Genomic DNA, 72,089 nt, shown 5'->3' with positions numbered 1-72,089 from the left:
TGGGGCTCGTTAGCTGGGGACAGCCACTCTTCTAGGAGAGACAACTCCAAAATTAAACAACTGCTGCCTTGTAGTTTGTTCTTGGTTGGACAAAGGCTATGGAAGCAAATCCAAAAAGAAAAGCAGGCTGAAATCGGAGTCAATGGCCTCAAAGGCGCATAACCAGTTGACACGTAATGCTTAATTGTGTTGGAGGCGTGGTCGAGTCGGCAAAAAGCTCATGGTTGATAAATTCGAACAGTCTCAAGTTCAACCCCACTGGCAGATAAATCTCGATCCCCTTCAACACTAATAATTAAGAACGAAGAAGAAGAAAGAAGAAGAAGGTTGCGATTGATGGTAGAAATTGATGGTAGAGGTTGATGGTAGAGGTTGATGGTAGAGGTTGATGATAGAAATTTATGGTAGAGATTGAAGGTTGCGATTGATGGTAGAAATTGATGGTAGAGTTAGATGTTAGAGATTGATGGTAGTGAATGATGGTAGACATTCGTGGCGCATACCATGCTAGCAAGCAATGGACCGCTAAAAATAAAATAGGAAAAACAAATTAAATTACTCTTGTTTATTCATTTAGTTTTATAAATTTAAAAAAATCTGCGTACAAAATTGACACTTTTTACAGCTTATACCTATCCAAAGACTGTAACTATCTACTTTATCTGCCCGTATCCCGCCATGCCCCTGTAGGCTACCTTATCTGCCCGTATCCCAACATGCCCTAGTCAGCTACTTTATCTTTCGCATATAAAGAGAAGTCACACCTCAGCTTAAATGTTTTTGTCTTTTAAAACAATCGATTTATTTCCATAATAATTTCTTAGCTCGAACCTCATTTGAATAATAAATGAATAAATTATATATATGTATATATATATATATATATATATATATATATATATATATATATATATATATATATATATATATATATAGGCCTATATATATATATATATATATTTATATATATATATATATATATATATATATATATATATATATATATATATATATATATATATATATATATTTTTTTTTTTTTTTTTTTTTTTTTTCCTCACCTTATTTGTACTTGCAAAGACATTACACACGTGAGAGATATGAAGTTGATGTACCACATCACGAGATGTTTCATCAACCACTGGATAAAAAGACTAAATATGAGCGAGTACAAGATGCCTACGCTATATGTCCAAGAAATGCCACCACGGCCCAAGTCAGAAATAGGTCAACTCGACATTGAGTATACAATTCTATACCCTTTGATGTTCATCGGCATTCTGAGTTTTACAGCCTCAGCCATCGTTCAAGAGCGTGAGTCGAAGGCTAAGGTAAGTCAGGGGTGTGGTAGCTAGGGTAGTTACTGTACAGGGATGGGGGAGCTAGGGTAGTTACCGTGCAGGGGTGGGGGAGCTAGGGTAGTTACTGTACAGGGATGGGGGAGCTAGGGTAGCTACTGTACAGGGGTGGGGGAGCTAGGGCAGTTACCGTACAGGGGTGGGGACCTAGGTCACCGTACAGGGGTGGGGGCCAAGGTCACCGTGTAGGGATGGGGGCCAAGGTCACCGTGCAGGGGTGGGGGTCTAGGTCACCGTGCAGGGGTGGGGACCTAGGTCACCGTGCAGGGGTGGGGGTCTAGGTCACCGTGCAGGGGTGGGGACCTAGGTCACCGTGCAGGAGCCTAAGAGACGTCAGACGTTAATCCCCTAATATAAATGTGAGCTTTATAACACATGGACATGACATCTTTATAACACATGGACATGACATCATTATAACACATGGACATGATAGCTTTATAACACATGGACATGACATCATTATAACACATGGACATGACATCATTATAACACATGGACATGACATCTTTATAACACATGGACGTGATATCTTTATAACAAGCGTATGAAGTCATGGTATCCGCCTGTCCACAGGAGTCCATGAAACTGATGGGTCTCAACGAGTCGGTGTACTGGCTCTCCTGGTGCATCTCGTCCTTCTTGTCCGGTCTCATCGTCTGCATATGCGCAATGCTTGTCATGACGCGTCGGTACCCGAAGGGATACGTTTGGTCGTCTCCGGCGTCCATCGTCCTGACGCTAGAGCTGCTCTTTCTACTGGACACCATCACCGCCGCCTTCCTCTTGTCGTGTCTCATCAACAAAGGTTGGCCTTCGTTGTCTTTCGTCGTCTTTTATCATCATCGGTTGAACTTTCATCGTCTATTATCATAATCGGTTGAACTTTATTTCCTGTTGACCTGTTTCATACTGCCTATATTTTGTTGAAACGTTCATCCACATACAACAAAATAAAAAACAACACAATATAACAACACAATCAAACACAAGAAAGTAAAACACAACAAAGTAAAACAGCACAATCAAACAAAACAAAGTAAAAGACAAGACAATTAAAGGCATGATAACATAACACAACTTAACCAACAACTATGCATGACCACGAATTTATATTTACTGTTACGTTTGGCTTGGCCTTGCAGGTAGAAACGCCTCAATCATAGCCATCATCCTGTACCTTATCCTAGAAAATAGCGCCTCCCCTCTGATAGCGTGGGTCGTGGACCAAAGGCTGCTGCTCTATCTTGTGGGGACGGTCACCTACGGTCTCGGCTTCTTCCTGGCTATCGACGTGGTCTTTCAGAAGGAGGTCAAAGGTCAGCTCACAGCAAGCTTGCAATAAGCTAGTGTCATCGCTATATTGCTGAAGTGTACAGATGTAGTTGATGCTGTATTAGTTAGGGTCATAAGCTGTTACATTATCATCATCACCATCATTCCCGTGGAGCATAGGGAAGCTACCAAATTTCTCCATTGTTCTGGGGTCCGGTCGATTCCTATAATTTGGGCCCGCTTCTGATTTTTTCCAATTTTGTTTTGGCCTACCTACTTTCTTCTTTCCTTGGAGATTCCAATATATTTAACGTTGCTGTATTTTGTAAAGCGTAGCTCCACCTCCACCAAATGTCCTCCGCAGGTTACACGTTAGACTGGGACAACATACACCGCAACTACCAGCAGCCGAGCCAAACCTTCCAGGACGGCCTGGTGCTGATAGCGCTAAACATCCTCTTCAACCTCTTCTGCTGCTGGTACGTCACGAACATCTGCCCCGGGGAGTACGGCATACGGAGACCGTTTTATTTTTTCTTAATGGTAACTTCATTCTCTTTTCTACCGTTTCAAGCCGTTAGTTTATATGAATGTTGTTACATTTATGTTTTTTTTTTATTTTATACAATGCATTTTGACTTTATCTTAATTGAATTCTCGTTAGTTGGAGTGCCAAAAGCAATGGATTTTATGTGTAAACAAAAAATGTTCTCTAATCGAGAAAAAAGCCGCATGCAGCAGCTGAAAGCTTTTGTCGCCATTTGTACTTCTAAAATATAAAAACTTTTCACTGGGCTTGAAACAGCGAATGTATTAAACTTTACACATTTTCTAACAGTTTTCTTATTGGTTCCCTTCTTCGAAAAACGACGATGACCCTCCGGAAATTTCTCCGGATAATCCGGAATTTTTCGAGACCCCGCCTGCAGAACTGAACCCAGGTATTAAAGTCCGAAACCTTGTCAAGGTAAGGCTCACTCTGGGACCTTTTCAGTACTAGAACAGGGGAAGTAGAGTGCTGGGGAAACTACGCGAACAGGGGAGTACACTGCTGGGGAAACTACGCGAACAGGGGAGTACACTGCTGGGGAAACTACACAAACAGGGGAGTACACTGCTGGGGAAACTACGCGAACAGGGGAGTACACTGCTGGGGAAACTACGCGAACAGGGGAGTACACTGCTGGGGAAACTACGCGAACAGGGGAGTACACTGCTGGGGAAACTACGCGAACAGGGGAGTACCCTGCTGGGGAAACTACACAAACAGGGGAGTACCCTGCTGGGGAAACTACACGAACAGGGGAGTACACTGCTGGGGAAACTACGCGAACAGGGGAGTACACTGCTGGGGAAACTACACAAACAGGGGAGTACACTGCTGGGGAAACTACGCGAACAGGGGAGTACCCTGCTGGGGAAACTACACGAACAGGGGAGTACACTGCTGGGGAAACTACGCGAACAGGGGAGTACACTGCTGGGGAAACTACACAAACAGGGGAGTACACTGCTGGGGAAACAAACTGAAAGATATTGGCCACAGAGATTTGGGTTACGGATAATTTGTAGAAGATTCGCCGATAAAATATCAGCAGTTACATTCCGGCACAACCCCCTCTCACCCATTTATATATCTTTATTCACGTTGGCGAAAAAATCGACAGTCAGAATCCCTCAACCTATTAAGGTCGGCGCTGGGGGGGGGGGGGGGGGCTCCCCACCCGCCCTCCCCTGGTTACGCCTTTGGCCAAGTCCACGCCAGACCTGGAGAACAATCCATCTCCCCCACCCCCAGAAATGGTACAGGCTTAATACATCTCCCCCACCCCCAGAGATGGTACAGGCTTAATACATCTCCCCCACCCCCAGAGATGGTACAGGCTTTGTACACCCCCCCCCCCCCCTCCCATGTGCTGGGACCGTGTAAATACATCTGGTGCATATTTTTTTACCGAGGGGTAATGGACAATGACTGAGGGTAAAGTAATTGGTAGGCGGTAATATCCTAGACCAACCATTGCGGCTATGGTATGTCAAGAGTGACGTGGTAGGCGGTAATATCCTAGACCAACCATAGCTGGTGACGTATGTCAAGAGTGAAAAAGTTCCCAATAACCCCGAGCAATCCTACAGATGTTTGGCAAACATGTCGCAGTGGCTGGCACAAATCTGGACCTTTACGAGGGGCAGATCACCGCTTTGTTGGGGCACAACGGGGCAGGGAAGACAACTACCATCAACATGATCACAGGTCGGTTGATCCTAATTAAGTTGCTTCCATTTTAAATAATTAATAACCACATCTGTTACGTCTGGGTTTTATTCAATGCAGAAAACGATCACAGAAAATGTGATCGCACTCGACTTTGGGATAACAAAACCTAAACACCCCGGGGTTAACTCGCACACACCCCTCCCCTCGGTTCTGGACAATCCTAGCCTATACTTATCTAACCTACAACTGACCGGTAACAACACCATCACTTGATTTAATGGTTTTTTTTAAATGACCTTGACCTCACTAGGCTTTATACCTGCGACAAGCGGCACTGTGATCATTCAGGGACTTGACCTGGTCAAGAATACCGAGGCAGCACGCAAATGTATCGGTCTCTGCCCGCAACACGATGTACTCTTCCAGAAACTCACATGTAGGGAACATCTGCTATTCGTTCTCAAGGTAAATCTTCATGTTATAGGCGCTAATCTACACCAACAGCTTCTCTATTTTATAATGCAGATAATTTATACCCAGGTTATGTTGAAATACAATTAGCAATAATAGGAATGTGGTTGATATCCTAACGTCACAAATATAATGTGTATGATGCTGTCGTCATTACCCGGCTATCAAGAAAATTATTACCTGGCATTCTACTTCCTCGTCGTTTTTAATTGTAATGTAGGCAGGGATTTCTCCCAACACAAATTAAGTCTTACGTGTCAACTTGTTATAGTGCCGTGTACCAGCTGAGACAGTTACACAAGGACAATGGAGTTGAAGACTTTGTGCCCGGAAACGGCTACCTTGTGCGCGGACAGATTATCGGAGAAGATAAATGTTGGTCATCAAATGGCACACTGGTTACCATGGTTACCGTTACCTTTCTAATAAAGTGTTCCCCCTTTGGTCCCTGTAGCTTAAAGGACAGATGACTCGCCACAATGAGAACGAAATCGATGAACTGCTGGACACCATCAAACTATGGGACAAAAGGAAGTCCTATCCCACGCAGATATCTGGTGGACAGAAGAGGAAGCTGTCGTTAGCTTGTGCTTTTATTGGGGGTACTAAGGTAAGGCCACAGGTAACAGAGGAAGCTGTCATTAGCTTGTGCTTTTATTGGGGGTACTAAGGTAAGTTCACAGGTAACTATAGACCATCTCCACTGTATTCTACACAAACATTAGGGTACTAAGGTAAGGCTATATGTAACTATAGACCATCTCCACTGTATTCTACACAAACATTAGGGTACTAAGGTAAGGCCACACGTAACTATAGACCATCTCCACTGTATTCTACACAAACATTAGGGTACTAAGTTACCACAGGTAACTATAGACCATCTCCACTGTATTCTACACAACCATTAGGGTACTAAGGTAAGGCCACACGTAACTATAGACCATCTCCACTGTATTCTACACAAACATTAGGGTACTAAGGTAAGGCCACACGTAACTATAGACCATCTCCACTGTATTCTACACAAACATTAGACAAACATTAGGGTACTAAGTTACCACATGTAACTATAGACCATCTCCACTGTATTCTACACAAACATTAGGGTACTAAGGTAAGGCCACACGTAACTATATAGCATTTCCACTGTATTCTACACAAACATTAGGGTACTAAGTTACCACATGTAACTATAGACCATCTCCACTGTATTCTACACAACCATTAGGGTACTAAGGTAAGGCCACATGTAATTATAGACCATCTCCACTGTATTCTACACAAACATTAGGGTACTAAGTTACCACATGTAACTATAGACCATCTCCACTGTATTCTACACAAACATTAGGGTACTAAGCTACCACATGTAACTATAGACCATCTCCACTGTATTCTACACAAACATTAGGGTACTAAGTTACCATATGTAACTATAGACCATCTCCACTGTATTCTACACAAACATTAGGGTACTAAGGTAAGGCCACATGTAATTATAGACCATCTCCACTGTATTCTACACAAACATTAGGGTACTAAGTTACCACATGTAACTATAGACCATCTCCACTGTATTCTACACAAACATTAGGGTACTAAGTTACCACATGTAGCTATAGACCATTTTCACTATATTCTACACAACCATTAGGGTACTAAGTTACCACATGTAACTATAGACCATCTCCACTGTATTCTACACAAACATTAGGGTACTAAGTTACCACATGTAACTATAGACCATCTCCACTGTATTCTACACAAACATTAGGGTACTAAGGTAAGGCCATATGTAGCTATAGACCATTTTCACTATATTCTACACAACCATTAAGAGATGCCTGAAAGAAAGTCGGAATGTATGTACTTTTGTTCGTTGTATTCAATTTTGTCACATGCTTGCTAGGCTATTCAAAATTTCCAGAAGCTCAATGCCAATTATAAAATTAATAATATGTTATAAAAATTGCTATAAAAATATTATTAAGTTGTTTTAATGCATATAATATAAAGTATGCGTCGAAAGATAGAAAAAAAATATCCACAGGTCATATTTTTGGACGAGCCATCGACCGGCCTTGACACCGCCGCCAGACAGGAAATGTGGGCTTTCCTAAAGACAATGAGAGAAGGTCGAACCATACTTTTAACGACCCATTACATGGACGAGGCAGATGTACTGGGCGACAGAATCGCCATCATGGCGGAGGGGAGAGTTAAATGCTGCGGCACACCCATGTTTTTAAAGAGGGTTTATGGTGAGTAAATTAGATGGTTCAGTGTTGTAGCACACACATGTTTCTGAAGAGAGTTTATGGTGAGTAAATTAGATGGTTCAGTGTTGTAGCACACCCATGTTTTTAAATAGAGTTTATGATGAGTAAATTAGATGATTCAGTGTTGTAGCACACCCATGTTTTTAAAGAGGGTTTATGATGAGTAAATTAGTTGTAGCACACCCAAAACTTTTAAAGAGATATTAAAACGTTGGTAAGTCTCGATGAAGACATTAACGTACTTTATTTCCAAAGTTTAAAGGATAAAGTGAAAATTGTTTCTTAACTTTACTTGCTCGTATACAGTGTCTAAATGGAAGTTTTGTAATCGTGCAGAATAATTCTTTGAGATTCTGACAGTTTTCGCCACTCTCCACCTTTCTTTATTTTAAACATGATATAATGGATGTATTGTAATTGTACAGAAAGCTAATTCAAGGTTTTGACATATTTTAACCACTAAAAAGAATTCCGAAGCCACAAAATCTTCCTTCTGCTATTGTATCTGTCTGTAGGTGTGTATGCTATCACGATACGTTGAATATCGTTTAATTAGGTAGACTAAATTTCATTTACAAGTAAAAGGTCGGATAATTTAATTACTTTCATTTTTTGTGATCTCCCATAAGCGGAAAGGGGTTTGTTTATTTTATGTTTCTGAAATAACGATAGCTTGAGTACCGTTTCAGTTAGGGATACAGAGTTTCATACATAACCTATTCTTTCGTTTCTCTCAAATTTTAAGATTTCCGGTGACCGGAATTAGTACTTTACGCTATTTCTTATTTCTCAACAAAAACCAAAAAAACAAACACATAATTTTGATTATTTAAATCGCTTTTAGTTCGAAATTATTTTTCCTACTGTAAAACAAGTTTTGGTTTCCACAGGCACCGGCTACGGGCTGCGAGTTGTCAAGGACAAGAATTGTCAAACAGAGTTAGTCACAGCTGAGGTTTTAAAAAACATCCCTGAAGCTAGATACGTTGTGAGTTTTATGATTTACATTTAGTCAAAGCTGAGGTTTTATGATTTACATTTAGTCACAGCTGAGGTTTTAAAAAACATCCCTGAAGCTAGATACGTTGTGAGTTTTATGATTTACATTTAGTCACAGCTGAGGTTTTAAAACACATCCCTGAAGCTAGATACGTTGTGAGTTTTATGATTTACATTTAGTCACAGCTGAGGTTTTAAAACACATCCCTGAAGCTAGATACGTTGTGAGTTTTATGATTTACATTTAGTCAAAGCTGAGGTTTTATGATTTATATTTAGTCACAGCTGAGGTTTTAAAACACATCCCTGAAGCTAGATACGTTGTAAGTTTTATGATTTACATTTAGTCACAGTTGAGATTTTAAAACACATCACTGAAGCCAATTTTGTTGTAAGTTTTAAAGATAAGCAAAATAAAGTTAAAAAATAGAGAGTGGTCTGAAGTTTGGTGTTACAGTAAAGTGTAGCTGGCAGTTGCTATCTTATTTAGCTTTAAAGGCAGAATTTATCATCTTTTGAAATCAAGTATATGCAAATTGGGCTAATTTATTTTAATTATTGAACATTTTTAAAGCTAACATCCATTGAATAATAGAGTTGGTCTAGTTTTATTATAAATAAATATGAATTCATGTAGGATATATATATATATATATATATATATATATATATATATATATATATATATATATATATATATATATATATATATATATATATATATATATATGGATTATTGACATAAGTTTTGTTCTAACCAGGCAGAAACAAACTTAGAGGTAGACTACGCTTTGCCAGACAAACTAGAAGAGAAGTATCCCGCGCTACTGAAAGCTCTGGAGGATGACGCACAACAACTTCAAATCTCGGGCTTTGGTCTGAGTGCTACAACATTGGAAGATGTCTTTATAAAGTAAGGAGGGAACGATATTTGACTTGATGACACAATATATTTGACTTGATGACACAATATATTTGACTTGATGACACAAGACATTTGACTTGATGACACAAGACATTTAACTTGAAGATACAAAATATTTGACTTGATAACACAAGATATTTGACTTGATGACACAAGAAATTTAACTTTATAATATTAGGCATTGGACTAAATTTCTTAAAAGAAATTTTATTTAAAGACAGGCCTAAACGGTATTCTACTTGATGAAACTTCAGCGTTTTATGCCTGATTTGTGACGATAAATACACTTATTTTTTAGATAGCCCTATAGATTTTGTCTCTAAGATATTTAATACGTCAGCTTCATTTCTCGTCAGCTATTTTATCCTGAGATATTTTTCCTTAGATTATTCGTCTTGAAACACACGCACACAGTCATATAGGACTATATATATTTATATACACATATATATATATATATATATATATATATATATATATATATATATATATATATATATATATATATATATATATAATCGCGATAAATATTTCTTGCCCATACAGAGTAGGATCAGAATTACCCGACATTACGACTGATGCTAATCCACAATCGTAAGTTACATGAAAATATTCTGTAAAGTTAAACATCAATATTCTGTAATGTGTGAACCTAACCCTAAAGAGTAAGGTAAACATCAACATTCTGTAATGTTTGATAACACAGCCAAAGTAAAATATGAACATTCTGTAAAGAATTCTGTAATGCTTGATGCTAAGCTACAAGGCTAAGTTGAGCATAAAAATTCTGCTTAACTTAAACATCGAAACTTAACACCAAAAGCGTTTCTTATTCTTAAAATAATCATTTACTCCTGTTTATTCCTGACTCCACTATTTGATGTTTGTATTATGAATTAATTTGTATACGTTGCTACTAGAATATTCTTCTCTTTTAAAGAATTGTTATTATCCACCTATTTTTGTTTATACCACGCATGTTTACAAACACCAACATTAAGCATTTATTGTTTACTTGTTTTACCAACAGGAATCCACAGGAAATCCTTGTTCCTACAGAAACAAATGGTAAGTACATCCTACGGTTGCTTCATAGTAAATAATTGAACGGGTAGTTTTTGTTTTCACTAGTAGAACTTTCAAGCATCGTATGAATTCTTTGTTGGCCTATAGTAGAACTTTCAAGCATCGTATGAATTCTTTGTTGGCAGATAGTAGAACTTTCAAGCATCGTATGAATTCTTTGTTGGCCGATAGTAGATATTTCAAGCATCGTATGAATTCTTTGTTGGCCGATAGTAGAACTTTCAAGCATCGTATAAATTCTTTGTTGGCAGATAGTAGAACTTTCAAGCATCGTATAAATTCTTTGTAGGCAGATAGTAGATCTTCCAAGCACCATGTTGGCCTATTTTAGGTTGGTCAGAATAAAGCATTGAGCCTTCACACAGGACTATTTATCAGTAGAACTTATTGGCTAACAGAAACAAATGTGCTATTCGTATCCACGATGAGCCAGCATTTTACAATGTTAACATGCTACATAGACGTAAGAAATACTTTGACTCCCCAGAGATCTTACATTGTTGACATGTTATGCAGATAGAAATACTTTGACTCCCCAGAGATCTTACATTGTTGACATGTTATACAGATATCAATACTTTGACTCCCCAGAGATCTTAACTTGTTGTCATGTTATGCAGATAGAAATACTTTGACTCCCCATGTTATGCAGATAGAAATACTTTGACTCCTCATGTTATGCAGATAGAAATACTTTGACTCCCCATGTTATGCAGATAGAAATACTTTGACTCCCCATGTTATGCAGATAGAAATACTTTGACTCCCCAGAGATCTTACATTGTTGACATGTTATGCAGATAGAAATACTTTGACTCCCCAGATGTTTCTGAGAGCGACCTCATCTATCAAAAGTTTATGGAGGGCAGAAGCAGGAACCGTCTGGAGCTATTCTCCCAGCAGCTGAGGGGAACGTTCGTCAAGAAGTGGCTCCTGTTCCAGCGGAACATCTTCCTCTCCCTCAACATGCTCGTCCTGCCCTCGCTGCTCGTCCTCATCGGACTTCAAGCCGACTTCAGGAGAACAGGTTCCGGCCACACCAACATGCCGCCCCTGTCCTTCAACTTTGACCTTTTTTGTGACATAGTCATCCCGCTGAGGACGACTGAAGGTAAAAACAATCCGTTTGTGGACGCAATAAAACGTCAGTCGCCGTCTACAGAGTTTCTGGAAATACAAACGGTAAATCATTTCAGTTTCTAAAAGTGTGCCAATTTTCATCGCAATCTACTGGGTATGCTTCATGTTGTCAATGGCTATTTTACCCTACTAAATAGATCTGTATTGCAAAGTCTCGAACCATCAGGGATCCCTCCCAACACTAACATTAAGAACGAAGAAGAAGAAGATAGAATTTACTTTAATCGTGTTTGTATATTCTTATATAACAGAAAGGGTTAAGATGGCACTTCATAGTATGTTATCGTAATGTAGAAGTTGGTGACAAAGCTGCTAATTAAAAAAAAACATTGTTATTTAGAAGAAACATAGACATGAAAAATTTCATAGAAAATGCTCAATGCATAATTAGAATATGAAATATAATATACAAATACTAAATGGTTTTTAGGAATCAGAATTAAATCGAAATACTACTTTATAAAGTAAGCATTTTCCGCTCTTTTATACATATTTTATTTAAAGTCGCTTAGAAAAATAATTGCTCACCAAAATGATATAAAAAATCATCATATTTTTATGGTTTTCGAGAAATCAGAAATAGAGCAAAGAGCTACTTTCAGTAAACCGACAGTCATTCAAAATCTAAGGGGTTAACTGAATAAGATCCTATGTACGAAGTTTCGTTCACCTATCTGAAACGGTATACAATGTACAGTTGTACTATTTTATCGGCATGTATTTTCCTTGAGACGTGATGCTACAGTGCTACAGGACCACGATTCTTGCTAGTCTGGTGCTACAGGACCACAAATCTTGCAAGTCTGGTGCTACAGGACCACAATTCTTGCTAGTCTGGTGCTACAGGACCACAATTCTTGCTAGTCTGGTGCTACAGGACCACAATTCTTGCTAGTCTGGTGCTACAGGACCACAATTCTTGCTAGTCTGGTGCTACAGGACCACAATTCTTGCTAGTCTGGTGCTACAGGACCACAATTCTTGCTAGTCTGGTGCTACATGACCACAATTCTAGCTAGTCTGGTGCTACAGGACCACAATTCTTGCTAGTCTGGTGCTACAGGACCACAATTCTTGCTAGTCTGGTGCTACAGGACCACAATTCATGCTAGTCTGGTGCTACAGGACCACAATTCTTGCTAGTCTGGTGCTACAGGACCACAATTCTTGCTAGTCTGGTGCTACAGGACCACAATTCTTGCTACTCTGGTGCTACAGGACCACAATTCTTGCTAGTCTGGTGCTACAGGACCACAATTCTTGCTAGTCTGGTTATACATTTTTACCCTTCAATTGTTGTTAAAACACAAAGGTGTATACATAAGTTACCAATTGTTTAATCTCTGTTGTATTATCGCTTTAACTTTTAGGGTAATTTGAGTGAGTTCTGCTTGGCATGGTATAGAGCGCACACGGCGGAGGAGTACGATAACAGAATGTTGCTGGGACTGGACTTCACGAGGAAGGAGCCCACATTGTTCTATCAGGAATTGCTTTACGCTCAGTTCATGGGGGTTTGTGTTTATCAGGTGGTGCTAGACTGACTGCAACATGAGAGGTTGTGTTTGTCAGGTGGTGCTAGACTGACTGCAGCTTGTGTTTGTCAGGTGGTGCTAGACTGACTGCAGCTTGTGTTTGTCAGGTGGTGCTAGACTGACTGCAGCTTGTGTTTGTCAGGTGGTGCTAGACTGACTGCTACATGAGAGGTTGTGTTTGTCAGGTGGTGCTAGACTGACTGCAGCTTGTGTTTGTCAGGTGGTGCTAGACTGACTGCAGCTTGTGTTTGTCAGGTGGTGCTAGACTGACTGCAACATGAGATGTTGTGTTTATCAGGTGGTGCTAGACTGACTGCAGCTTGTGTTTATCAGGTGGTGCTAGACTGACTGCAACATGAGAGGTTGTGTTTGTCAGGTGGTGCTAGACTGACTGCAGCATTTGTATTTGTTGATTCATGTGTTTAGATGCAGATGTTGATTCATGTTATTAGATCCAGATGTTGATTCACCTGTACAGATCCAGATGTTGATGAACGCCCATGTCAAGACAGCCCTCGGCCCCGACTTCTCGGTGGAGGCTGGACTGGAGTACGACGAGAACACTAATGACGTCATGAGGGGAAAAGTCCACGAGTTTCTCACATTGATGTGCATCAGTCTAGCCATGGCGCTGATTCCAGTGGGCTTTATCTACGTGCTGCTGTCTGAGAGGGCGGTAGGTCGTGCTAGCACTCATCACTCTCGTCCTCTGCAGTGTGCATATATATATATATATATATATATATATATATATATATATATATATATATATATATATATATATATATATATATATATACATATATATATGTGTGTATCATTCCAGTGTTCTAATGGTTGTATCATTCCAGTGTTCTGATGCTTGTATCATTCCAGTGTTCTGATGGTTGTATCATTCCAGTGTTCTGATGGTTGTATCATTCCAGTGTTCTGATGCTTGTATCATTCCAGTGTTCTGATGGTTGTATCATTCCAGTGTTCTGATGGTTGTAACATTCCAGTGTTCTGATGCTTGTATCATTCCAGTGTTCTGATGGTTGTATCATTCCAGTGTTCTGATGGTTGTATCTTTGCAGTGTTCTGATGCTTGTATCATTCCAGTGTTCTGATGATTGTATCATTCCAGTGTTCTGATGGCTGTATCATTCCAGTGTTCTGATGGTTGTATCATTCCAGTGTTCTGATGCTTGTATCATTCCAGTGTTCTGATGGTTGTATCATTCCAGTGTTCTGATGGTTGTAACATTCCAGTGTTCTGATGCTTGTATCATTCCAGTGTTCTGATGGTTGTATCATTCCAGTGTTCTGATGGTTGTATCTTTGCAGTGTTCTAATGCTTGTATCATTCCAGTGTTCTGATGATTGTATCATTCCAGTGTTCTGATGGCTGTATCATTCCAGTGTTCTGATGGTTGTATCATTCCAGTGTTCTGATGGTTGTATCATTCCAGTGTTCTGATGGTTGTATCATTCCAGTGTTCTGATGATTGTATCATTCCAGTGTTCTGATGGTTGTATCATTCCAGTGTTCTGATGGTTGTATCATTCCAGTGTTCTGATGCTTGTATCATTCCAGTGTTCTGATGGTTGTATCATTCCAGTGTTCTGATGCTTGTATCATTCCAGTGTTCTGATGCTTGTATCATTCCAGTGTTCTGATGCTTGTATCATTCCAGTGTTCTGATGTTTGTATCATTCCAGTTTTGTGATGGTTGTATCATTCCAGTGTTCTGATGGTTGTATCATTCCAGTGTTCTGATGCTTGTATCATTCCAGTGTTCTGATGCTTGTATCATTCCAGTGTTCTGATGGTTGTATCATTCCAGTGTTCTGATGGTTGTATCATTCCAGTGTTCTGATGGTTGCATCATTCCAGTGTTCTGATGCTTGTATCATTCCAGTGTTCTGATGCTTGTATCATTCCAGTGTTCTGATGGTTGTATCATTCCAGTGTTCTGATGGTTGTATCATTCCAGTGTTCTGATGGTTGTATCATTCCAGTGTTCTGATGGTTGTATCATTCCAGTGTTCTGATGCTTGTATCATTCCAGTGTTCTGATGCTTGTATCATTCCAGTGTTCTGATGCTTGTATCATTCCAGTGTTCTGATGTTTGTATCATTCCAGTGTTCTGATGGTTGTATCATTCCAGTGTTCTGATGTTTGTATCATTCCAGTGCGGCGCTAAACACCTCCAAGCCCTGAGCGGCGTCCACCCGTTCGCCTACTGGTTCGCGACCTTCGCCTTCGACTACATCTTCTACCTGCTTGTGAGCGGTGCCATGCTGGGAGTACTCAGCTACAAGTCAGAAGACTTCATCAAGGGAGACCGCTGGCGGCTCACGCTGATGATGTTTGCTGTCTTTGGACTGGCCATCTTCCCGTATCTGTACGCTCTACAGAATTTCTTCCAAAACCCGGCCTATGGGATCACCGTCCTTCTCATCATGAATATAATCATCGGTACATTCAATTAATCTTCTCATCTTAACGATTGGTACATCTCTCTCTCTCTCTCTCTCTCTCTCTCTCTCTCTCTCTCTCTTTATAAAATTATTTATTAATTCACTATACATGTATCAGTGTAGCAAATAACAACTAAAATTGATGAATCAGTTGTGATTTTGAACTATAAGTGCCTTCAGCTAAGACTGCTTAATATTAAATTTTTTATAATGTTGTTGTTTTTTTTAAATCTAAACTTTTCCATTCGTCCCAAAACATTTAAAATTTTAAACTTATCCATTCGTCCCCAAACATCTAAAAATCTAAACTCATCAATTCATCTCCCACCAATGTCATCCTTCCACCGATATTGCTTGTGTACCTGAAGGAATGATCCTGGGCTCTGTGAACGGCGCCACTAAGCTGAGTAATCAAAACTTGACGGCCCTGTGGCAAATGGTGGACGACGTGGGTGTCGTCATCTCGCCCAACTACATTTTGTCCGGGGCTCTCATTAGCATGATCAAGGGGGATCAAAATATAAGGATAAATTTTCAGACAAGAGGTTGGTCTCAAGTGTGTTGGCGGGCTTGGCTCAGTCGAGTTAAGTTCAAAGTTCAGGTTGTATATATATATATATATATATATATATATATATATATATATATATATATATATAATATTTATTTATTTATTTATAATTTATGTGGACACCACCACGTCGCAAGCCGACCATATCACTATCACCCCCAATTCGCACTAGTCTGGTGAGCTATGGTTCGCGCCAAGTGTTTACAATCATAGAGCCGGGTCAAATTAGTGACGGTTATTACGGGCAGATAATTTAGTTTTTAAACGATTTGAAACTAAGGGGAGGTTACAAGTTATGCTTGATTTTTTCATTTTCATCTGTAAACTGTCGTCACGGACGGGTGTTTTCATGGTGGCGGGTGGGGGGGGGGGGGAGGTAAGGGAGGAATAGGATAGTCGTCCTTCACTAAACGGCGGCGATGCTACGCCGCGGGTAGGCTCGTACATAATAAATATATAACAAGTAAACGTTTGTAACTTTAGTATAATTAAAAGCTAGTAAATTTTGATGTTTATAATTACGATGTATATTTATTTCCCATGATGTTTGTTATGTTTCTATTCGACTGTATCCGTGCACTGACTTTATACAAATCTGACTCCCGACAGCTGAATTGGCCAAACACAACCAATTCGACTACTTATTTCATCGTGATGATGATTATCTGCGGGACGGCATGCAGCAACTCCTGATTCTCACAGCAATCTCCTGGCTCGTCGTGGCTTTCATAGACTACAAGCTCTACCGATTGATTCTGTACATGTTTCCTCTTGATACATTGTACACCTTTATCAGTATATATATATATATATATATATATATATATATATATATATATATTTATACATATATATATATATATATATTTATACATATATATATATATATATATATATATATATATATATATATATATATATATATATATATATATATATATATATATATATATATATATATATATATATATATATATATCTTGGAGGGCCATACAAATATCAGTCTCTATGTAGCCTATGTTGTAGAGCCATACAAATATTCTAACTGTATGTAAGGGGGATAGTCGGCGTTGCAGAGGTGGGTTGTTGGCGAAATGAAATCTTTGGTTATCGAAGGAGGAGGGACAAGACAAGGTTGGGAGGGTGAAACATGGTTGTTTGGAGGGGAAGACAGGGGGACAGTGAGAGGGTCATTCAAAGTAATTCAAACAGTTTTGGTAAAGTTGTATCGATCTGTGCATACGCAGAACGTTTTATTTTTTGGGGGGCGGAAGCTGAACTTGAGCCGAAAACAAGCAAATGTCGTTGCATCATTACACAGGTACAAGTTAGAGTGCCTGAATGTCAAGGTAGAATCGGATAGCTACAGATATAAGGAGGATGAAGACGTGGCTAAGGAAAGGAAGCGTATTACAGAAACTAATGAGCACAAGCTGTTTAAAACAGGTGTTGTAGAGTAGATGGACATAGAGGAGGGTAGATAGATAGACTGATGTCTAATTGCCAGGATAAGTCGAGGGAGCTAATGAGAGGATGGAGGATGGTATGAATAGTCTGATCGTAAAAATGGACAGACAAAACTGATGGTTGGTTGATTTGATTGTCGATCGAACGGAGAGACGGATAGGTGGATCGTTAGTTGGGTGGGTGGCTCGTTAGATGGGTGGGTGGATCGTTAGATAGATGGATGGATCGTTAGATGGATGGATGGATCGTTAGTTGGATGGGTTGATCGTTTGACGGATGGATGGACCTCTAGACGGATATGTAGGTCTACTTTGATAGAAAATTGGATTGATGATTAGATGGTATATACGGACACGTCTGATGATCTTGACGGTTGAATGATTAAATAGCATCTTCCTGATGTCCTCATCAGATGCGATGGTGATGGTGGGTGTGAGCAAGAGATACTGCAGCAGCAAAACTGTGGCCGTGTACTCGACCAACCTTGGCGTGCAGGAGAAGGAATGCCTGGGTTTACTGGGGCAGAACGGAGCAGGAAAGACAACCATGTTCAAAATGTTGACTGGGGACATCGCGCTGTCCTATGGAGACGCTTACTTTAAGGGAGACAGCATCAAAACCAAGCTGAAAACAGTTAAGACCACTAGCAAAATGTGTTGTATTGTTGGCTCAGAGTGTAAAGCCGTAATTTTATTTGTGTTATGCTTCAACATTTAAATTCCCATCTAATTTTTTAATTTTTTTAATTAGGTAAATGTTATAAATTAATTATTACATTTAATAACTTTTTGTATCTATTAGATGCAGGAAATTATGTGTAACTGCTTATATTATTTCCTGTACATTATGTCAAAATATAATGCTCGTAATGTTTCCGATGCATTCTATAATGAGTTACTGCCCTCAATGTTACAGTTCCAGTCTATGATGAGTTACTGCCCTTAATGTTTCAGGTCCAGTCTATGACGAGTTACTGCCCTTAATGTTTCAGCTCCAGTCTATGATAAGTTAATGCCCTTAATGTTACAGGTCCAGTCTATGATGAGTTACTGCCCTTAATGTTTCAGCTCCAGTCTATGATAAGTTAATGCCCTTAATGTTACAGGTCCAGTCTATGACGAGTTACTGCCCTTAATGATACAGGTCCAGTCTATGATGAGTTACTGCCCTTAATGTTTCAGGTCCAGTCTATGATGATTTACTGCCCTTAATGTTACAGGTCCAGTCTATGATGAGTTACTGCCCTTAATGTTACAGGTCCAGTCTATGACGAGTTACTGCCCTTAATGTTTCAGCTCCAGTCTATGATAAGTTAATGCCCTTAATGTTACAGGTCCAGTCTATGATGAGCTACTGCCCCCAGTTTGACGCCCTCCATGACGTGTTGACAGGACGAGAGACCCTGTACCTGTACGGCAGGTTGAGGGGGGTGCAGGAGGGCAGCCTGCGTGAGGTGACGAACATGATCATCGACTTCATCACGCTACATCCACACGAAGACAACTACACACGGACATACAGGTATTCAAACAGTGAGACATTCATATTTCTAACCTTTGTTTACAAGTTTAAAAAAAATGGATGCCTGCAAGCTGAACATATCTGACAGTGGCGGCAACAAGAGGAAGCTGTCTGTTGGTATAGCAATCATCGGCAACCCCCACTTCATCATGTTGGACGAGCCGACAGCTGGTCTGGATCCGGTGTCCAGGAGAAGTCTCTGGCGGTGTCTGCATATGGTTAGATCCATGGGGAGAACGTTGGTGCTGTCGTCACACAGGTAGGCACCTGATTAGGTCTGGGGTGTAGGTGGGGGGGGGGAGAACGTTGGTGCTGTCGTCACACAGGTAGGTACCTGATTAGGTCTGGGGTAGGGGGGGGGGAGATCGCTGTTGTTGTCGTATACAAAGGAATCCTGAATGTAATGTAGGAATGGGTCGACAGTTGTAGTATTGAGCCATAATGTGTTGTATGGTGTGACGTATTCACGTGAAGCACATGGGGAGCAAAGGGCTACAACCACACCCCACCTGGGGAGCAAAGGGCTACAACCACACCTCACCTGGGGAGCAAAGGGCTACAACCAGACCTCACCTGGGGAGCAAAGGGCTACAACCACACCTCACCTGGGGAGCAAAGGGCTACAACCACACCCCACCTGGGGAGCAAAGGGCTACAACCACACCTCACCTGGGGAGCAAAGGGCTACAACCACACCCCACCTGGGGAGCAAAGGGCTACAACCACACCTCACCTGGGGAGCAAAGGGCTACAACCACACCTCACCTGGGGAGCAAAGGGCTACAACCACACCTCACCTCTGAACACCCGTCTACAGTTGAGCCCACTTAAGCACAGCAGCCCTTGCTTCTTTTTCCACTTACCTTCTCCGGGATTGCTCTTGTTGGCCCACTAAGTTGACCCCCTCCCTTCCCAGGGTGTGCCCGGTCATTACCACTATGTCTAGTGAGGGAGGTCATGCTACATATATACGATGGTGTATGATTGGCCTTACAATTGTTATGTTACGGAATATGTGATGAGTTGTAGGGACTCAATGGTACATAGTAGTTATTGTTCTATGGACACAATTCATTAGGTTATATCCACTTGTGTTAAATACTTACCTTATAAATAACGTATATATATATATATATATATATATATATATATATATATATATATATATATATATATATATATATATATATATATATCGATTTCAAGAATATATAAGTTGTGATATATTATATATTTTTAAAATTGTAAGCATAAAGCGACTAGGCTAATAGCTAGATTAACGAACGACCATCGTGACATTATACATGGCACACCCCTCCCCCTCCCCCCCCCCCATCTGTTATGTCTCTCTCAGCATGGAGGAGTGCGAAGCTCTGTGTACAAAGATAGCCATCATCAAGCAGGGGCGGCTACTGTGTCTGGGAAGCCAGCAGTATCTGAAGAACAAATACGACCAAGGCTACTCCGTCATCCTTCACGCGTCCACAGGGGTTGACGGAAAACCTACAGACCTGGAAACTGCTATCACATCTCTCGACCAACATTTCGCAAACATCAAGGTATACGGGGGTTGGGGTTGATCAAGGTATACGGGGGTTGGGGTTGATCAAGGTATACGGGGATTGGTGTTGAAAACATCAAGGTATACGGGGATTGGTGATGAAAATCTAAATATTTACGTGATTGTCTGGTAGAAAACCGTGTCAGTTTTGGAAACAACACACAATCTGCTTTATGAAAATATGGTATACAAGTATAAAGTTCTCACGGTTTTTGACTGGAATAATGTACCATTTCCGGCACAGGAAATCGAGCAAAAACTGAAAGAAATGGGATGAAATATATGTGATTTTGTTTTAGTAAAATAGTACTCAAATTACTGGGTCTACTCACATACACAGACACACACCACAGATGATGTGTTCATTAACACATATAGACACACAGACACTCAGACACACATATCACAGATAATGTTGGTGTTCACCAACTTAGATCTCTGTATAAAATGTCGAGATTTGTGAGTTTCTCGATTTCGATTATTCCAAAATTATAATACCACTTCCAGTGCTCCGTAGAATGGAAAGTCAAGAGTGACATTGTGACCCAAACCTTATCTTTGTCCATATCACCTATGTTTTCTGTCACCTGACATTTGTCCATATGACCAGTGACCGTACCCTGTTCAACCCCCACCCCCTACTCGCAGATGTTTGACAAGCAGGCCTACCCCCAACCCCCACCCCACCCCCCTACCCGCAGGTGTTTGACAAGCAGGACTACCCCCACCCCCTACCCGCAGGTGTTTGACAAGCAGGCCTACCCCCACCCCCCCTACCCGCAGGTGTTTGACAAGCAGGCCTACCCCCACCCCCCCACCCCCTATTCGCAGGTGTTTGACAAGCAGGCCTACCCCCAACCCCCACCCCCCCTACCCGCAGGTGTTTGACAAGCAGGCCTACCCCCACCCCCCTACCCGCAGGTGTTTGACAAGCAGGCCTACCCCCACCCCCTACCCCCACCCCCCCCCTACCCGCAGGTGTTTGACAAGCAGGCCTACCCCCACCCCCCCTACCCGCAGGTGTTTGACAAGCAGGCCTACCCCCACCCCCCCCCTACCCGCAGGTGTTTGACAAGCAGGCCTACCCCCACCCCCCTACCCGCAGGTGTTTGACAAGCAGGCCTACCCCCACCCCCCCTACCCGCAGGTGTTTGACAAGCAGGCCTACCCCCACCCCCCCTACCCGCAGGTGTTTGACAAGCAGGCCTACCCCCACCCCCACCCCCTACCCGCAGGTGTTTGACAAGCAGGCCTACCCCCACCCCCCCCTACCCGCAGGTGTTTGACAAGCAGGCCTACCCCCACCCCCCTACCCGCAGGTGTTTGACAAGCAGGCCTACCCCCACCCCCCCTACCCGCAGGTGTTTGACAAGCAGGCCTACCCCCACCCCCCCTACCCGCAGGTGTTTGACAAGCAGGCCTACCCCCACCCCCCTACCCGCAGGTGTTTGACAAGCAGGCCTACCCCCACCCCCCCCTACCCGCAGGTGTTTGACAAGCAGGCCTACCCCCACCCCCACCCCCTACTCGCAGGTGTTTGACAAGCAGGCCTACCCCCACCCCCCCTACCCGCAGGTATTTGACAAGCAGGCCTACCCCCACCCCCTACCCGCAGGTGTTTGACAAGCAGGCCTACTACTGCCATCTCCTGGTGCCAGAGTCCACCCGGCTGTCAGAGCTGTTCCAAGTGTTGGTGGAAGTCAAGTCATCCTGTGACTTAAGTCACTTCACGGTGCAACAGACGTCCCTGGAGCAAGTCTTCTTAAAGTTCATGAAGGAATAATTCACTTGCTGTTTGTGTGTCGTGTTTGTGGATGTGTATGTGTGTGTGTTTTATAGCGTGGAGCCCTTAGTTTACGTGCGTGTGTGTGTTAAAATATGTGTGGGTTGGTGTGTTTGTATGTTTAACGCTTGAAACATGTTATAAATTAAACTGACAAAAACAGCTGTATATGTGTTTGTTCTAACTTTTTGTTTTAACTTTATCTATTTGGATTCTAGACCTAGATCTAGATCTAGAGATTCTAGATTCTAGATCTAGATTTACGCAAAAACTAGACGCAGACGCTAGATCTAGATTATAGATCTAGATTTAGACTATCTACTTTAGAATCTATTCCAATAATAAATTTGTATATTAAACAATTCAGGCCTTAATTAATTTATAGAGATATTTGTTTGCTTAGCTATAGAATTGACTAATTTGGGCTAAAAATTTTGAAAGAATAGGCCTATTCGCGTAAGTTAAGTTTATTTATTACACCTTTTATTCTTCGTTCATTACAACGTGCCTAAATAGCTGCAATGATAGTGTACTAGAAACCATGTGGGTGATACGGGTTGAGACACAATAACTCAGGTTTTTAGCGCAATTTCCATTCTGGAGAATTGCGTTTATTAACTCGTCATTTCTGGGAATGGATGGATGAATGTATGGATGAATGAATGTATGGATGTATGAATGTGTGTCCGGGCTTTAAGTCGTATCTCCTCCTCAACGAAGCAATATCGATGACTAGTTCCAAAAGCAATTATGTTAAGCAAGTTACGAGAATGAGCATAGGCCATAAAAATTCCGGGTTTCTTTCATGTATTTCCCGGAAAAGCCAAAAAACCTCGAAAAAATGCAGTTTTGGCCCATATCTCGGCAACCAGACCACTTAGCGACTTGAAACATGTACCAATCGATTCCTGCCATAATTTAAAACAATATTACCGAAGAAAGTTTTCAAAAATATCCTTTCGTTCGGTCACAAAAAAATTTTGAATTAATTAAATTTGGACCGAATTAGTAGGCATTTTTTCCAACCACACCACACGCGTCATCACGTTCAATAGCTGCGCCATCGCGTTCCATGGCTGCGCCATCACGTTCAGTAGGTGCGCAATGGTTTTTAGTCATGTAACTCTATTGTAAATAAAACATGTAAAATACTGAAAAAAATTAATAAAAAACGTTTTAATAACTAACCAATGGTTTTACTAACCCTGCTCTTGATTTACGCTACGACAGAGCTATTTTTAGATAACATAAGGAAATTGCGCTAAAATTGTCACTAGACTTTTTAATTACCTTGTTTTTCAATCTGTGTTTTATATGTGAATCTTCCGATTTTAGAATATAAAGAAATGAACTATTTTATTCAAATTTGATTTAGATCTAAATATATAGATCTTCTTATCAAGACATACGCTATGAAATACATACAATTTTATCGGTCAAACAAATAACATAATGACCATTAAATAGCCAGGTTTTTAACGGAATCATTTAAGTCTTTTAATCAGTGTATGCATTTAATATGGTGATATGTTGAATAATAATGTATATAATTGGGTTTTAATTTTTCGAATACGTATTGGTAGCCTATGATAATTTTAAATGTGTCGGATTTTTAGCTATTTAGTTATATCTCTGCATGACCACTAATATTGTTCAACGTGTAGTAAAACACATTGCGTTTTGACCAATAACTATTTTATAAAATATTAGGATACTGGTAGCCTTTGTTTATTTAAATGTGCCGGATTTTTAGCTATTTAGTTATTTCTTTGTTTTCCAAATATGTATAACATTAAACATATATAGGCTTATAATTCACGTGTAACGGGTACCGATGGCTAGTCAACTAGATTTCCCTTTTCCCTACTGTAACACTCTATGTTGGGGTCGCAAGCACTAGATCATACTAGATGTTGTTGTGAGTTCTTCTTTCTTCAAAGATAGACAATGTTGTTTCATTTTACAACGGTATTTACAATAATAAGATCCATTAAAAATATGCTTCATTCAGTAATCAAACATCCAACGTGAATACACAGGATAGAGTCACAGTAATAGTACTGGACACATTTCAAGTCTAGGTGGTCCCCGCACTTTATAGCACTGTGTTACATAAAACACATCCCACTTTATAGCACCGTGTTACATATAACACATCTCACTTATAGCACCGTGTTACATATAACACATCTCACTTATAGCACTGTGTTACATAAAACACACCTCACTTATAGCACTGTGTTACATAAAACACACCTCACTTTACAGCACTGTGTTAACAAACAATTATCGGAGTTTCCCTATGGTGTCTGCACCGCGAGAAATTAGCGGATGTGACGTGTTGCATAAAAGAACGCCGGTAAAATAATCAATACAGATATTTTGATTTACACCTCCTACTTTCATATTTTTAAAGAAGGAGGATTACGAAGAAGTTTCTAGCAAGTGAATCGTTAAACAGGCCGTTGGTGGCGTCCAGCCATTATGCCCAACCAAAGATCTCTACAGCAGTTCTCGGCATTGTTATGGAAGAACTGGAAAATAAAGTACCGCTCCAAGGGGAGCATTTTCTTTGAGTTAGGTAGATAAGTCAGAACATAGGCCAGTTTGACAGTGTTAAATAGATAAGTCAGAACATAGGCCAGTTTGACAGTGTTAAATAGATAAGTCAGAACATAGGCCAGTTTGACAGTGTTAGGTAGATAAGTCAGAACATAGGCCAGTTTGACAGTGTTAAATAGATAAGTCAGAACATAGGCCAGTTTGACAGTGTTAGGTAGATAAGTCAGATACTAAGCCAGTTTAACAGTGTTAAGTAGATAAGTCAGAACATAGGCCAGTTTGACAGTGTTAAGTAGATAAGTCAGAACATAGGCCAGTTTGACAGTGTTAAGTAGATAAGTCAGAACATAGGCCAGTTTGACAGTGTTAGGTAGATAAGTCAGAACATAGGCCAGTTTGACAGCGTTACATAGATCAATTTTTAAAGTCATTACATAAGTCGCATTTTTAACAAATTAAGTCAGCGTTACAATGGCTAGATCTACATAAGCTAGCGTTACAGTGGCTACATAAATAAGCCTAACATTGGCCACATAAGTCAGCCTTATAAAGGCTACATAAGTCAGCCTTACAGTTGCTACATAAGTCAGCCTTATAGTGGCTACATAAGTCAGCCTTATAGTGGCTACATAAGTCAGCCTTACAGTTGCTACATAAGTCAGCCTTATAGTGGCTACATAAGTCAGCCTTATAGTGGCTACATAAGTCATCGTTGCAGTGGCTACATAAGTCAGCCTTATAGTGGCTACATAAGTCAGCCTTACAGTTGCTACATAAGTCAGCCTAATAGTGGCTACATAAGTCAGCCTTACAGTGGCTACATAAGTCAGCCTAATAGTGGCTACATAAGTCAGCCTTACAGTGGCTACATAAGTCAGCCTTACAGTGGCTACATAATTCATCGTTACAGTGGCTACATAAGTCAGCCTAATAGTGGCTACATAAGTCAGCCTTACAGTGGCTACATAATTCATCGTTACAGTGGCTACATAAGTCAGCCTTACAGTGGCTACATAAGTCAGCCTTATAGTGGCTACATAATTCATCGTTACAGTGGCTACATAAGTCAGCCTTACAGTGGCTACATAAGTCAGCCTTACAGTGGCTACATAAGTCAGCCTTACAGTGGCTACATAATTCATCGTTACAGTGGCTACATAAGTCAGCCTTACAGTGGCTACATAAGTCAGCCTTACAGTGGCTACATAAGTCAGCCTTATAGTGGCTACATGAGTTAGCCTTATAGTGGCTACATAAGTCAGCCTAATAGTGGCTACATAAGTCAGCCTTACAGTTGCTACATAAGTCAGCCTTATAGTGGCTACATGAGTTAGCCTTATAGTGGCTACATAAGTCAGCCTAATAGTGGCTACATAAGTCAGCCTTACAGTGGCTACATAAGTCAGCCTTACAGTGGCTACATAATTCATCGTTACAGTGGCTACATAAGTCAGCCTAATAGTGGCTACATAAGTCAGCCTTACAGTGGCTACATAAGTCAGCCTTACAGTGGCTACATAATTCATCGTTACAGTGGCTACATAAGTCAGCCTTATAGTGGCTACATAAGTCAGCCTTATAAAGGCTACATAAGTCAGCCTTACAGTGGCTACATAAGTCAGCCTTATAAAGGCTACATAAGTCAGCCTTATAAAGGCTACATAAGTTGACGGTATTGGTAATTCCCACCATAGCGTCGGTTATTATTCCGAAACGGTATAGCAGTTTAAAAAATGGTAAACAATGGCGTTGTCTGTTACGCCGTTCCGGAATCCACCGGGGGAGTACTGTAAGCCAAACCTTTTTTGGTGTCAGTATTTATTTTAATACAGAATGTTTGAAAATTTGGATAGATTGATTTTTTGCATGTGAAATACTGTTTTACTAGATCCAGAATTTCTAGATCATATTCTAAATTGATTGTCGCAAATCATCCGCAAGTTTTTATTTCTGTGTTTAAAAAAAAATCATTAAACTAATCTCTACACTTGACATTATGATTTATATTTAGAATCTAGAACAAAAATGTATTTCTGTTAACTTGTGTTGAACTTAAAATTACGTTTACACATTAGTTGAATACATCGACTTTATTATATTTCAACGGTAAAACAACATGGTTGAAATTAAACCAACATTGCCGGATAATTTCCGACGCTCTACTCGGGATTTCCAGGTATAGTATTTATAATCGCTGTCTCCCTGGGTATTTATAGTCGCTGTTTCCCTGGGTTTTCCTGGGTATTTATAGTCGCTGTTTCCCTGGGTTTTCCTGTGTATTTATAGTCGCTGTTTCCTGGGTATTTTTAGTCGCTGTTTTCCTGGGTTTTCCTGGGTATTTATAGTCGCTGTTTTCCTGGGTTTTCCTGGGTATTTATAGTCGCTGTTTTCCTGGGTTTTCCTGGGTATTTATAGTCGCTGTTTTCCTGGGTTTTCCTGGGTATTTATAGTCGCTGTTTTCCTGGGTTTTCCTGGGTATTTATAGTCGCTGTTTCCCTGTGTGTTTATAAGCTTTCGTTTTAACTCACGTGCCAAGTTCGCTGATATAATCTAACAAACAATTTTTTTTTTTAGTTGTTTGCTACTGCCACTGACAAATCTTTGTACACATCACGTGACACACTTGTATTGCTTACACCAGATGAGTCTAACACTTAGCGTCCCTGTATTTCAGTGTTCCCGTTGTTGATAGCCAGTATGGTCATGTACGTTCAATCCAAGGGGAAGACTGTGATCGAGAAACCCGCAGTTCGATTTGAGCAAGAGTGGACTTTCTTCCTGTACGAAGATTTTCAGCTGGTCTTGTTTTACACGCCGGTCTCCCGAGCATTGGAGCAGATGTTGAAAGTGGACGAGGGAAGAACATGTAGGTCTAACAGGCTGTCGTTACAGCCCTGTGGCAGGTACACATTCACCCTGTGTCAACACTAGTCCTGTGGCAGGTACACATTCACCCTGTGTCAACACTAGTCCTGTGGCAGGTACACATTCACCCTGTGTCAACACTAGTCCTGTGGCTTGTACACATTCACCCTATGTCAACGTTAGTCCTGTGGCTTGTACACATTCACCCTATGTCAACACTAGTCCTGTGGCAGGTACACATTCACCCTGTGTCAACACTAGTCCTGTGGCAGGTACACATTCACCCTGTGTCAACACTAGCCCTGTGGCAGGTACACATTCACCCTGTGTCAACACTAGTCCTGTGGCTTGTACACATTCACCCTGTGTCAACACTAGTCCTGTGGCAGGTACACATTCACCCTGTGTCAACACTAGTCCTGTGGCAGGTACACATTCACCCTGTGTCAACACTAGTCCTGTGGCTTGTACACATTCACCCTGTGTCAACACTAGTCCTGTGGCAGGTACACATTCACCCTGTGTCAACACTAGTCCTGTGGCTTGTACACATTCACCCTGTGTCAACACTAGTCCTGTGGCTTGTACACATTCACCCTGTGTCAACACTAGTCCTGTGGCAGGTACACATTCACCCTGTGTCAACACTAGTCCTGTGGCAGGTACACATTCACCCTGCGCAACACTAGTCCTGTGGCAGGTACACATTCACCCTGTGTCAACACTAGTCCTGTGGCAGGTACACATTCACCCTGTGTCAACACTAGTCCTGTGGCAAGTACACATTCACCCTATGTCAACACTAGTCCTGTGGCAGGTACACATTCACCCTATGTCAACACTAGTCCTGTGGCAGGTACACATTCACCCTGTGTCAACACTAGTCCTGTGGCAGGTACACATTCACCCTGTGTCAACACTAGTCCTGTGGCAGGTACACATTCACCCTATGTCAACACTAGTCCTGTGGCAGGTACACATTCACCCTGTGTCAACACTAGTCCTGTGGCAGGTACACATTCACCCAAAGTAGCATGCCTTAAGTAAATCCAAATCTAACATGTTTAAAGTAAATCCAAAACCAAGTAACATGCCTCATGTGAACCGTAGAAATAAAAACTCGCGACATTATCTGATGTAGAGTTGTGTTACCCGACCACTGTCTTCTCTAGTTCCCGCCGGTAAGTCTTACCCGACCGTAGCAGAAGCCAAGATGGGCTATGACGCCTCTCTAGAACAACACCTCAAGTCACCGATAGTAAGCTTTCAAATGGAGGATGTCAACACAGTGCCCAAAAATCTCAAGTTCAAGGTCAATATAGACAGCAAATATGATGCAGACAAAATGTACGGGAACAGCCTTGGTAAGCCAATTTGTTGCCAGTAATAGTAATAAACACTTGGTAAGCCAATTAGTTGCCAGTAATAAACGTTAAATACAATTAATGGGATAACAAACTACTTCGGGTAGAAAATCACAATGTAAAAATTAAACGTAGCACAGTCCCGTGATATATCGACCTATTATCTTTCTTTGAACTGCCATTATAATTTAATATCAACGTATTTTACCAACCCCTAATATCATTCTTTGAACTGTCTGTATAATTTAATTTCATCCTATTTGACCAACTCCAAAGATCTAACCGTGAATGATATACCTCGCGTCATGCTTGGAGTGACACAGATATTCATCAACTACTGGCAGAAACAAAACGGCGTCCCTATGAGTAAAATAGATCTGGTTTTCAACCGAATGCCGACATTACCCACTAAAGAATCAGAAAATAACATAAGTTTTCTCACTGGTGAATATCTACTCACGTTCCTGCCTTTATTCTGTTTCGCCGCAATCACGCTGGTGGAGGAGAGGGAGAAGAAGATTAAGGTAAAATTATTCTACCAACATCACAGACATTAAGGTAAAATTATTCTACCAACATCACAGACATTAAGGTAAAATTATTCTACCAACATCACAGACATTAAGGTAAAATTATTCTACCAACATCACAGACATTAAGGTAAAATTAATCTACCAACATCACAGACATTAAGGTAAAATTATTCTACCAACATCACAGACATTAAGGTAAAATTATTCTACCAACATCACAGACATTAAGGTAAAATTAATCTACCAACATCACAGACATTAAGGTAAAATTATTCTACCAACATCACAGACATTAAGGTAAAATTATTCTACCAACATCACAGACATTAAGGTAAAATTAATCTACCAACATCACAGACATTAAGGTAAAATTATTCTACCAACATCACAGACATTAAGGTACAATTATTTATACCAACATCACAGACATTAAGGTAAAATTATTCTACCAACATCACAGACATTAAGGTAAAACTCCCCTGGTCTGTCATGTTAAACTCACCTGCCCGTTGTTTAACTCACCTGGTCTGTCATGTTAAACTCACCTGCCAGTGATTTAACTCCCCTGGTCTGTCATGTTAAACTCACCTGCCCGTGGGTTAACTCCCCTGGTGTGTCATGTTAAACTCGCCTTCCCGTGGCTTAACTCCCCTGGTCTGTCGTGTTAAACTCACCTGCCCGTGGTTTAACTCTCCTGGTCTGTCATGTTAAACTCACCTGCCCGTGGTTTAACTCCCCTGGTCTGTCATGTTAAACTCACCTGCCCGTGGGTTAACTCCCCTGGTCTGTCATGTTAAACTCACCTGCCCGTTGTTTAACTCTCCTGGTCTGATATGTTCAACTTCCCCCTGCCCGTGGGTTAACTCTCCTGGTCTGATATGTTCAACTTCCCCCTGCCCGTGGTTTAACTCTCCTGGTCTGATATGTTCAACTTCCCCCTGCCCGTGGGTTAACATTCCTGGTCTGATATGTTCAACTTCCCCCTGCCCGTGGATTAACTCACCTGGTCTGTCAACTTCCCCCTGCCCGTGGGTTAACTCTCCTGGTCTGATATGTTCAACTTCCCCCTGCCCGTGGGTTAACTCTCCTGGTCTGATATGTTCAACTTCCCCCTGCCCGTGGGTTAACTCTCCTGGTCTGATATGTTCAACTTCCCCCTGCCCTTGGGTTAACTCTCCTGGTCTGATATGTTCAACTTCCCCCTGCCCGTGGGTTAACTCTCCTGGTCTGATATGTTCAACTTCCCCCTGCCCGTGGGTTAACTCTCCTGGTCTGATATGTTCAACTTCCCCCTGCCCGTGGGTTAACTCTCCTGGTCTGATATGTTCAACTTCCCCCTGCCCGTGGGTTAACTCTCCTGGTCTGATATGTTCAACTTCCCCCTGCCCGTGGGTTAACTCTCCTGGTCTGATATGTTCAACTTCCCCCTGCCCGTGGGTTAACTCTCCTGGTCTGATATGTTCAACTTCCCCCTGCCCGTGGGTTAACTCTCCTGGTCTGATATGTTCAACTTCCCCCTGCCCGCGGGTTAACTCTCCTGGTCTGATATGTTCAACTTCCCCTGCCCGTGGGTTAACTCTCCTGGTCTGATATGTTCAACTTCCCCTCCCCAGGAGTCCATGAAGCTGATGGGGCTGGGCGAGTTGATCTACTGGATGTCCTGGTTTGTCATGAACTTCATCTACGGCCTGTATTTGAGCATTGTGATGTTGGTGGTGGTCTGTCTCGACTACTCGCAGATCGGGACACTGATCAAGTCTTCGTGTCCCTTGTTCTTTATCTTCGAACTGTTGATAGTCACCAACACGATAACAGCGGCCTTCCTTATGTCAACAATTATTAAAAGAGGTAAAGCTTCATTAGTGTAGTAGTGGCACCGACAGTTGTATCATCAACCGTCTAGTGAAGTACTGGCACCGACAGTTGTATCATCAACCGTCTAGTGAAGTACTGGCACCGACAGTTGTATCATCAACCGTCTAGTGAAGTACTGGCACCGACAGTTGTATCATCAACCGTCTAGTGAAGTACTGGCACCGACAGTTGTATCATCAACCGTCTAGTGAAGTACTGGCACCGACAGTTGTATCATCAACCGTCTAGTGAAGTACTTGCACATACAGATGTGTGGTCATAGGTTTAGACAGCTCTGTTGACTTATGGCTGATTGTTAATCCTCAGGAGAATTCTCAACAATTTCCAAAAGTTTATTGCGATTGGATGAAAGGTGTAGTAATGCATATAGACACAAAAAACCCACAGACCTACTTACGTTTTAATATGTTACAATAAAAAACCGAAGTAGGGCCTACGTGTATGAGCCTATGTGTGTGTGAGTGTGTGTGAGTATGTGCGAGAGGAGTGTTTGATAATGTGTGTAAGTCTGTGTTTTATATCAGTTGTGTGAAAGTGTCACTGTTTATGTGTGTATAGATGTGTGTGTTTGTGTGAGGGTGTGTATGAGTGTGTTTTTGTTAGCGTGTATTTATGAGTGCGAATGAGAGTATATTTGAGTGTGTGTCTATGAGTTTATGTGTGTTCTTGCGTGCTTTGGCCGACTCCGGGCTTTGATCGTAACAAAGATTTAGATATAGCTACACCATTTGTGTGGTAAAGCTAGTGATAAGTTATCAATGATATTTGATTTTATTTTCAGGACGAATCATTGGTATCCTCTCCGTTATCGTCTATTTTGGCGTGAAAATTGGCGCGGACAATTTCCTAAAGTTAAAGCTTGCCCGAATGTTTACCTACATGATTGGAGTCTTTGTCTACGGCTTTGGCTTTAGAATGGCATTACTCGTCCTACACGACAAGGAATCAGCAGGTAACTCTGCTCAATAAGCTCAGGTATACCTGCATGTTTACTAACGGTCGCCACTAGACATCAGGTGTACCTGCATGTTTACTAACGGTCGCCACTAGACATCAGGTGTACCTGCATGTTTACTAACGGTCGCCACTAGACATCAGGTGTACCTGCATGTTTACTAACGGTGGCCACTAGACATCAGGTGTACCTGCATGTTTACTAACGGTGGCCACTAGACATCAGGTGTACCTGCATGTTTACTAACGGTCGCCACTAGACATCAGGTGTACCTGCATGTTTACTAACGGTCGGCACTAGACATCAGGTGTACCTGCATGTTTACTAACGGTGGCCACTAGACATCAGGTGTACCTGCATGTTTACTAACGGTGGCCACTAGACATCAGGTGTACCTGCATGTTTACTAACGGTGGCCACTAGACATCAGGTGTACCTGCATGTTTACTAACGGTCTCAGTGCCACTAGACATCAGGTGTACCTGCATGTTTACTAACGGTGGCCACTAGACATCAGGTGTACCTGCATGTTTACTAACGGTCAACGCTAGACATCAGGTGTACCTGCATGTTTACTAACGGTCAACACTAGACATCAGATGTATTTGCATGTTTACTAACGTGGGTCTCTTCTTAAATATTAGTAAATGTATCTAATAGATACTTAAATGACCCACGCTTTTCTTATAGTTATTTAAATAGTAGTGTATAATTTATTTTCTACTTTTTAATGCATTATTACATAAAGTTTTGTTATTAAAACGTTTTTTTTTATGAATTTTTTACTTTCTCGTATACAGAGTATAGAGGAAGTATTGCAATCGTGCACACTAATCACATGAAGCTTTGATTTTTAATCGTTTTACACCTCAGTACTTCATCATATACGGAGTATAGGGACTTATTTTAATAGAGCACAAATAATAAATGTAAATTTATCAAAATATTTCAGCGTTATATGCTAATGGAGTCGAAAAAAACTGGACTTTGCAATTCTGTCTGCATGTCTGTGTGTGTATGTGTGTCTGTAAACACGATAACTTGAGTACCGTTACATCTAGGTTGATGAAATTTTATATATAAGTATTATATGAAATTTGTAGTTCTGTATCAACTTTTAAGCGATTTCCGGTAAACGTAAGTGGAATGTTTTCTACTTTTGGTTTTTCAAAAGCCTACATTAGTTGACTACAGTTTCAGATATATAAACGAAATTTCACAAATAAGTAGAATATCTAATTCTCTGCTTTCTGACAAATTTTGAGTAATTTCCGTTGACCGGAAGTAGTAAAAATGCATGTGAATTTATAAAGTGCTAATAATATTCCGCACTATTATACAGATTGTTTAGCGTTCACTTGGTGCGCAATTCTTTTATCTACGAGATTCTATTCTATTTTAAAAAGTTTAAGTAATTAAAAATTGATTAAAAATCCTGTCTATATCCAGAGTTTCCATTCCCCGCAGTGTTATATAAGAATATTCGCGAACGTTTAGGGGAGATAACACCATGTTTCTTACTCACTCTTTCTAAAAAGAATCAAATTGAAAGATTGAATTTGAATCGAATTTTTTCCCAGGTAGACCAGTTTATTTTTCAACAATGGCTATCAACGAAAACGATCCACATAAAACCTTCCTTGATGGTATCCTCATCATGATCATGAACACAATGTTTAATGTCTTCTTTGTCTGGTACTTGAGCAATGTTTTCCCAGGGGAGTTCGGCACTCCGAAACCTTGCAATTTTCTCTTTACTGTAAGTATAGTGAGTGGTTGCATTCATGGTCTCGTATTGATGGATGGATGGATGGATGGATGGATGTGTGGATGGATAGATGTGTGGATGGATGGATGGATGGATGGATGGATGGATGGATGGATGGATGGATGGATGGATGGATGGATGGATGGATGGATGGATGGATGGATGGATGGATGGATGGATGCATGGATGGACGGATTGACGGATGGACGGATGGATGGATGGACGGATTGACGGATGGATGGATGGACGGATGGATGGATGGATGGACGGATGGACGGATGGACGGATGGACGGATGGACGGATGGACGTATGGACGGATGGACGGATGGACGGATGGACGGATGGACGGATGGACGGATGGACGGATGAACGGATGGACGGATGGACGGATGGACGGATGGACGGATGGACGGATGGACGGATGGACGGATGGACGGATGGACGGATGGACGGATGAACGGATGGACGGATGGACGGATGGACGGATGGACGGATGGACGGATGGACGGATGGACGGATGGATGGATGGATGGATGGATGGATGGATGGATGGATGGATGGATGGATGGATGGACGATAGGATGGACGAACGGACGGACGGACGGATGGACGGATGGATGTATACGTGGATGATGCATGAATGGATGTATGGGTGGATGGGTGGTTGGGATTGAAATTGATGGACTGACTGACGGACAAACACAAAGATGGATAGTTGATGACTAGCTGTTATGAATCTATGAACAGCGGAGCTACTGGGTCCCAACTGCTGTAGAAGAAAAGGAGTTGCCAGACATCCCCCCTGAGGAGGAAAAATACTTTGAGACACCGAACAGCGATTGGAAAGCCGGGATCCAAGTCCGAAACTTAATTAAGGTACATCAATACTTTATTTTAATGAGAAAAAGAAATCTGAAATATTGACTGGAAGATCAAGTCAAACCATGATAATTTGGTCAAACCATGACACACTTTGGCCTGAATTGTCCTAAATCAAGAACTATTTTGGGCACTAGCCGGTTAATGGGAGGGGATATAGGCCATATTCACATTAGCCGATTACGGGCTTTTATCGTAACACACACACACGCACATACCCACACACATACACGCACGCGCACGCACGCAATCCCAAAGACTTACAGTTGCGCGCAAATTCGGCGCCCCAATAAATTTCTATTTGGCGCCCCGGGCCTTCCCGTGAGCGCTATGACGCCTACGTTCGTTAAAGTGAGTATAATAGACAATGGATAAGCTGGGGTATTATAGTCGTTTACTAAGTTAAATGAGGCGTTTTCATTTTGGTTGTGTTTATGTTATGCGTAATTGTTGTCGTTTAGGTTTGCGTTTGCGTTTGTGATTGTGTTTGTGTGTTGAGTTTGAGTTAGCAATTGTGTTTTCGTTTTCGTTTTTGTTTTATTGCGCTTGCGTTCGCATTTTGATAGTGCTGTCTCTTTTCTCTAAACTAAAACCAACCCCCCCCCCCCACACACCACCCCCACCCCCACCCCCCCCACCCCCAAACACCACCCCCCACCCCCACCACACACCACCCCCACCCCCACACACACCACCCCCTACACACACCGCCCCACACCCCTCCCCCACCCCTCGGCCCCCCCCTCCACCCCCCCCCCCCCCCCCCAAAAAAAAACATGTCTACCGTCCCATTCAACGAAATATAATTATATACTTTTTCCAGTGTCCGCCCCCTCCCAGAAAATTCTACCCCCGCCCCCGAAAATTTCAAGTACCCCCACCCCTCTCCGGGGAGGAAAAAGTCTGAAAGAAACACTGAAACCAACCCACCCCCCCACACACCACCCCCCCCAACCCCACACACCCCCCCCCCCCCCCACACACCATTTCTTTTGAGTTGGGGAGGGGGGGGGGGGCTCAGACGTTCTTACGCGGGGGGTGGGGCTTCGCCTCTACCCGAAGAATTGTATGCAAGAAACTCTCACGCAAACCATTTAGATTAGACATTTCCTTTTTATTCAATGTTTACGCGATAATCAATGACGTCATTAGATTACTGTGTGCACTTTCCGCCTTGAGATTATTTTCAACTCTATGCTAAATGTGTCGACGTCATACTTCGTTTTTCGAATTACTATGCAGGTTTTTAATTTGCTTGTGTTTTCTCTAGAGCGTTCTTGTCAGATAGACAGACAGAGCGTTCTTGTCAGATAGATAGACAGACAGCGAAACTATTAGTATTAATAATATATACGAGAAAAATGGCCCGTTGAGGAAGGGTACAACGGGCGCTAGGCTGATAGTGCTGTCTCTTTTCTCTAAACTAAAACCAACCCACCCCCCCACACACACCACCCCCCACCCCACACACCACCCCCCACACACACCACCCCCCCCCCACACACCGCCCCCAAAAACATGTCTACCGTCCCATTCAACGAAATATAATTATATACTTTTTCCAGTGTCCGCCCCCTCCCAGAAAATTCTACCCCCGCCCCCGAAAATTTCAAGTACCCCCCACCCCTCTCCGGGGAGGAAAAAGTCTGAAAGAAACACTGGTGTCGCGCTTAGCCACTACCCGAAGAATTGCATTAAAGAAATTGCAAGAAAACCACTTTTTAGATTAGACACATTAATTAGGCGGTAATTTTATTATAGAGTATCGATGAAGAAATTTCTTTTGAGTTAGGGAGGGGGGGGGGGGGCTCAGACGTTCTTACGCGGGGGTGGGGCTTCGCTCCTACCCGAAGAATTGTATGAAAGAAACTCTTCACGCAAACCACTTAGATAAGACAAAATTTCCTTTTTATTCAATGTTTACTCTCCGCTTTGAGATTATTTTCTACTCTGTGCTAAATGTGTCGACGTCATACTTCGTTTTTCGAAATACTATGCATGTTTTTAATTTCCTTGTGTTTTCTCTAGAGCGTTCTTGTCAGACAGAGCGTTCTTGTCAGATAGACAGACAGCGAAACTATTAGTATTAATATATATATATATATATATATATATATTAGTGGGGGTGCTATGAGCCAAGCTTTCTGATGTTTGGGAATATTTTGAAAGAATTGTATTTTTTTATACCACTATTATTTGTGGATTTTTTAAATCTGCTACTACTGTATATTTTTTTTACTTCTGATGCTATTTGTAGTTTTTTATACTGCTCCAATTGTTTGTAGTTTTTATACTGCTTTTACTTTTTGTAGTTTTTATACTGCTACTACTGTTTGTAGTTTTTATACTGCTACTACTGTTTGTAGTTTTTATACGGCTACTACTGTTTGTAGTTTTTATACTTCTACTTGCTGTTTGTAGTTTTTATACTGCTACTACTGTTTGTAGTATTTATACTGCTACTTGCTGTTTGTAGTTTTTATACTGCTACTTGCTGTTTGTAGTTTTTATACTGCTACTGCTGATCCCCAGATGTTTGGTAAAAATGTCGCCGTTGCTGGGACAAATATGGACGTGTACGAGGGGCAGATAACCGTGTTGCTAGGTCACAACGGGGCAGGGAAGACAACTACAATCAACATGATCACAGGTGGGTCAGTGTTCAAATACATCAGCGTTAAATTATGTGTGGGGAGTCTAAAATAAAACCCCATTTTCAATCTTTGAGTGAAATCTTAAAGCTAACCTCCAAGCCAAATACAACCAAAAGTATCATTTCACAACTCTTTAGGTTTTCTTCCTGCTACAAGTGGAACCATAACCGTACATGGTCTGGACATGCGTAAGAATACTGACGCTGCCAGAAAATCTATTGGCCTCTGTCCTCAACACGACATCCTGTTCGCTAAACTCACATGCAAGGAACACCTCATCTTTTCCCTCAAGGTAATAGAGCGACGACATAATAACACGACAACTCTAAAATATAATTGCTCATTGTACGGTAAAATAACATGACAACTCTAAAATATACTTGCTCATTACAGCTGTGATGTTGGTCACATTTCTTCCGTTTTATTCCACCAGTCGGGATCGTCAATTAGTATTTGACTTTTAAACTCTAATTAATGATTAATTAAAATGAAAAAACAAACCTTTTCTTCTATATACTTTGCACGGTTTTGTCTTATCACCCTCTTACATGGCGTCATCCAGTGCGGTCAGCACCGCGCACTCCTATATCAACGCTTCTCGTTCTGCTACCATTTCGATTGCCTCTAGCTCTTGTTTTGACCTGCCGCTAGCTCTACTACAGTTTGACCTGCCGCTAGCTCTACTACAGTTTGACCTGCCGCTAGCTCTACTACAGTTTGACCTGCCGCTAGCTCTACTACCATTTCGATTGCCTCTAGCTCTAGTTTTGCCAGCCTTAACTCTACTACAGTTTGACCTGCCGCTAGCTACTACAGTTTGACCTGCCGCTAGCTCTACTACAGTTTGACCTGCCGCTAGCTCTACTACAGTTTGACCTGCCGCTAGCTCTACTACCATTTCGATTGCCTCTAGCTCTAGTTTTGCCAGCCTTAACTCTACTACAGTTTGACCTGCCGCTAGCTACTACAGTTTGACCTGCCGCTAGCTCTACTACAGTTTGACCTGCCGCTAGCTCTACTACAGTTTGACCTGCCGCTAGCTCTACTACAGTTTGACCTGCCGCTAGCTCTACTACCATTTCGATTGCCTCTAGCTCTAGTTTTGACCTGCCGCTAGCTCTACTACAGTTTGACCTGCCGCTAGCTCTACTACAATTTGACCTGCCGCTAGCTCTACTACAATTTGACCTGCCGCTAGCTCTACTACCATTTCGCCTGCCTCTAGATATTGTTTTGTATTTTTTGAGATTCACGGGTTGTACAACAATGAGTCCAAGGCCGCCATCGTTGACCGTCTTAACGCTCTTGGTCTGGGTGGGAAAATGAACAGCTTGGCTTCAAAACTGTCAGGCGGACAAAAGCGGAAATTGTCTTTAGCATGTGCTTTCAGTGGTGATACAAAGGTGAGTGGGGTCAGTTGTGTATAGAGTTTTCGTGTTAATGTCTAGTCAAGAACTAGGGTAACGAGCTATTTCCGATAACGATGTTAATCATTGATTGATCAAATGAGAAGTTAATTGACAGGTCATCTTCCTGGACGAGCCATCGTCCGGCCTTGACCCCGCCGCCAGACGGGAAATGTGGGCCTTCCTAAAGACAATGAGAGAAGGTCGAACCATCCTTTTAACGACCCATTACATGGACGAGGCAGATGTACTGGGCGACAGAATCGCCATCATGGCGGAGGGGAGAGTTAAATGCTGCGGCACACCCATGTTTTTAAAGAGAGTTTATGGTGAGTAAATTAGATGGTTCAGTGTTGTAGCACACTCATGTTTTTAAAGAGGGTATATGGTGAGTAAATTAGATGGTTCAGTGATGTAGAACACCCATGTTTTTAAAGAGAGTTTATGGTGAGTAAATTAGATGGTTCAGTGTTGTAGCACACCCTTGTTTTTAAAGAGGGTTTATGGTGAGTAAATTAGATGGTTCGGTGTTGGGGGGGGGGGGTCGTCCATAAATGACGTCACACTCGTAGGGGGGAGGGGGGTCCGTACTTTTGTGACGGTGTGTGATGAGGGGGAGGAGGTTCAGATGGCGCGACGTCACACTTTTGCATTATAAACAGGCAATTTTTGAAAACGAATTTTAGACGTTATTTCGTGTTTTTGAAACTGTTTTAATAAATTGTAATAGGAATTGATTAACCCTTAAATGCATGACTTTTTAATAATGATTGAAAAAAATATTTTTATATTGTTTTGGTGGGTATATGAAGAGTATAGTCAAGTAAAAAAATATTTTTAGTTTAATCATGTTCTTTAATTAAAATCCGAAATGTTGCATGTCTGCAACATCATGTAGTAAGGTGATACTTTTTAAGACAGTTGTTGATCTTGTTACAACAAAGATATATGTTGCACTTGTGGCAAACTGTTTGAGCTTGATGTGAATTTGCACCTGTCATTGCACTATTCCAAGAGACTTAGTGTCCACTCAGGTTCAGGAGATCCAGGGTCCATTCTGGTCCTAGAGATCCAGGGTCCACAATTATCCAGGGTCCACACTTATCCAGGGTCCACACTGGTCCATGAGATCCAGGGTCCACACTGGTCAAGGATATACAGGGTCCACACTGGTCCAGGGTATTTAAATAATATATTTAAGGATTTAAATCTATAATAATAGTTTTCACTATTCTGTCGCTCTGTCTGTCACTTTATCTGTTAGAGAAAAAACAAGGAAAGGAATCATTTTAACAGTAAAAATAAAAACAAATCGTAACGTCACATGGCACATATAGTAGGAAATATTCTAAAGCCGGAAAAGTACACTCAATAATATGTCGTCATTGATTCTAGAGTAAACAGAATTAAAAGATCACTGCCGAAAAATACACCATAATAATGACGTCATCGATACTCGATTTTATTCGCACCTGCAAAAATTTCAAGTATGATCTACAAATGCGACCAGTGTTTGTTTCATTTTTAGCGCAATTTCCATTCTGGTTTAATTTAAATTTCATACTTTAATTCAGAGTTCCGGTTTAATTTCCGGTTCTGGTTCTGGTTAAATTTATGGCACCAAATAAAAATTCAGTTGCGTTTAAATTTCAAGTTTTTGGTTATTTCCTGGTTTTAGACTCCCCCCCCCCCATTTCGGTTGTAGGTCAGTTTTCGGTAAAATTGCCGTTTCCGAATAAATTTTTGTTTGTGGTCATTGTTCCGTCAAAATTTCAGATTCCGGATCAAATCGGTTCAACATGCATTTCTACTCTATATAAACCTCAATGTAATGGTATGCTATTTGTAACAGAGATGGTAATGCTATGCTGTGTTTAACAGGGGCAGGATATCATGAGATTGTAATGCTATGCTGTGTTTAACAGGGGCAGGATATCATGAGATTGTAATGCTATGCTGTGTTTAACAGGGGCAAGTTATCATGAGATTGTAATGCTATGCTGTGTTTAACAGGGGCAAGTTATCATGAGATTGTAATGCTATGCTGTGTTTAACAGGGGCAGGATATCATGAGATTGTAATGCTATGCTGTGTTTAACAGGGGCAAGTTATCATGAGATTGTAATGCTATGCTGTGTTTAACAGGGGCAAGTTATCATGAGATTGTAATGCTATGCTGTGTTTAACAGGGGCAGGATATCATGAGATTGTAATGCTATGGTGTGTTTAACAGGGGCAGGATATCATGAGATTGTAATGCTATGCTGTGTTTAACAGGGGCAGGATATACACTGAAGATCGTTAAGCAGCCATCTTGTTTGACGGATGTTGTGACTGAGCAGATTCTTCAGATTATTCCTAAAGCTAAGTACATAGTACGTGTTCAAACTTTAAGAATCAGTATATTGTCCTACTACTATTGTATCACTATACGTACATTATTATAATTATATATATATATATATATATATATATATATATATATATATATATATATATATATATATATATATGTATATATATATGTATATAATGTATATATATATATATATATATATATATATATATATATATATATATATATATATATATATATATATATATATATATGCCATTAAACGGTGGTAATCTATTCTGTCTGCAACTCGATAGGATTCAGCTTTTTAGACACATAGAACCATTGAATCAATGGTACTACATTGGATGAAATATCCGTTTACTTTGTCATTCCATGTAGTTTCCATGAAATATTAATTCTGTAAAGTTTTTTTATAGACAAAATTCTTTCAATGTTGGACCATCTATTGATACATTCCTGTAGATGTTAGACCATCTATTGATATATTGCTGTAGATGTTAGACCATCTATTGATATATTGCTGTAGATGTTAGACCATCTATTGATATATTGCTGTAGATGTTAGACCATCTATTGTTGTATTCCTGTAGATGTTAGACCATCTATTGATATATTGCTGTAGATGTTAGACCATCTATTGATATATTGCTGTAGATGTTAGACCATCTATTGATATATTGCTGTAGAACAGATGTTAGACCATCTATTGATACATTCCTGTAGATGTTAGACCATCTATTGTTGTATTCCTGTAGATGTTAGACCATCTATTGATATATTGCTGTAGATGTTAGACCATCTATTGATATATTGCTGTAGATGTTAGACCATCTATTGATATATTGCTGTAGAACAGATGTTAGACCATCTATTGATATATTTCTGTAGATGTTAGACCATCTATTGTTGTATTCCTGTAGATGTTAGACCATCTATTGATATATTGATGTAGATGTTAGACCATCTATTGATATATTTCTGTAGATGTTAGACCATCTATTGTTGTATTCCTGTAGATGTTAGACCATCTATTGTTGTATTCCTGTAGATGTTAGACCATCTATTGATATATTGATGTAGATGTTAGACCATCTATTGTTGTATTCCTGTAGATGTTAGACCATCTATTGATATATTGCTGTAGATGTTTTACCATCTTTTGATTTATTTCTGTAGAGCGAAACCAACTCTGAGATAGACTACCTGTTGCCTGAAAATGTGACAGAAATGTTTCCAGAGTTGTTGAAGGTTCTAGAAAACGACGCCGAACAGCTAAAAATAACTGGTTTCGGTCTGACAGCAACCACAATGGAGGATGTCTTTGTAAAGTTCGTCTATATTTATCTTTTGTTTTACGCTTTACATTTATCTATTTATCTTTTGTTTTACGCTTTACATTTATCTTTTTATCTTTTGTTTTACGCTTTACATTTATCTATTTATCTTTTGTTTTACGCTTTACATTTATCTATTTATCTTTTGTTTTACGCTTTACATTTATCTATTTTTTAATGATATTTCTTTTCACCGTATCAATTTCATTTAAATATTTAAATTGTATTATTGACGTTATTGCTAATTTTAATTTGAAACGAATAAATTGTTACTCAAATAGTGAAAAATATCTGATTGTACAAGCTCTCACATAAATAGATAGGTAGGTGGTGGGTTTGTGTTCACATCCTTTAACTTATAGTTACCTGTGTTACACATTTATTTCAACTTTCACTACATCTTTGTTTAAAACGACAATACAAAAATACATAAAAATCACCATATTTGATATTGAATAATTTATTAAAAAATTAATAAACGGAGTTCAGATAGCAAGTTGCTGATATTTTTAAGAAACTATTTCTAGTCGTGTGTTTGTGTTGACTGAAATAGAAACGAATTGAATGGTGAAAAAAATATATCACGTGCTTTTAAAATTAAAATCTAAACAAATTTAAAAACAAAACAAATGCTTATTGCTAAAAATTAGATATCATGCTATCTCTTACATATTTTAGCAATCAAAGCTTTTATTAAAGAAAGTTTGTTTTATTATTTTCAATGAATTTAAAACCTTGTTATTTTAACGGTCTTTATATTTTATTTTATTCTCCAGTTTTATATACTTTCTAATATTTAGTAATCATCATTTGTTTTAAATGTGTATATACATTTTTTAAAAAGCACATATTACAATTGTATCCACATTCAATTTTTTGCCTTAGTGTCACCCCCTAAACAGTGTCAGCCCGTGCGGTACGCCCCCCCCCCCCTCATGCACCCCCATTGTGGCGCTTCTTGACATCTAGGCGATTAGTTGAGGCTTAGTCGGTGTTGGATTAGACACGTATTAATTGCGGTGTAGAGTTGGATTAGACACGTATTAGCTGAGGTGTAGAGTTGGATTAGACATGTATTAGTTGGGGTGTAGAGTTGGGTTAGACACGTATTAGTTGAGGTGTAGAGTTGGATTAGACACGTATTAGCTGAGGTGTAGAGTTGGATTAGACACGTATTAGCTGAGGTGTAGAGTTGGGTTAGACACATATTAGCAGAGGTGTAGTGTTGGATTAGACACGTATTAGATGAGGTGTAGAGTTGGATTAGACACGTATTAGCTGAGGTGTAGAGTTGGATTAGACACGTATTAGCTGAGGTGTAGTTGGATTAGACACGTATTAGTTGAGGTGTAGAATGGATTAGACACGTATTAGTTGGGGTGTAGAATGGATTAGACACGTATTAGCTGAGGTGTAGAGTTGGATTAGACACGTATTAGCTGAGGTGTAGAGTTGGATTAGACACGTATTAGCTGAGGTGTAGAGTTGGATTAGACACGTATTAGCTGAGGTGTAGAGTTGGATTAGACACGTATTAGCTGAGGTGTAGAGTTGGATTAGACACGTATTAGCTGAGGTGTAGAGTTGGATTAGACACGTATTAGCTGAGGTGTAGAGTTGGATTAGACACGTATTACACACAACATGCAACATTTCTTTAATCCCCTCCACTTTACAACAATTCTATAATCCCCTCCACCATACAAAATTTCTTTAATCCACACAACATACATTTCTTTAATCCACTCCACTATACAACAGTTCTTTAATCCCCCCCCCCCACCATACATTTCTTTAATTCATACAACATACATTTCTATAATCCCTCCACCATACATATCTATAATTCCCTCCACCAGGTCCACCATACAACATTTCTTGAATCCCCTCCACCAGGTCCACCCTACATCTTTCCTCAATTGTCATTTTCAGAGTCGGAGAAGGAGGAGTAGCTGAAGATGTAGCTGAAGCGAACAAAAAAGATGACCAGTCGTCCGTGTAGGTTGAACTGTTCAAATATTCTTAGACTTTCTTTCAAACCCATTTTCTACCAGTCGTCCGTGTAGGTTGAACTGTTCAAATATTCTTAGACTTTCTTTCAAACCCACTACCCTCCATTCAGCCAGTTGGCTAATGTTGTCTTAATACGAAAACACACACGCTGTAATAGCTCAGTACAGAAGAAAACTGGATGTTTATTGATACCATTTGCTGGAATTTGTTCGCGGAGGACAATTGTTAGGTCGCGCCATCCTAAAAAAAAAAGCCCAATAATAAGTAATCTTTAGCTTTTGTCATGTAACACGCACGCACGCACGCACACACACACACACATACACACACAAACAAAACACAAACACAAACTTAAACTCACACACACACATACACACATACACACACAAACACAAACACAAACACAAACAAAACACAAACACAAACTCACACTCACACACACACACACGCACGCACACACGCACGCACGCACGCACGCACGCACTCACACACACTCACACACAAACTCAAAAATACACACAAACACAGATACATTCAGACACACACAGACACACACATATATATATATATATATATATATATATATATATATATATATATATATATATATATATATATATATATATATATATATATATATATATTGTATTATTGTATTATATTTGTATTTATATAAACAAACGTATGCTGTTTTAGAGTTATTGAAATGACAGAATCTGGACCGAAGGAAAGGTAAGTTCTTTTTATTTTAAGTCTTCTAAGAAGGTTAATTTATGTAAACTGCATACATCGATACATGAGGGAGAATTAGGCTTAGATTGTACCGGTTCCTAATTGGTTAACATCAACTGCGATTTAAATAGTGGGTAGGCCTAGGCCCTACTTCCTGAAGTAATCAGTGTCCATAACATTTTTAACACACATTATTCTACTACATTGACAAGCAACGCACTTAAAGCTAACATTATTTTCAATGTTAAATTTCAGACCTAAATCTAGTGCTGTTGATTTAACTAAAGGATCAAGCACCACACCTACAGGTTTGTATTTAGTATGAGCCTGATGTACAATCTGATGCAATTTCTTTGTATTTAGGCTCCAATTCAGAGCTGTAAAGATGGTAGCCTAAAAGTTATGGTGCCAAGGGGAAGCAAATTAGGCAAATAAATAAGGCGTTTATCTATTTTTTAGCGCAATTTCGTTACAGGAATTGCGATTATTAACTCGTCATTTCTGGATGGATGTGTGTCCCCAGCTTTAAGTCCTCAACGAAGCAATATCGAGGACTAGTTCCAAAAGCAAATATGTTAAGCAAGTTCCGAGGATGATTGTGGGCTAAACAAATTCCCGAAATTCCATCCTGGATTTCCCGGAAAATAGCAAAAAAAAACTTAAAAAAAAATGCAGTTTTTGGCCCATATCTCGGCAACTAGACAACTTAGCGACTTGAAACATTTACCAATCGATTTCTGCCATAATTTAAAACAATATTGGCGAAGAAAGTTTTCAAAAAATATCCTTTCGTTTGGTCACAAAAGATTAATTAAGGAAATTGCGCTTAATTTGTCACTAGACTTTTTATTAACTTGTTTTGTCTCTTATTAGTAATAACGTAATTTTAAACATTGCGTATCGTTAATTACTTTCTCGTATATTTGAAGTGTAGAGATGATCTTCTAATCGTGCAAAAAAATAAAATAAAATTCGAGATTTTTGTAAATCTCGACGTTTTAGGGCTCTCTTAGTCAGAAAAAACATAGTTTTGCAATCTTGTCCGTATGTCTGTGTATATGTGTGTCTGTGTGTGTGTGTTTGTGTGTATAAACGCTATAACTTGAGTACCGTTACAGCTAGGTTGATGAAATTTATCTCGTACTAAATATAGTCGTAGATTATACCTGTAAAGCTTGCCCCTAAGGTAGCATTTAGAGTTACTTTAAGACATCTGAAAGAAATAGAATTTTTAAAGAAAAATATATACTTTTAGCAGTGTCCCTCCCTCCGAAAATTTAAATAGCTGCCTACACGGAGAAGAATGTCTAAAAGAAACTAAGAGGATATTAGTACTAAAGCTAGGTCTATAAAGCTCGGTCGTTTAAATTTCATATATACGTATTCTATCAAATTTGTAGTACTGTATCAACTTTTCAGCGATATCCAGTAACCGGAAGTGGAACTTATTTTAATTTTGGTTTTTCAAACGCCTATAAGTTGAGTTCTGTTTCATATAGATAAACGAATTTTCATATATAAATACAAGCAGGGGGGGGGGGGGGTTGCAAATCGAAAGTTTGAGAGGGGGGGGTGCAAATCGAAAACTTGAAAGTTTTTTCCCCGGGAAGGGTCGCTACGTCTCTGGGGGGGGGTGACGACATTAAGTGCCGCACCGGGTGACACCCGACCTCGCTACGCCACTGAATACAAGATCTAATTTTCTGTCTTCTATAAAATTTTGAGTAATTTCCGTTGCACAGAAGTAGTATTTTACGCTATTTATGATTTCTCAAAAAAAAAAAAAAAAAAAACGCATATGAATTTATAAAGCACTAGTATTCCGCACTATTATACACATATTGATTGCCGTTCACTTGGTGTGTAATACTTTTTTCTACTAGATTCTATTCTATTTTTAAAAAGTTTAACTTAAGTATGTAAAAACTGATGCGAATCATGTCTATAATCCTGAGTTACCATCCCTGTAGTGTTATATAAGAATATTCGAGAAAGTTTAGGGAGATGACTCCCGCTTTAATTGTGTCGTTTTTTCATTTCTATCATTACTCTAGAATCTATGACGTTATTAAATTGTGTGTCTATCATTACTCTAGAATCTATGACGTTATTTTATAGTGTGTACTTTTTTGGCTCCAAAACTTTTGTTTCGTTTCATTTGAATAAATTGCTATTCGTTTCATGTAATGTCAATATAGTTCACTGTTAAACTTTTTATTTTCCTTGTATTTTCTCTAGAGCGTTCTCATCAGACAGACAGACTGACAGACAGACAGACGGACGGACGGACGGACGGACGGACGGACGGACGGACGGACAGACAGACAGACAGACAGACAGACGGACGGACGGACGGACGGACGGACGGACGGACGGACGGACAGACAGACAGTCGGACAGATGGACAGACAGACAGACAGACAGACGGTCAGACAGTATAACTATAGCCCTATATGTTGCTTGACAATGTCGAATATCATTTGTTTTAATTGATTGACGCGGTACTTATATTGACAGAACAAATCTTCAAGATCTTTAACGAAAGCAAGTGTACCACGAAACCAGCCGTCTTCTACCAGCAGCTGAGGGGGATCTTCATCAAGAAGTTCATTTTGTTTAAACGAAGCCTCGTGTCTTCACTCATTTTAATTATACTCCCTTTGCTTTTCGTTGCCTTTGGTCTCTACGCGGACCGTCAGGAAGCCTTGCTGCAAATTGAGCCGATGACTTACAGTGCTGACCGGTTGACCAACCTGATCACACCGATTTCTACAACTAAAGAGACCTCTCCAAGACTTGTGGATGCTTACAAAAAGCAACTGCCATCTTCCGAGTTTACTGAATTAGACAGGGTAATTTCACTTAAGCAACTGCCATCTTCCGAGTTTACTGAATTAGACAGGGTAATTTCACTTAAGCAACTGCCATCTTCCGAGTTTACTGAATTAGACAGGGTAATTTCACTTAAGCAACTGCCATCTTCCGAGTTTACTGAATTAGACAGGGTAATTTCACTTAAGCAACTGCCATCTTCCGAATTTACTGAATTAGACAGGGTAATTCGACTTAAGCAACTGCCATCTTCCGAGTTTACTGAATTGAACAGGGTAATTTCACTTAAGCAACTGCCATCTTCCGAGTTTACTGAATTAGACAGGGTAATTCCACTTACTTGTCTAGGCAATAAAACGTTAAGAAATAGCTAAATATATTTTCTTCTTAATTTAGTAATTGTACATTAAGTTGTAGAATAGATGGACTTTACAGATCTTTTTCTAACGGAAAACTGGGTCGTTTAGTTGTCTATAAAATTGAAAACGCTCTTGAAGTAATGACTATAAGAATTAACGAGCTGTTTGAAACCTACATGTAAACATAATACCTGAACCGCTTTCTAATTAACAATTAATAGTAATTGTGATTGTATAAATATGTATCTGATGTTTGATGTTTCCAGAATGACCCTGACGGTTACTTTCTCAATTGGGGCAATGCTAACGGTCAAGAAAAATACGATCAAATGGGTTTTGGTGTGCTCTTCAACGAGACGGGGAGAACGGTGCTATATTACAACGGCAGGCTAACACACGGCCAGGGACTAGCGGTAAAACTATGGGCTACTTTATCATACCTTCTAGGGCAGGGGTTCCCAACCTTTTTTTTACTCTAGAGCACATTCTAAAATATCGGTAGGGTGGCGGGCACCACCTATTTTAAATCGACAAACTCCTTCCAGAGGCGTAGCGACCCTTCCCGTCACCCGGGGACAAAACTTTCGATTTGCACCCCCCCCCCCTCAAACTTTTTATTTGCACCCCCCCCCCCCCTCAAGTTTTCGATTTGCACCTTGCACCCCCCCCCCCCCCTCAAACCTTCGATTTCCATACCCTTCAACCTTTCAATAATGGTTATGTAAAAAATTCTGTCTCTGTCGAATAGTGAGAGGCGGGCACATGCGAATCGTTCGGCGGGCGCCATGGCGCCCGCGGGCACGGGGTTGGGAACCCCTGTTCTAGGGCCATAATTTGCTAGAGTTTCTTTGATTTACGCCCTGCCATTAAATCAGAGGCAACATGATAATCTAATCTTCTAACTTCAACTGATGCTCAACATGATAATCTAATCTTATAGCTTCAACTGATGCTCAACATGATAATCTAATCTTCTAGCTTCAACTGATGCTCAACATGATAATCTAATCTTATAGCTTCAACTGATGCTCAACATGATAATCTAATCTTCTAGCTTCAACTGATGCTCAACATGATAATCTAATCTTCTAGCTTCAACTGATGCTAAACATGATAATCTAATCTTCTAGCTTCAACTGATGCTAAACATGATAATCTAATCTTCTAGCTTCAACTGATGCTCAACATGATAATCTAATCTTCTAGCTTCAACTGATGCTAAACATGATAATCTAATCTTCTAGCTTCAACTGATGCTCAACATGATAATCTAATCTTCTAGCTTCAACTGATGCTAAACATGATAATCTAATCTTCTAGCTTCAACTGATGCTCAACATGATAATCTAATCTTCTAGCTTCAACTGATGCTCAACGCTGAGGTCAAGGCAGCACTGGGGGACGACTTTTCTATTGAGCTTGGCCTCCAGTATTTTACTACGGGAAGTATCACTGGGTTCGCAATGAGCACGCTGACCGCAGTCATCTTTGCCATGGTGCTTCTGCCAGTCATGTTTATCTACGCCCTGATAGTTGAACGTGCGGTAAGTCATAAGATGATCTAAGTCATCAGATGATCTAAGTCATCAGCTGATCTAAGTCATCAGATGATCTAAGTCATCAGATGATCTAAGTCATCAGATAATATAAGTCATCAGATGATCTAAGTCATCAGATGATCTAAGTCATCAGATGATCTAAGTCATCAGATGATCTAAGTCATCAGATGATCTAAGTCATCAGATGAGCTAAGTCATCAGATGATCTAAGTCATCAGATAATCTAAGTCATCAGATGATCTAAGTCATCAGATGATCTAAGTCATCAGATGATCTAATTCATCAGATGATCTAAGTCATCAGATGATCTACGGCCTGATAGTTGAATGTGCGGTAAGTTATCAGCAGTCATGGACATTCTAATTTAGACAGAGATCCTTTATGTAATGACATTCTTTATCTCTTTATCTCTCAGAAAGATGTTACTAGCGTTAGAACATTCTTTATCTCGCAGAAAGATGTTACTAGCGTTAGAACATTGTGCACAGTAGCCGCATGGGATACGGGCAGCAAAGGGATATGATAAAGGGTGACAACTACGCGAATATTTGGTATTATATGCTGAACAGTTCGACACCACATTTAATACGTTACCATGTAAAGAATTTTTTTTTCTAATAGTATGTAACAGAGTAAATGGCATAATTAAATCACAGATTCAAACACCTTCCTGTATTTGAGGAGTGGAGGGGTGGGGTAGGGGGGATGTAGAGAGAACAATGACTTTACCAGATGGATTAATGGAATAATGTTATATAGATAATGTCTTTTATGTGTGTTCTGTCAAGTCTCCTGTCTGTCCGGCACCCATATGTTGTATATTTTGTGTACAGTCTCCTGTGTCTTGAGTCAAGTCTCCTGTTTGTCCAGCACCCATATGTTGTGTACAGTCTCCTGTGTCTTGAGTCAAGTTTCCTGTCTGTCCAGCACCCATATGTTGTGTACAGTCTCCTGTATCTTGAGTCAAGTTTCCTGTCTGTCCAGCACCCATATGTTGTGTACAGTCTCCTGTGTCTTGAGTCAAGTCTCCTGTCTGACCAGCACCCATATGTTGTGTACAGTCTCCTGTGTCTTGAGTCAAGTCTCCTGTCTGTCCAGCACCCATATGTTGTGTACAGTCTCCTGTGTCTTGAGTCAAGTCTCCTGTCTGTCCAGCACCCATATGTTGTGTACAGTCTCCTGTGTCTTGAGTCAAGTCTCCTGTCTGTCCAGCACCCATATGTTGTGTACAGTCTCCTGTGTCTTGAGTCAAGTCTCCTGTCTGTCCAGCACCCATATGTTGTGTACAGTCTCCTGTGTCTTGAGTCAAGTCTCCTGTCTGACCAGCACCCATATGTTGTGTACAGTCTCCTGTGTCTTGAGTCAAGTTTCCTGTCTGTCCGGCACCCATATGTTGTATATTTTGTGTACAGTCTCCTGTGTCTTGAGTCAAGTCTCCTGTCTGACCAGCACCCATATGTTGTGTACAGTCTCCTGTGTCTTGAGTCAAGTCTCCTGTCTGTCCAGCACCCATATGTTGTGTACAGTCTCCTGTGTCTTGAGTCAAGTCTCCTGTCTGTCCAGCACCCATATGTTGTGTACAGTCTCCTGTGTCTTGAGTCAAGTCTCCTGTCTGTCCAGCACCCATATGTTGTGTACAGTCTCCTGTGTCTTGAGTCAAGTCTCCTGTCTGTCCAGCACCCATATGTTGTGTACAGTCTCCTGTGTCTTGAGTCAAGTCTCCTGTCTGACCAGCACCCATATTTTGTGTACAGTCTCCTGTGTCTTGAGTCAAGTCTCCTGTCTGTCCAGCACCCATATGTTGTGTACAGTCTCCTGTGTCTTGAGTCAAGTCTCCTGTCTGTCCAGCACCCATATGTTGTGTACAGTCTCCTGTGTCTTGAGTCAAGTCTCCTGTCTGACCAGCACCCATATGTTGTGTACAGTCTCCTGTGTCTTGAGTCAAGTCTCCTGTCTGTCCAGCACCCATATGTTGTGTACAGTCTCCTGTGTCTTGAGTCAAGTTTCCTGTCTGTCCGGCACCCATATGTTGTATATTTTGTGTACAGTCTCCTGTGTCTTGAGTCAAGTCTCCTGTCTGACCAGCACCCATATTTTGTGTACAGTCTCCTGTGTCTTGAGTCAAGTCTCCTGTCTGACCAGCACCCATATGTTGTGTACAGTCTCCTGTGTCTTGAGTCAAGTCTCCTGTCTGTCCAGCACCCATATGTTGTGTACAGTCTCCTGTGTCTTGAGTCAAGTTTCCTGTCTGTCCAGCACCCATATGTTGTGTCCAGTCTCCTGTGTCTTGAGTCAAGTCTCCTGTCTGTCCAGCACCCATATGTTGTGTACAGTCTCCTGTGTCTTGAGTCAAGTCTCCTGTCTGTCCAGCCCCATATGTTATATATGTTGTGTACAGTCTCCTGTGTCTTGAGTCAAGTCTCCTGTCTCATATCTTGTGTATTTAGTCTTGTCTTTGGTTTTGCATTTGCTGATTTGTCTGTGGTAATGTTCATTCTGTCACATTTATTTACATCTTAATACTGGTGCTAAACTTATTTTTATCTTTAGACTGGTGCCAAACACCTCCAAACACTGAGCGGTGTCCACCCTGTAGCGTATTGGCTGGGGACGTTTGTCTTCGACTTTCTGCTATTTATAGCCATCATCACCTTGTACATGTGCTTGCTGGCTTTCAACCACAAAGTCTTCCTCGACCGCGACCGCTGGCTAGTTTTAGTCATCGGCTTTTCCGCATTTGGCATCGCATCTTTTCCGTATCTCTACCTGATACAGAACGTCTTCTCCTCGCCGACAATAGCAATCGTCATCATTCTCATCGTCAATCTCGTCATAGGTAATTGATCTCATTCTTTGTCTTTCTGTAATACAGTCATTACTTGTACTAAATAGAAAGCAGAGATGTAACTTTTCCTTTTTACTTTCTCGTATATACGCAGTATAGAGAAAGTTTTGTAATCGTGCAAAAAAAAAATCGAGATTTTTACAAATCTCGACGTTTTACACCTCACTGATAAGGAAAAACATAATTTTGCAATCTTGTCCGTATGTTTGTGAAATTTCATAAATAAGTATTTTATCAAAATCGTTGTTCCATATCAACTTTTGAGCGATTTCCGATACCCGGAAGTGGTACTTTTTCTACTTTGAATTTTTCAAAAGCCTAAAACTTGAGTACTATTTCAGATAGATAAATGAAATTTCACATGTAAGTAAAAGATCTAATTTTCTGCCTTCTTTCAAATTTTGAGTAATTTCCGTTGAGTAGTAATTTTCACTATTTCCGATTTCTCAAAAAACGCATGAGAATTTATAAAGTGCTAATAATATTCCGCACTATTATACACATCTTTATTCGGCGTTCGCTTGGTGCGCAATTCTTTTTTCTATGAGATTCTATTCTATTTAAACAAGTTTAAGTATTTAAAATGGATTAAAAATCATAACTATATCCCGGGTTCCCATCCCCTGTTGTTTTATATAAGAATACTCGAGAAAGTATAGAGGAGATCACTCCCGGTTTATTTTTACGGATAACCGCTGTTTCCACAAGTACTACTTGTAAAAAACCTTGAGTTTATGCTGCCGTCACAGCAACCCAACCACCCTCCGCCGATATAATTGTTCATAGGAGGTTGGTTACATCTCTGATAAAAAAGCACAAGGCAAATAAGGCCATTATTTGTACGTGTGGTCAGTCTTGTGTCTGGTATGGTCAGCCTTGTGTCTGGTATGGTCAGCCTTGTGTCTGGTATGGTCAGCCTTGTGTCTGGTATGGTCAGCCTTGTGTCTGGTATGGTCAGCCTTGTGTCTGGTATGGTCAGCCTTGTGTCTGGTATGGTCAGCCTTGTGTCTGGTATGGTCAGCCTTGTGTCTGGTATGGTCAGCCTTGAGTCTGGTATGGTCAGTCTTGTGTCTGGTATGGTCAGCCTTGTGTCTGGTATGGTCAGCCTTGTGTCTGGTATGGTCAGTCTTGTGTCTGGTATGGTCAGCCTTGTGTCTGTGTGGTATGGTCAGCCTTGTGTCTGGTATGGTCAGCCTTGTGTCTGGTATGGTCAGCCTTGTGTCTGTGTGGTATGGTCAGCCTTGTGTCTGTGTGGTATGGTCAGCCTTGTGTCTGGTATGGTCAGTCTTGTGTCTGGTATGGTCAGTCTTGTGTCTGGTATGGTCAGCCTTGTGTTTGTGTGGTATGGTCAGCCTTGTGTCTGGTATGGTCAGCCTTGTGTCTGGTATGGTCAGCCTTGTGTCTGTGTGGTATGGTCAGCCTTGTGTCTGGTATGGTCAGCCTTGTGTCTGGTATGGTCAGCCTTGTGTCTGGTATGGTCAACCTTGTGTCTGGTATGGTCAGCCTTGTGTCTGTGTGGTATGGTCAGCCTTGTGTCTGGTATGGTCAGCCTTGTGTTTGTGTGGTATGGTCAGCCTTGTGTCTGGTATGGTCAGCCTTGTGTCTGGTATGGTCAGCCTTGTGTCTGTGTGGTATGGTCAGCCTTGTGTCTGGTATGGTCAGCCTTGTGTCTGGTATGGTCAGCCTTGTGTCTGGTATGGTCAACCTTGTGTCTGGTATGGTCAGCCTTGTGTCTGTGTGGTATGGTCAGCCTTGTGTCTGGTATGGTCAGCCTTGTGTCTGTGTGGTATGGTCAGCCTTGTGTCTGGTATGGTCAGCCTTGTGTCTGGTATGGTCAGCCTTGTGTCTGTGTGGTATGGTCAGCCTTGTGTCTGTGTGGTATGGTCAGCCTTGTGTCTGGTATGGTCAGCCTTGTGTCTGGTATGGTCAGTCTTGTGTCGGGTATGGTCAGCCTTGTGTCTGTGTGGTATGGTCAGCCTTGTGTCTGGTATGGTCAGTCTTGTGTCGGGTATGGTCAGCCTTGTGTCTGTGTGGTATGGTCAGCCTTGTGTCTGTGTGGTATGGTCAGCCTTGTGTCTGGTATGGTCAGCCTTGTGTCTGGTATGGTCAGCCTTATGTGTGGTTTGGTCAGCCTTGTGTCTGCGTGGTATGGTCAGCCTTGTGTCTGGTATGGTCAGCATTTTGTCAGGTATGGTCAGCCTTGTGTCTGTGTGGTATGGTCAGCCTTGTGTCTGGTATGGTCAGCCTTGTGTCTGGTATGGTCAGCCTTGTGTCTGTCTGGTATGGTCAGCCTTGTGTCTGGTATGGTCAGCCTTGTGTCTGGTATGGTCAGCCTTGTGTCTGTCTGGTATGGTCAGCCTTGTGTCTGGTATGGTCAGCCTTGTGTCTGTCTGGTATGGTCAGCCTTGTGTCTGGTATGGTCAGCCTTGTGTCTGGTATGGTCAGCCTTGTGTCTGTCTGGTATGGTCAGCCTTGTGTCTGGTATGGTCAGCCTTGTGTCTGGTATGGTCAGCCTTGTGTCTGGTATGGTCAGCCTTTTGTCTGTGTGGTATGGTCAGCCTTGTGTCTGGTATGGTAAGCCTTGTGTCTGGTATGGTCAGTCTTGTGTCTGGTATGGTCAGCCTTGTGACTGTGCGGTATGGTCAGCCTTGTGTCTGGTATGGTCAGCATTGTGTCTGTGTTGTATGGTCAGCCTTTTGTCTGTGTGGTATGGTCAGCCTTGTGTCTGGTATGGTCAGCCTTGTGTCTGGTATGGTCAGCCTTGTGTCTGGTATGGTCAGCCTTGTGACTGTGTGGTATGGTCAGCCTTGTGTCTGGTATGGTCAGCCTTGTGTCTGGTATGGTCAGCCTTGTGTCTGGTATGGTCAGCCTTGTGTCTGGTATGGTCAGCCTTGTGACTGTGTGGTATGGTCAGCCTTGTGTCTGTGTTGTATGGTCAGCCTTTTGTCTGTGTGGTATGGTCAGCCTTGTGTCTGGTATGGTCAGCCTTGTGTCTGTGTGGTATGGTCAGCCTTGTGTCTGGTATGGTCAGCCTTGTGACTGTGTGGTATGGTCAGCCTTGTGACTGTGTGGTATGGTCAGCCTTTTGTCTGTGTGGTATGGTCAGCCTTGTGTCTGGTATGGTCAGCCTTGTGTCTGGTATGGTCAGCCTTGTGTCTGGTATGGTCAGCCTTGTGACTGTGTGGTATGGTCAGCCTTGTGTCTGGTATGGTCAGCCTTGTGTCTGGTATGGTCAGCCTTGTGTCTGGTATGGTCAGCCTTGTGTCTGGTATGGTCAGCCTTGTGACTGTGTGGTATGGTCAGCCTTGTGTCTGGTATGGTCAGCCTTGTGACTGTGTGGTATGGTCAGCCTTGTGTCTGTGTTGTATGGTCAGCCTTGTGTCTGGTATGGTCAGCCTTGTGACTGTGTGGTATGGTCAGTCTTGTGACTGTGTTGTATGGTCAGCCTTGTGTCTGTGTGGTATGGTCAGCCTTGTGTCTGTGTGGTATGGTCAGCCTTGTGTCTGGTATGGTCAGCCTTGTGACTGTGTGGTATGGTCAGCCTTGTGTCTGTGTGGTATGGTCAGCCTTGTGTCTGGTATGGTCAGCCTTGTGACTGTGTGGTATGGTCAGCCTAGTGTCTGGTATGGTCAGCCTTGTGTCTGGTATGGTCAGTCTTGTGACTGTGTGGTATGGTCAGCCTTGTGTCTGGTATGGTCAGCCTTGTGTCTGTGTGGTATGGTCAGCCTTGTGTCTGTGTGGTATGGTCAGCCTTGTGTCTGTGCGGTATGGTCAGCATTGTGTCTGGTATGGTCAGTCTTGTGTCTGGTATGGTCAGCCTTGTGTCTGTGTGGTATGGTCAGCCTTGTGTCTGTGCGGTATGGTCAGCATTGTGTCTGGTATGGTCAGCATTGTGTCTGGTATGGTCAGCCTTGTGACTGTGTGGTATGGTCAGCATTGTGTCTGTGTTGTATGGTCAGCCTTGTGTCTGGTATGGTCAGCCTTGTGTCTGTGTGGTATGGTCAGCCTTGTGTCTGTGCGGTATGGTCAGCCTTGTGTCTGGTATGGTCAACCTTGTGTCTGGTATGGTCAACCTTGTGTCTGGTATGGTTAGCCTTGTTTCTGTGTGGTATGGTCAGCCTTGTGTCTGGTATGGTCAGCCTTGTGTCTGGTATGGTCAGCTTTGTGTCTGGTATGGTCAGCCTTGTGTCTGTGTGGTATGGTCAGCCTTGTGTCTGGTATGGTCAGCCCTGTGTCTGGTATGGTCAGCCTTGTGTCTGTGTGGTATGGTCAGCATTGTGTCTGTGTTGTATGGTCAGCCTTGTGTCTGGTATGGTCAGCCTTGTGTCTGTGTGGTATGGTCAGCCTTGTGTCTGTGCGGTATGGTCAGCCTTGTGTCTGTGTGGTATGGTCAGCCTTGTGTCTGTGCGGTATGGTCAGCCTTGTGTCTGGTATGGTCAACCTTGTGTCTGGTATGGTCAGTCTTGTGTCTGGTATGGTTAGCCTTGTTTCTGTGTGGTATGGTCAGCCTTGTGTCTGGTATGGTCAGCCTTGTGTCTGGTATGGTCAGCTTTGTGTCTGGTATGGTCAGCCTTGTGTCTGTGTGGTATGGTCAGCCTTGTGTCTGTGTGGTATGGTCAGCCTTGTGTCTGGTATGGTCAGCCTTGTGTTTGTGTGGTATGGTCAGTCTTGTGTCTGGTATGGTCAGCCTTGTGTCTGGTATGGTCAGTCTTGTGACTGTGGTATGGTCAGCCTTGTGTTTGTGTAATATGGTCAGCCTTGTGTCTGGTATGGTCAGTCTTGTGTCTGGTATGGTCAGCCTTGTGTCTGGTATGGTTAGCCTTGTTTCTGTGTGGTATGGTCAGCCTTGTGTCTGGTATGGTCAGTCTTGTGTCTGGTATGGTCAGCCTTGTGTTTGTGTGGTATGGTCAGTCTTGTGTCTGGTATGGTCCGTCTTGTGTTTGTGTGGTATGGTCAGCCTTGTGTCTGGTATGGTCAGTCTTGTGTCTGGCATGGTCAGTCTTGTGTCTGGTATGGTTAGCCTTGTTTCTGTGTGGTATGGTCAGCCTTGTGTCTGGTATGGTCAGTCTTGTGACTGTGGTATGGTCAGCCTTGTGTTTGTGTAATATGGTCAGCCTTGTGTCTGGTATGGTCAGTCTTGTGTCTGGTATGGTCAGCCTTGTGTCTGGTATGGTCAGTCTTGTGTTTGTGTGGTATGGTCAGCCTTGTGTCTGGTATGGTCAGTCTTGTGTCTGGTATGGTCAGCCTTGTGTTTGTGTGGTATGGTCAGTCTTGTGTCTGGTATGGTCCGTCTTGTGTTTGTGTGGTATGGTCAGCCTTGTGTCTGGTATGGTCAACCTTGTGTCTGGTATGGTCAGCCTTGTGTCTGGTATGGTCAGACTTGTGTCTGTGTGGTATGGTCAGCCTTGTTTCTGTGTGGTATGGTCAGCCTTGTGTCTGGTATGGTCAGCCTTGTGTCTGGTATTGTCAGCCTTGTGTCTGTGCGGTATGGTTAGCATTGTGTCTGGTATGGTCAGCCTTGTGTCTGTGTGGTATGGTCAGCCTTGTGTCTGGTATGTTCAGCCTTGTGTCTGGTATGGTCAGTTTTGTGTCTGTGTGGTATGGTCAGCCTTGTGTCTGGTATGGTTAGCCTTGTGTCTGGTATGGTCAGCCTTGATTATGTGTCGATCTTTATGCAGGTGTGATATTCAGTTTTTTAATCACCGTCATCAAGGGTATAGGAGTATCATTAGAAGGCTTCTACTTCTTCCTGGATTTGTTCTTCGGATATATTTCGCCTAACTACGCCATTTCGTCCATTTTACTTTTAATGGTTTTCAGTGCAGGGGCGAGTAAGTACCTAAACTTAAGTATCGGCAACACTTTACATAAACTTAAGCATCGGCAACACTTTACATAAACTTAAGCATCGGCAACACTTTACATAAACTTAAGTATCGGCAACACTTTACATGAACTTAAGTATCTGCAACACTTTACATAAACTTAAGCATCGGCAACACTTTACATAAACTTAAGTATCGGCAACACTATACATGAACTTAAGTATCGGCAACGTTTTATATGAACTTAAATATCGGCAAGACTATACATAAGTATCGGAAACACTTTACCTAAACTGAAGTATCTGCAACACTATACATGAAGGCCTTGTTATTAATTTGTTTTATCCACATTGTCAAGGCCTTGTCTTTAATTTGTTTTATCCACATTGTCAAGGCCTTGTTATTAATTTGTTTTATCCACATTGTCAAGGCCTTGTCTTTAATTTGTTTTATCCACATTGTCAAGGCCTTGTCTTTAATTTGTTTTATCCACATTGTCAAGGCCTTGTCTTTAATTTGTTTTATCCACATTGTCAAGGCCTTGTCTTTAATTTGTTTTATCCACATTGTCCAATGCTTGACTTTAATTTGTTTTATCAACATTGTCAAAGGATTGACTTTAATTTGTTTTATCCACATTGTCAAGGCCTTGTCTTTAATTTGTTTTATCCACATTGTCAAGGCCTTGTCTTTAATTTGTTTTATCCACATTGTCAAGGCCTTGTCTTTAATTTGTTTTATCCACATTGTCAAGGCCTTGTTATTAATTTGTTTTATCCACATTGTCAAGGCCTTGTCTTTAATTTGTTTTATCCACATTGTCAAGGCCTTGTCTTTAATTTGTTTTATCCACATTGTCAAGGCCTTGTCTTTAATTTGTTTTATCCACATTGTCAAGGCCTTGTCTTTAATTTGTTTTATCCACATTGTCCAATGCTTGACTTTAATTTGTTTTATCAACATTGTCAAAGGATTGACTTTAATTTGTTTTATCCACATTGTCAAGGCCTTGTCTTTAATTTGTTTTATCCACATTGTCAAGGCCTTGTCTTTAATTTGTTTTATCCACATTGCCAAGGGCTTATCCTTATTTTGCCACACAAGATGAGCATGTATTATGTTTGTTCACACAGATGGGTTTATCGATGTCATGGAAGGATTTTCTCACGAATTGCCTAAATGCTACTCAAAGTTGCTCGGCCAAGGTGTACTTTCCTGGATTTTTATAATGTTGATCGAATTCAAGGTTATCAGACTTATTTGGTAAGTTATTGTTTCCTATTTACTACAATAACTATACTCGCATGCTCCCAATCATTCACGCACGCGAGTTTGATTGAGTTATGATGTTTGAGACGGATGTACAACCCTGAATGTTTTGTCAACAACCGTCACTGCTTGTCTCGAGTCGAGACCTCAAGACTTGAAACATTGTGAGATGTTCGTGAGGTCGCCTGACTTTGGGCTGTAACATAATAGACCAATTGTTAAAAAAATATCGCAATTAAGTATACGTGTCAACTGGTTATGCGCCATTGTGGCTCCGATTTCAGCCTGCTTTTCTTTTTGTATTTGCTTCCATAGCCTTTGTCCAGCAAAGAACAAACTAGAAGGCAACAGTTGTTTGATTTTGGAGTTGTCTCTCATAGAAGAGTGGCTGTCACCAGCTAACAAGCCTTATCTGTCCTAGGGTTCGAACTCGTGACTTTTCGGTTTAGCAGCCATTAGCTTTACGAACTAAATTTCTTACACTACTATTTTTAGGTGAACTAATTGTATTAGAACTGCATTGAACTAGTTGTTTGAGAGTACCGCGAAGGTTCTAGGGAATGGTATCGTCATACGATAAGCTACATGACACAGACCATAGCTGGGGTATGAATTTTATCTCACTTGTCTCTGTACAAGGTACCGCGTGTCATGTATTCAGAGACTTTTCTGTGGAAAGAAATTTGCAGATGTGCAGGTAGCCCAAGAGGATGATGACATCATCAACGAGCAGAAGAGAGTGCACGAATCACCGAAGGAAGATCTTTTTAAAAGCGGTAATTGGAATAGAATGTTCTTCTTTTCGGTTTTACATTTGAAGTCATTGAACTCATCATAGACTGGACCTGTAACATTAAGGGCATTAACTGATTATAGAATGGACCTGTAACATTAAGGGCAGTAACTCATCATAGACTGGACCTGTAACATTAAGGGCAGTAACTCATCATAGACTGGACCTGTAACATTAAGGGCAGTAACTCATCATAGACTGGGCCTGTAACATTAAGGGCAGTAACTCATCATAGACTGGACCTGTAACATTAAGGGCAGTAACTCATCATAGACTGGACCTGTAACATTAAGGGCAGTAACTCATCATAGACTGGACCTGTAACATTAAGGGCAGTAACTCATCATAGACTGGACCTGTAACATTAAGGGCAGTAACTCATCATAGACTATTAATATGACTATGAAAACTAGATTACACTTTAATTCTTTGCTAGTTTATTTTCTCCTACTATAACGATGAGATGCCAAGGGCAAAAGTTTCCATTTCAAACCTGACTGTCTATGGGGCAAGTGAAGTAGAGTTAACTTATTTCTGTGACCTCGGCATAGGCAGAGATAGGTGTGGTCAGCACTATGCCCAGCCGCCTTTACTTTCCCTAACGTGAGTTAGGTACCCATCAGAGTTGGGTGGACTCAGGGACGGTCTACTGACTTGAACCCGGATTCGAACTCGAGACTTACGGGTTAGCAGTCCAGCTCTCTACCGCTAGACCACTCCGTCCCATGATGCCTTCATGTGTGCAAATGTCAAGCGGGTTAGGGGTTTACGATTGGGTCAATTTATCGTATGAGATATGGGTTAAAATGTAAGCAAAATCGTCGTCTGGATGATGGTACAACGTGTAGAAGAAAGGGGAAATTTGAACATTTTACAAGTAAAAACAGAACTCACTTTTTGTGGTGTGATTTGATATTATAGCCGCCTACGTAAGCCTCTCCTGCCGATAAAGTAATGTCCCCTGTCAATAATTTAAAGATGGTTGTCTTCCCAGCTCCATTTTTTTTTCTACGCGGTTCTATTCTATTTTAAAATGTAAGTGTTAAAAAACTTAATTTAAAAAAACCTAAAGCTCTGTTGCACTTGAAGGCCATTATCCTTATGTTATATAAGGATATACAAAAACTTTTAGGGGAGACAACTCACGCTTTATTTTAGCAATAGAGTATTGCTCGCGTTTATAGTTTATAGCCTTGTCTGAATGTTAGTGATTGAGAGCTAATCGACGCCAGCGAGTTGACGAGAATCCTTTCATCATATTGTTGTCATGGATAAAATTGTTTTTTTTAAATAAGTTGACCTCATAGCGATTGTAAAAAATAAATAAAAACTCAAGCCTAAAAATAATTCAGAAATTTTATATTTTTAGAACCAATGTTATAAAAGTTGCAAATCCAGAGATAACCCAATGTTTCACTTTCGTAAGACATATTGATTGGCTGAACAGTGACCGATAGTTATTTCTTTTCAAAACTTTGCAGTTAAAGATTTTACATAACATCAGGCTATTTTAAACCACATGACCTAGTTCTGCAATTTTAGAGAGTTACACTTATTTGATATTTATTAAAAAATTGAATAAGCATGAGATTCAAATATTTAACTTTGTATTTTTCTAGTTATAAAACACTAGAATTTTACTATGGTTTGTAAAATTTTCTGGGGCCTCGGGCTGCTGCACTCTCAGCTCACCCCGCTGCATCCTACACTGCACTTTCTTTCTGTTTCAGACGCCCTTCTTCTGATCGACCTGAAGAAAGTCTACTGTAGTCTTTTCTGCTCCATACATACGGCGGTCCACCCAGTTAGCTTTGGGGTGCCAGACAAGGAGTGCCTAGGGTTGCTGGGACAGAATGGAGCTGGGAAGACAACCATCTTTAAAATGTTGACAGGGGACATTACTTTATCGGCAGGAGAGGCTTACGTAGGCGGCTATAATATCAAATCCAAAATAAAAAAGGTGAGTTGGTTACCAAGTATTGATCACCGTCACACTTTTACCCAGAGCAAGTTATCAACTGTGTTCATCTTTTGAATGTTGTTTGGGCAAGTACTGACGACCTAATGAAATGGACTACAGTCGAGTTCATTCAATTTTGATGCATTGGTAAAGTGAAGGCTATGGCGTAAAATAGAAGCCGATATAAAGTCTTCAGTTACACAAGGAACGTATAGCGACTATAGAAAAGTTATAATTGATATATTTAATTCAAATTTAAATTACTTATTCTATTAAAATTATAATTTTTTAACTTGTAACATTTAATACTTTTACTAGTTATTGTTTAACTCTACTCCGTTATAAGCTACTGCCCTCAGTTTTTTTTTAGGTCCAGTCTATATTGAATTACCGCCTTTGACGCTACAGGTCCAGTCTATGATAAGTTACTGCCCTTAATGTTACAGGTCAAGTCTATGATGAGTTACTGCCCTTAATGATTCAGGTTCAGTCTATGATGAGTTACTGCCCTTAATGTTACAGGTCCAGTCTATGATGAGTTACTGCCCTTAATGTTATAGGTCCAGTGTATGATGAGTTACTGCCCTTAATGTTACAGGTCCTGTCTATGATGAGTTACTGCCCTTAATGTTATAGGTCCAGTGTATGATGAGTTACTGCCCTTAATGTTACAGGTCCAGTCTATGATGAGTTACTGCCCTTAATGTTACAGGTCCAGTCTATGATGTGTTACTGCCCTTAATGTTACAGGTCCAGTCTATGATGAGTTACTGCCCTTAATGTTACAGGTCCAGTCTATGATGTGTTACTGCCCTTAATGTTACAGGTCCAGTCTATGATGAGTTACTGCCCTTAATGTTACAGGTCCAGTCTATGATGAGTTACTGCCCTTAATGTTACAGGTCCAGTGTATGATGAGTTACTGCCCTTAATGTTACAGGTCCAGTCTATGATGAGTTACTGCCCTTAATGTTATAGGTCCAGTGTATGATGAGTTACTGCCCTTAATGTTACAGGTCCAGTCTATGATGAGTTACTGCCCCCAGTTTGACGCCCTCCATGACTCACTGACAGGACGAGAGACCCTGTACCTGTACGCAAGGCTGAGGGGAGTTAAAGAGCAATATCTAAATACCATCACGGAAATGGTCATCGATTTTATCACTCTTCGACCACACGAGGATAAAGTGACATCCGCTTACAGGTAGGCAGCTGTAACGGCTGTAAGAGTAGTCGGAGTGGTGAAACAAAAAGTTGACACACCAACAGCGGTAGTGAACATTCACGCAAGGGAGGGATATAAAGTCTTGGAATTAATTAAGATTATTAACACTTAATAAAGATTATTGTAAATTCACTTTGAAACCCCACAGCAAATCTACACATACATAGTTAAAGCGCTTGTGAATAATTCAACTAGCGATTGTTATAAAATAATCGAATAGTCTATTAATGGTGCCGAGAGTTGATTTAAAATATTTTTAAACTGAAAATTTTTTTTTATTGAAATCTTGCCAGCGGTGGCAACAAAAGAAAGTTGTCAATGGGGATAGCCATCATCGGTGACCCCCACTTTATAATGCTAGACGAACCGACAGCTGGCATGGACCCCATCTCTAGGAGAAGTCTTTGGAAATGTCTGCATATGATCAGGTCAATGGAGAGAACCTTGGTGCTGACCTCACACAGGTGAGAGGTCAATAATTGACCAGAGAACTTCAGATGGGTATTCTATAAATATTCTTGTAAATAACATTGTACTATTGTAAAATAATATTTAAAATACATTAAATATGCAATAAATTATCACTAAATAAAATTGAAAAAAAAATCGCAAAGTTTAATAGAATTAGAATATGTTAACCATAGAATACAGTAAAAATGTTATCGGATCTCGTGATGTTTCAGCATGGAGGAGTGTGAAGCGCTGTGCACGAAAATTGCGATCCTCAAAAGAGGGCGGTTGATGTGTCTGGGCAGCACGCAGCACTTGAAGAACAAATTTGCCCAGGGCTATACCGTCATCCTCCACGCTAAACATCAAGAGGACGGAGCCATCCTTCCACTGAAGCCTGCGGTAGATTTCCTGATCTCATCCATCCCTGGAACTACGGTATGCGAGTTAATACAAATGGCACGTGGGACAACTAACACAGCTTAATATAGAACACTTAGAACGAGTTTAAGATACCTCCCGAAAGATTCATATCTAATTTTCCGTTAGTCGTAATTCAGATTTTCGACGCCCAACGACCATACAAACAAACTTTTCCATCCTAACTTTGCATTTGTTTATCCTCAGGTTTTCAACGTCCAACGACCATACAAACAAACTTTATTCTATCCTAACTTTGCATTTGTTTATCCTCAGGTTTTCAACGTCCAACGACCATACAAACAAACTTTTCCATCCTAACTTTGCATTTGTTTATCCTCAGGTTTTCAACGTCCAACGACCATACAAACAAACTTTATTCTATCCTAACTTTGCATTTGTTTATCCTCAGATTTTCAACGTCCAACGACCATACAAACAAACTTTATTCTATCCTAACTTTGTGTTTGTTTATCCTCAGGTTTTCAACGCCCAACCCTCGTACTACCACCTACAAGTTCCAGAGACTGCCCGTTTGTCTGAAATCTTCAGGCTTTCATTAGAGGCCAGGTCGACGTTTGACCTCCAACATTTCACGGTCCAACAGACGTCCTTAGAGCAGGTTTTCTTACTGCACATGAAGGACTAAATGTGATAAAATAATTATTTTAAAAAATAAACTTGTTAATTTTTTTTTGTTTTTCCTTGTTTTCTAAACTTGTGAAAATTCTTAGTTACCGGCTTTTATTTAACTTGCTTTCACTGTCTGTCGTTGTGGAGAGCTGAATTTCAACTTCTTCTAACTGACCAACCTCTTCTAACTGACCAACTTCTTCTAACTGACCAACTTCTTCTAACTGACCAACTTCTTCTAACTGACCAACCTCTTCTAACTGACCAACCTCTTCTAACTGACCAACTTCTTCTAACTGACCAACTTCTTTTAACTGACCAACCTCTTCTAACTGACCAACCTCTTCTAACTGACCAACTTCTTCTAACTGACCAACTTCTTTTAACTGACCAACTTCTTCTAACTGACCAACTTCTTCTAACTGACCAACTTCTTCTAACTGACCAACTTCTTCTAACTGACCAACCTCTTTTAACTGACCAACTTCTTCTAACTGACCAACTTCTTCTAAGTGACCAACTTCTTCTAACTGACCAACCTCTTTTAACTGACCAACTTCTTCTAACTGACCAACTTCTTCTAACTGACCAACTTCTTCTAACTGACCAACCTCTTTTAACTGACCAACCTCTTCTAACTGACCAACTTCTTCTAACTGACCAACCTCTTTTAACTGACCAACTTCTTCTAACTGACCAACTTCTTTTAACTGACCAACTTCTTCTAACTGACCAACTTCTTCTAACTGACCAACCTCTTTTAACTGACCAACTTCTTCTAACTGACCAACCTCTTTTAACTGACCAACTTCTTCTAACTGACCAACCTCTTTTAACTGACCAACTTCTTCTAACTGACCAACCTCTTTTAACTGACCAACTTCTTCTAACTGACCAACCTCTTTTAACTGACCAACTTCTTCTAACTGACCAACCTCTTTTAACTGACCAACTTCTTCTAACTGACCAACCTCTTTTAACTGACCAACTTCTTCTAACTGACCAACCTCTTTTAACTGACCAACTTCTTCTAACTGACCAACTTCTTCTAACTGACCAACCTCTTTTAACTGACCAACTTCTTCTAACTGACCAACCTCTTTTAACTGACCAACTTCTTCTAACTGACCAACTTCTTCTAACTGACCAACCTCTTTTAACTGACCAACTTCTTCTAACTGACCAACCTCTTTTAACTGACCAACTTCTTCTAACTGACCAATCTCTTTTAACTGACCAACTTCTTCTAACTGACCAACCTCTTTTAACTGACCAACTTCTTCTAACTGACCAACCTCTTTTAACTGACCAACTTCTTCTAACTGACCAACCTCTTTTAACTGACCAACTTCTTCTAACTGACCAACCTCTTTTAACTGACCAACTTCTTCTAACTGACCAACCTCTTTTAACTGACCAACTTCTTCTAACTGACCAACCTCTTTTAACTGACCAACTTCTTCTAACTGACCAACTTCTTTTAACTGACCAACTTCTTCTAACTGACCAACTTCTTCTAACTGACCAACCTCTTTTAACTGACCAACTTCTTCTAACTGACCAACCTCTTTTAACTGACCAACTTCTTCTAACTGACCAACCTCTTTTAACTGACCAACTTCTTCTAACTGACCAACTTCTTCTAACTGACCAACTTCTTCTAACTGACCAACCTCTTTTAACTGACCAACTTCTTCTAACTGACCAACCTCTTTTAACTGACCAACTTCTTTGAAACTTGGCACTTGCGTCTAGATCTGGTGACAATGCAATAAGGCATCCAATTCGACTTTATTTGATGCCCGTATTGGATATAGTAAGGGAAGGTGGGGCTTAAAGTCACAATTCTGTCTTGTGTAATCTTTGACAGCTTTAGATTAAATCAATACTAACAGGACTGAACAAGATGCAACGTATACATTTTAACAACAAGCAGAACAAGTAAAATTAAGTTATCTTTTAGTTTTTAGTTTCTCGTGTACAAAGTATAGAGGAAGTATTGTAATCGTGAAAATAAACGACGTTTTACACCTCCCTGAGTCGGAAAAACATAGTTTTGCGATTTTGTCAGTAATTCTGTGTGTGCGCCTGTGTGTGTCTGTATGTGTTTGTGAACAGGATAGCTTGAGAACCGTTACAGCGAGGTTGATGAAATTTCATATATAAGTGTTATATAAAATTTTTAGTTCTGTATTAACTTTTCAGCGATTTCCTGAAAACTGACGTGGAACTTACTCTACTTTAAATTTTTCAAAAGCCTATAACCTGAGTACTGTTTCAGATATATAAATGAAATTTTACACCTAAGAAAAAATCTAATTTTCTGCAATCTGTTAGATTTTGAGTAATTTTTTTCCGTTGACCGGAAATAGTAATTTACGCTATTTCCAATTCCACAAAAAACACATATCTATCTATATACTACTAAAAGTCAAGTTTGCTTACATGTTTGAATATTTATTTGTTTTTTTGTTTGTCCGATCGAAAATTGTGATATGTTCGACTCTATCTGGAGAGCTGTAAAATAGTATGTAGGTAGAGAATAATTTTTTAATGCAGACAGACTGTTAATCACAAATTTATTTAAAGACGTTAATTAATTAATTGATTTATTCATACGTAGAGTAACCCATTTTTTTTTAAAATGTTAAAACATTGACTAAACTTTGTGGGAATAGTGACGTCACAGGTTTTTGTTTACTCTTTAGTACAATAAAATGGCGGCGTCTATCGAAGAAAATTGTGTTCCCATTCAAAAGTTTAACGCGTTCTAAATCTAATTTTCTGTCGGTCATAACTTTAACAATACGTCCGTTTGCTGTATTTATTACGTTCCAACACTTATATCAATTTTAAACTGTCTTTTTTTAATTTAGTTTTACAATAAATTTCTCTAGATCTAAAGATCAGCTGTCGAAGGAAAGTTATGAATCTAGCCTAGATCTAGATCTAGCCTAGATCTAGGTCACTAGACTCAATGTAAATTCTAGATCTAGACTTAATGTAAATTCTACATCTAGAATCTATTTCAGGCCTTAATACATCTAGAATCTATTTCAGGCCTTAATTATTTTATATAAATCTTTCTTTGGCTAATTTAAGATAAAATTTAATTTGAAAGTTACTAGATTCTACTACTAGACTTAGATCTAGATCTATGCGCGGAGACTCAAAAGTATAGTATAAAAATTCATTTGTGACGTCACGAGTAAATAGCTAAGTTGGTAGCGTAGTCCGCTCTCATGCGGGTGGCACAGGTTCTAGACCAATATGTCAATGATATTTTTTTTCAATTTTTTTTTTAGATGTAAATGATAAAGTTGCCTATCTGAACTTGGCAGGATACAGGGCAGGTGAAGTAGAGTTCATCTGTTTCTTTGTCCTAAGCATATGAAAGGATAGTGTGGTCAGAGACATGCTCGGCTGGAATCGTTTTTTAAACGATAAAAACATGTTGTCTGAGACTTGGCGGGACACTGGGCAGGTGAAGTAGAGTTGAGTAGGTCACATGTGACGTCAGTATATGAAGGGATAGTCCGAAATCGGTGTTTTCGGTGTTTTTAAAAGATAAAAAACATATTTTTGAATGTGGGGTCTGTTTTTTGTGACGATAAGTGACACTGCAGTAGCGTAGCGAAGAGGGGGGGGGGGCGGGGGGGGGGGGGGGAAGGGGAGGCGGGGGGAGGTGGAGGGGGGAAGGGGGGGAAGGGGGGGAAGGGGGAAGGGGAAGCGGGGGGAGGTGGAGGGGGGAAGGGGGGGGGGCGGGGGGACATATGTTGGGGCGCCAAAATGGTTTGGAAAAATAAATTGAAATGTTGAGGGGGGTTCAAATCGAAAGTTTGAGTGGGGGGGGGGGGGGCGGTGCACATCAAAAGTTTGAGGGGGGGGGGGGGGTGAAAATCGAAATCTTGGGGGGGGGTTAAAATCGAAAAGTTTGTCCCCGGGCGCCGGGAAGGGTCGCTATGCCTCTGAGTGACAGACGTGATGTTTTTTGATGGATGACCCCCGAAACCCACAGTTATCCAACGGATGACGGGTATTCTAGTATACTACTAAAAGTCAAGTTTGTTTACATGTTTGAATATTTATTTTTTTGTTTTCTTGTTTGTTTGTTTGTTTGCCTGATTGACTATCTCGCATGGTTGCACTCATCGTGGAAAGCTGTAAAATAGTATGTAGGTAGAGAATTTTTTTTGTTTTAAGACAGACTGTTAATCACTTATTTATTTAAAGACGTTAATTAATTTATTGATTTATTCATTGTTAAATTAACCGTATTTTTTTGAAAATGTTAATACTTTGAATAAACTTTGTGGGGATAGTGACGTCCCTTGATGTGTTTACTTTTTTGGTACAATAAAAATGGCGGACTCCATCATAGACTTTGTGGCCCATTCAAAAGTTTAACGCGTTACAAAGCTAATTTTCTGCCGGCTATAACTTAAACAATACGTCCGTTTGCTGTATTTATTACGTTCCAACACTTATATCAATTTTCAACTGTCTTTTTCAATTAGTTTTACGATAAATTTCTCTAGATCTAAAGATCAGCTGTCGAAGGAAAGTTATGAATATGAAGCTAGCCTAGATCTATCTCTAGATCTAGCCTAGATGTAGGTCACTAGACTCAATGTAAATTCTAGATCTAGACTTAATGTAAATTCTACATCTAGAATCTATTTCAGGCCTTAATTATTTTATATAAATCTTTGTTTGGCTAATTTAAGATAAAATTTAATTTGAAAGTTACTACTACTAGACTTAGATCTAGATCTATGCGCGGAGACTCAAAAGTATAGTATAAAAATTCACTTGTGACGTCACGCGTAAATAGCTAAGCTGGTAGCGTAGTCGGCTCTCATGCAGGTGGTACGGGTTCTAGACCAATATGTCGATGAAATTTTTTTTTCAATTTTTTTTTTAGATGTGAATGATAAAGTTGCCTATCTGAACTTGGCAAGATACAGGGAAGGTGAAGTAGAGTTCATCTGTTTCTTTGTCCTAAGCATATGAAAGGATAGTGTGGTCAGAGACATGCTCGGCTGGAATCCTTTTTTAAACGATAAATACATGTTGTCTGAGACTTGGCGGGACACTGGGCAGGTGAAGTAGAGTTGAGTAGGTCACATGTGACGTCAGTATATGAAGGGATAGTCCGAAATCGGTGTTTTCGGTGTTTTTAAAAGATAAAAAACATATTTTTGAATGTGGGGTCTGTTTTTTGTGACGATAAGTGACACTGCAGTAGCGTAGCGAGGAGGGGGGGGGGGGCGGTAGGGGAGGGGAGGCGGGGGGGGGGGGGGAGGGGAGGCGGGGGGGGGGGGGGGAAGGGGAGGCGGGGGGAGGTGGATGGGGGAAGGGGGGGCGGGGGGGGGGGACATATGTTGGGGCGCCAAAATGGTTTGGAAAAATAAATTGAAAGGTTGAGGGGGGTTCAAATCGAAAGTTTGAGTGGGGGGGGGGGGGGGGGGGGGGTGCACATCAAAAGTTTGAGGGGGGGTTCAAATCGAAATCTTGCGGGGGGGGGGGGGGTTCAAATCGAAAACTTTGTCCCCGGGCGCCGGGAAGGGTCGCTCTGCCTCTGAGTGACAGACTTGATGTTTTTTGATTGATGACCCCCGAAACCCACAGTTATCCAACGGATGACGGGTATTCTAGTGAATTTATAAAGTAGGCCCTATTAGTATTACGCACTATTGTACACATATTGTTCGGCCAACTTTTTTTCTCCGAGAGTCTATTTTATTTAGAAAAGTTTAAGTAATTAAAAATGGAATACAAATCATGTCTATATCCCAGGGTGCCATCCCTCGTAAAGTTATATAAGAATATTCAAGAATGTTACGAGGAGGTCACTCCCGCTTTATTTTTTTCTTAAGCGCAGAGATTATTTTTCTAATCCATAGAAGTTGAACGAAAATAGTTTAGACATTATAAGATGTTTGATTAAATCTTGTTTTAAA

The 72,089-nt window shown here is 40.7% G+C and overlaps 4 protein-coding genes across 4 annotated transcripts in view; all 4 read left to right on the top strand.

Annotated features, from left to right (window-relative positions):
• The window catches only part of LOC131930196 (phospholipid-transporting ATPase ABCA3), a 5,296-nt gene extending 1,965 nt beyond the window's left edge, over positions 1-3,331 (top strand). The window contains exons 2-6 of the mRNA XM_059286611.1: positions 1,081-1,331; positions 1,935-2,166; positions 2,504-2,677; positions 2,998-3,112; positions 3,298-3,331. Of these exons, the coding sequence (XP_059142594.1) occupies positions 1,081-1,331; positions 1,935-2,166; positions 2,504-2,677; positions 2,998-3,112; positions 3,298-3,331 (806 nt within the window). The remainder of the gene's footprint in view (positions 1-1,080; positions 1,332-1,934; positions 2,167-2,503; positions 2,678-2,997; positions 3,113-3,297) is intronic.
• Positions 3,332-16,943: 13,612 nt separating this feature from the next.
• On the top strand, positions 16,944-22,694 carry LOC131930288 (phospholipid-transporting ATPase ABCA3-like). Its single transcript, XM_059286707.1, has 7 exons — positions 16,944-17,081; positions 17,646-17,770; positions 18,204-18,424; positions 19,125-19,312; positions 19,401-19,571; positions 20,667-20,871; positions 22,489-22,694. The coding sequence occupies exons 1-7, from the start codon at positions 17,002-17,004 to the stop codon at positions 22,654-22,656; spliced, it is 1,158 nt and encodes a 385-aa protein (XP_059142690.1). The 5' UTR covers positions 16,944-17,001; the 3' UTR covers positions 22,657-22,694.
• A 2,410-nt stretch (positions 22,695-25,104) lies between these two features.
• Positions 25,105-35,298, top strand: LOC131930184 (cholesterol transporter ABCA5-like). Its single transcript, XM_059286601.1, has 8 exons — positions 25,105-25,237; positions 27,893-28,084; positions 29,256-29,447; positions 29,724-29,971; positions 31,594-31,828; positions 32,637-32,807; positions 34,391-34,569; positions 35,287-35,298. Exons 1-8 carry the CDS (start codon positions 25,141-25,143, stop codon positions 35,296-35,298), a joined length of 1,326 nt encoding a protein of 441 aa, XP_059142584.1. The 5' UTR covers positions 25,105-25,140.
• Positions 35,299-35,332: 34 nt separating this feature from the next.
• Positions 35,333-66,143, top strand: LOC131930174 (phospholipid-transporting ATPase ABCA1-like). The gene is made up of 22 exons (XM_059286593.1): positions 35,333-35,455; positions 37,991-38,108; positions 38,250-38,404; positions 39,360-39,515; positions 39,637-39,847; positions 41,796-41,893; positions 43,054-43,205; positions 45,144-45,209; positions 45,921-45,956; positions 46,212-46,264; positions 48,474-48,808; positions 49,414-49,560; positions 50,506-50,691; positions 53,257-53,542; positions 59,230-59,382; positions 60,510-60,639; positions 61,285-61,421; positions 63,169-63,398; positions 64,415-64,602; positions 64,917-65,087; positions 65,307-65,511; positions 65,975-66,143. Exons 2-22 carry the CDS (start codon positions 37,991-37,993, stop codon positions 66,140-66,142), a joined length of 3,381 nt encoding a protein of 1,126 aa, XP_059142576.1. The 5' UTR covers positions 35,333-35,455; the 3' UTR covers position 66,143.
• The last annotated feature ends 5,946 nt before the right edge of the window (positions 66,144-72,089 follow it).

The sequence above is a fragment of the Physella acuta genome, unplaced genomic scaffold (genome assembly GCF_028476545.2).
Source record: "Physella acuta isolate Inbredline_101_S28 unplaced genomic scaffold, ASM2847654v3 ptg000098l, whole genome shotgun sequence".
In the NCBI taxonomy this organism is placed as follows: Eukaryota; Metazoa; Mollusca; class Gastropoda; family Physidae; genus Physella; species Physella acuta.
This window is presented reverse-complemented; position numbering and strand designations above follow the sequence as displayed.

Coding starts and splice junctions, on each gene's coding strand:
- LOC131930288 (XM_059286707.1), top strand. CDS start 17,002: ATGCAGCAACTCCTGATTCTCACAGCAATCTCCTGGCTCGTCGTGGCT. Junction 17,082..17,645: donor AAGCTCTACCGATTGATTCT/GTACATGTTTCC, acceptor ATCATTACACAG/GTACAAGTTAGAGTGCCTGA. Junction 20,872..22,488: donor AACATTTCGCAAACATCAAG/GTATACGGGGGT, acceptor CCCTACCCGCAG/GTGTTTGACAAGCAGGCCTA.
- LOC131930184 (XM_059286601.1), top strand. CDS start 25,141: ATGCCCAACCAAAGATCTCTACAGCAGTTCTCGGCATTGTTATGGAAG. Junction 25,238..27,892: donor GAGCATTTTCTTTGAGTTAG/GTAGATAAGTCA, acceptor CCTGTATTTCAG/TGTTCCCGTTGTTGATAGCC. Junction 29,448..29,723: donor AATGTACGGGAACAGCCTTG/GTAAGCCAATTT, acceptor CCAACTCCAAAG/ATCTAACCGTGAATGATATA.
- LOC131930174 (XM_059286593.1), top strand. CDS start 37,991: ATGTTTGGTAAAAATGTCGCCGTTGCTGGGACAAATATGGACGTGTAC. Junction 38,405..39,359: donor ACCTCATCTTTTCCCTCAAG/GTAATAGAGCGA, acceptor GTATTTTTTGAG/ATTCACGGGTTGTACAACAA. Junction 43,206..45,143: donor ATGGAGGATGTCTTTGTAAA/GTTCGTCTATAT, acceptor TGTCATTTTCAG/AGTCGGAGAAGGAGGAGTAG.